The sequence below is a fragment of the Bos javanicus genome, chromosome 2, assembly GCF_032452875.1.
Source record: "Bos javanicus breed banteng chromosome 2, ARS-OSU_banteng_1.0, whole genome shotgun sequence".
NCBI classification, from domain to species: Eukaryota; Metazoa; Chordata; class Mammalia; order Artiodactyla; family Bovidae; genus Bos; species Bos javanicus.
Window position 1 is genome coordinate 56,065,644 of NC_083869.1, and position 72,089 is coordinate 56,137,732.

General features: G+C 35.8%; 1 protein-coding gene across 1 annotated transcript; it reads left to right on the forward strand.

The window, feature by feature from the left end:
- Nucleotides 1–38,262: 38,262 nt before the first annotated feature.
- On the forward strand, nt 38,263–58,184 carry LOC133260472 (low-density lipoprotein receptor-related protein 1B-like). Its single transcript, XM_061438843.1, has 2 exons — nt 38,263–38,498; nt 57,975–58,184. Exons 1-2 carry the CDS (start codon nt 38,294–38,296, stop codon nt 58,142–58,144), a joined length of 375 nt encoding a protein of 124 aa, XP_061294827.1. The 5' UTR covers nt 38,263–38,293; the 3' UTR covers nt 58,145–58,184.
- Nucleotides 58,185–72,089: the final 13,905 nt, after the last annotated feature.

Below are 72,089 nucleotides of genomic sequence, written 5' to 3' on the forward strand. Positions count from 1 at the left end.
TGGCTCAATTTCTGGAGTTGTCAGTTTCCCCATTAAAAAAAATGGACATAATGATATCTGTCAGGAAATCATGGTAATAATATCTGATGTATTTCAGGTATTGAAGTAAATTAGTAGTTTTCTACCTTTTTTTCACCTTTTGGGGTAAGTGAAGGAAACAAAAAAAAAAAAAAAAAAAGAGAGAAAATACTGTCATTAGAAAAATGAAGAGAATCCTAAGAAAATGCAACCTTATTTTCCTATCCTCTGCTCCCCCAATTGGGAAAGTAAAAAAAGGAAAGGGAATTTCTTCTGAGTTTCTTTCTCTACTTCAAGATTGAAACCCAGATCTTGCTTATCAAACTACTGTACTCTTTGGCCAAGAAGCCTTGGTCAAGGATTTTAAATAATTATAGACAGTATAAAAGATCTCAGTAAAGCTGGGTATGGAAGTACCAGAGAAGATAAAAAGACATTTTCATCCTGATTGTAGCACTTTGGGATATTGAACTCATACACTCTGTTCTTTATGAGATGAAGTTGAGGAAGAATTGGAACAGTGAAAAACAAAAACAAGCACTGGTCAAGGAACTGAATTGCAGAAGGCTCTTCTTTCTCCTAAAAGAAATAAGAAGTGCTTTTATGTGCACCTCTGCACCATCACTTATGTAGATGGTAATTTTTTTTTTAACTCATGGAACACTTATTTTACTTTTGAAGAATATGAGTCCTAGATAGTTGCTGTAATTATTAGTGGCTTAATTCAGATAGAATTGATTAGGAGGCATCCACAGGATTATACAGTATCAATCTATTGCCATAGCAGAATACACAGTGACTCATCAAATGATTTAACCACCATTTTCTTGAAAAAATTGATCTAATCACATAAATACTGAAATAGGTGAAATACAAAGCACTATGAACATTTTGTACAATGTTTTAGTTCTCCACAATTTTGTTTGGTATCATTTATCAGCAATATTGTTACCTATAGAGAAAAGACACTTTGTTCTCTTGCTTTCAAGTTTTTGTTCCCCCCCATCAATCCTAGGTTAGGTCCTGTCCAGCCAGACAAGGGTGTTGGTTTGAGTGCTGCAGCAATGGGCATCATGAGTCATTTACCCAGTGGACATTAAAAATATACCAAGTGAATTAACTTTAAATCATTGACATGAATTAGTTAGTAGCTAAGAAGTGACTTTTAGAGAGAGATACCCTAAGTTGACAAGGTTTTTTTAAGCCATTTGCTATAGAGGATGAAACTGTAGGGTTGACCCTCTTCATGTCAACTCCTTCCAAATAGTTATATCCAAAATAGCTCTTCTTTCCCTCTCTGCTATCCTACCTACTGTTGAAACAAAAACAGAGATGATTCCTATCCTGCCCCTTAGTATGTGTAAAATTTATAAAAATAACTTGTAATCTGTAGACTCAATACTTGGGAGATGTCTTCAGATGTAAACTTCCATCCTTTGTTTAGCGAGGTTGTTTTCTCCAAATAAATCTGATCTATTAAAAAAAAAAAGAAAGCTTGGGGAATTTAATCCTAATGAAAAGATCCCCCCACCCCACACCAGGGGGAATTTTAAGTGATTTCAAAAGGAAATGCATATGCACTTAAGAAACAAATGGTGGCTCAGTGATAAACAATCCATCTGCCAACACAGGAGACATGGGTTCAATCCCTGGGTCAAGATGATCCTCTGGAGGAGGGAATGACAACCCATTCCAATATTCTTGCCCAGAAAATCCCACAGACAGAGGAGCCTGGTGGGCTACAGTCTATGAGTTCTCAAGAGTCAAACACGACTTAGCGACTAAACACACACACAAGGTTTTAATCATTTGTGACGGGAGTTAACTGTTGATTTTTGTTACAAACATATGTCAAAAATAAGCAAAACTGAACACTAATTAAAATGGTAAAGATAAATTTTATTCAGTAATAACTATTGCAATAGGACGAGTGTCCAACATAAATTGAAATCAGCTTCATCAAAACAAATGATGAGAAACTTTAAAGGCTAGAATGTGCTTAAGGATGTTAAGCGGGGGTGCAGGGTTGGGAGGTTTGAAATAGGGGAGGAAGGTACATGTGTCTAGGCCTCCTGCTTTTGTTAATTGGTGCTCATTCCGGAGAAGATACTAACCTCTTATCTTTATAACTGGAGTTGTTGTTTAATCACTAAGTCATGTCCAACTCTTTGTGACCCCAGGACTGTAGCCCACTAAGCTCATCTGTCCATGGGATTTCCCACCACTCCATACTGGAGCGTGTTTCCATTTCCTTCTCCAGGGGATCTTCCCAACCCAGGGATCAACAAGTCTCCTGCATTAGCAGGTGGATTCTTTACCATTGAGCCACGAGGGAATCCCTTGGGACTGGAGGCAGTGGTATAAATCAGAGCAAGATGCTCACAAAGGCTGGGAGTAAGACTGAAAGAGTTATCTCTTTGAATGTTTATATTTCAAAAGGTGACTTGCAGGTGCTCAAAAAAAGAAAAAAAAAAAAAAAACACTCTGGGTGGTAGAAAATTTACATGGCAAGGGTGCAAAAAAAAAAAAAAAGATTTATATTGCAAGCTTTCAAAAATAATTTTTCTAAGATGGGGTTCAGAGGGCTTTCTGCCTATCATCAGGTTGTGGCTGAAACAAACAATGAATTCTCCTGACAGCTTCGTGAAGTCATGGAGCTTTCTAAGGCAGGCACTGTAAGTGGGGCTGAGGTCATTCTAGGGATGTTGCTATGAGCTTTTAGAAACTGTACTATTTGTCCAAGATTTTTATTGGGTTGAGAGGAAGGGGATGGGGAGAGGATTTGACAGTGAAATTGTTTGTGCTGAGAGTCTGCAGTTTTTATTGGCCAAGACTGAGGACTAGTTAAAAGGAAGATTAAGCGATGCTTGACTGGAGTTTGGTCAATGAGAACATCTTTCTCAGGTAACAAAAATTTAAAACATGCTACAGGATGATAGGTTTAGGGTTAAGGGAAAATTGGCAAGGGACTAGTGATACACATATTGCCGTTCAATTATGTATGTTAAGTTGTATATTTCAATGTGCATTTGCATTTATCCTAAAATCTATGACTTAATTCTAAAGGTAGTATCAGAAAGAGACATTTGAATAGTGAGAGAACAATCATACTTGAAATAAGCTAAAAGCATTGTAACAATTTTTTTTCACCTGCTGTGTATGATGACATTACTTTACAGTAATTCTCTTGGAAAAGAATGTCAATTGAACTAAAATGGGGCAAATACTTTGAAATGACTGCTATTTTGAAATGATTATGATTACAGGTGAATAAACATACTTGGAGGAACCAAGAAATGACTCTCTTTACTTCTTTAAAATAATGCCAAACTTGAATTGAATTCTTAGAGACAGGAGTTAATGTAGTTATTTTTCTTTTCTTATTGCTGTAACATCTTTTATGGTGACAAATGTGAAGAATAGTTGACCCATAAAGAAGTTTAAAATGTGCAGAGAATATTTTTGAAAGCCTTAACTTCCCAGTCCAAATTTTTGAACTGGGTGAGTTTCCATAGAGAACAAAACATTTTAGAGCTATATAAGAAAATATTATTGCAATTTGCAAATCATTGAATAACATTCCTTTTCAGTATGTCTAAAAATACACCTAATTGAACAGGCTTTGAAAACTACTCAACTATTTTTAAAGGCAAGGAAGACAAAACTTATTTTGTCCTTATTAATAGACACCTAATATAATAATATATAGCAAAAGTTAATATCATGATTGCAAAAATAATTGCTGGCTATTTTTGTCAAGTGCATAAATATGGCATTTTAAAATTTCCCAGGTGGACAGATACTAGCTCAATTTAGGAACAGTTGTGTGCTTTTGGATGATTTTGTAAATTTTGTTATTCAATATGTGTTTTTAACTGCTTACTCTATGCTAGGCACTTTGTTAACTATGGGATATACATGGTAAACAGAAAGGATGTTTGTATATTCTCATATCCTACAATCTTGTGATGAAGTAGAATGATAAATGTATCTAATGTGTAATTATAAATTATAAGTGCCTTAAAGAAAAATTCTTTCTTTATGAAACTATTATCATTTGTGCAGTCAATGTTAGTTGCTCATTATTTCAGCCCAAAATGCCAGGTCAAGTATTTTTGTGTATTGTTTATTCTATTTCCATAGCCTCACTGAATTAATAATAATAACAAATATATGAGGTACAATGTATAATTTACCTAAATAAATATCTGTAGTCAGTAAAGGACAAACTAATCCATTCTGGATTATAATTCTAAATCAGACTATAGATGTAGAAAACAATATATAGATATAATACATACATATATATATGTATGCTTGTTCCTGTTTATTTATAAACACTGTGATAATCAGATTTTCAGATCATCAGTATATGTGTGTCTCTTTTGGAAGCCCCAAAATTCTGATTTTGCATAATTGCTAAAAGACTGAGCATAATCTTTCCAGTAATAATAGAAACATTTAACTCACTTTAGTTCTATGGAGTACAATAAAGTGTACTGCAAAATTTAGAGAAATGCAAATTTTCCATTCCCAATTTATATCATTAGCCTGTGCTATGCTCGTCATGTCTGACTCTTTTCAGCCCCATAGACTATAGCTCACCAGGCTTCTCTGTCCATGGAATTTCCCAGGCAGGTATACTGGAATGGGCTGCAGTTTCCTTCTCCAAGGGATCTTCCCAACCCAGGGATCGAACCCACATCTCTTACCTCTCTTGCACTGGCAGGCAGATTCTTTACCACTAGCACCATGTGGGCAGCCAATTTGTATCATATAGAATTCTATTTGATCATTGGATAAATTTTTCATCATCCCTACCCCTTTAGGACTAAATTAAAAAAAAAATCTGTAAAGATCTTTCTCAATTTATTTATAATCTTTAATTCTAGATTTAAAGAAATGAGTTCAATGATTAGTACTTAATTGAACAAAACAATTCATGATGCCCTATTATCTGTTCCTATCCTTTTATAGATGAATGTTCACTGAACAATGGAGGCTGTAGCAACCACTGTTCTGTTGTTCCTGGAAGAGGAATTGTCTGTTCCTGCCCTGAAGGACTTCAACTCGGCAGAGACAATAAAACGTGTGAAATTGTAGATTATTGTAGCAATCATCTAAAGTGCAGTCAAGTGTGCGAACAGCACAAGCAGACAGTCAAGTGCTCATGCTATGAAGGGTGGAAGCTGGATGTGGATGGTCAAAGTTGCTCAAGTGTTGGTAAGTAGATGTATATTTTGCTATATTTAAGAATAGCAAGTGGTATGTGTTTCTGTATTGTATATCTTGCTATATTTAAGAATCGGTATTGAGAAAAAAAATAAAAAAACAACTCAGAAAATTACTAATGGATTTGATTAAATTTAGAAAAGGCACTAACATATAATGCACCATTAAACCTATGCCAAAATCTTTTGGACAAAAAATATTAAAATAATCCTTTACTGTTAAAAGCCATCTGATTATCTTTTCTTTAAATACCTGCTTTTGTCATCTTGCTCCCCAGGTGCTTGTTTTTCTATTCTCCAAAGCTTTTACTTTTATTTACTTTTGAGTGCTTTTTATAACCCCATAAAGTCTGGCCCAGTCCCACACTTCATCTGAGTCTCTGTGTTTAGTCATTCATGTCCAGGTTTCTGCAACCCCATGGACTGCAGCCCACCAGGCTCCTCTGTCCTTGGGGATTTTCCAGGCAAGAATACTGGAGTGGGTAGCCATTCCCTCCTCCAGGGGGTCTTCCCAAACCAGGGATCGAACTCAGGTCTCCCACACTGCAGGCGGATTCTTTACTGTTTGAGCCACCATCTGTATCTCTACTGCTCTTGAAAACAACTTAACTCTGGCTGTATTCATCTCTTGCTTGCCCATTTAAGACATACTGCTGATTCTCTAGGTCATATTCCACAGTAGGAAAAGCAAATGAAGGCTATGGAACGTGCCAGAATTTGAAATCTAATCCTGCCGCTGGCAATCATAGTGTATTTAACCCCAGGCAGGTCACCCAAAACTTTTGAGCTTTGGTTTTCTCATCTTTCAAATATCAATGCCCAGCACAACAACACGTTGCAAAAATGACAAGAAGCACGTTTACTATGCCCCACACTCGTTCAGTGCTTAGTGAGTGGTGGTTTCCCATAACTTCTGTAGGTTATTAGTCTGAGTCACTGGGCACTAAGAGGTCCATGGATAGAATTGGAGGGGGTCCATGAAGTTTCTTAAGGAAAAATTTTACACTTTTATTTTCTTTAATCTCTCCCTGAAAGTTAACATTTCTTTGAGTTGTGAATGTATGCCACAGACCAGTTTTTAGCAGCAACAATGACTATGTCTCTGTGAGGTGACCACTGTGAAATATCACTGTGAAGTAATAGTCATATTCATATTATGTTAAAAGTTGTTGCTAATATCTCAAAATCTCTCTTACTCTCAGGCTTTGAAAACTACTACTCCTTCAGTAATGGGAGTCATGTGACCCAATGCTGAATCTTGTTACTGAATGTGTTAATTTAAAAGAGCACATATATTCCTCCATCAAAAACTGTTTTTATTTATATGATAAATGCATTTGAATATATTTAATTCTTTTTTATTTACCTTTGTTATACTTTTTTCTAACTGTTTTTGGACTCTAAAAATTCTGATTAGGAGTACCCAGGCTTCATCAGGCTCCTAAGAACCCATATATCATAAACATTTTTCATTTTGTTTCTTCTACTTAGATTGTACTTTCCCTCTTTGTCACTAAAAATTCTGGATATTTTTAAAACCTACTAGTGCAAATCTTTCTTCTTTAATGGAGTCTTCTTCCAAACAGGCTGGCTGTCTCCACTTATTTCTCCCTTCTATATCTAGAATTTGTCTAAAGAAATATATGGTCACATTTATTTATTTATGTTTTTATTTATCTCCCTCCTTTACTCTTTACTTCTCCAGTAAAGTAATAGTTGTCTTGAAGTCAGAAATCAAGTTATAGATTTTTCTCTTGTGTTTTACACAGTATCCAATAAAGTAATATGCAATTAAAAGGATGATTTTTTCAGAGAACATTAAATTATTTTATTACTTTATTTCAAATGTTGTCTTGTAGGTTTTTTTTCCTGTTAAAATTTGAGTCCTAGAAGCATAAATTTAGCAAACATTCATTTGCTTGTTCTCTTAAAGAATTCTTGCACAATGTAATTAGCAAGATAAATAGCAGTTTATTGAAATAAAGATAACCATTTCATATACATGTTTGGAGTAGGGGAATGATAGATCAAACTTAGATATATAATCATGTTTTACAGGATAATTGGCTCCATTTCTGATTTTTGGATATAGATCACAAAATGATTGACTTATTATGGCTTTGTACTCTATGAAATGAATACTCTATAAAATCAGTTTAACTCAAGTTAAATATTAGAACAATTCAACTTTTGAATATAAGTTACCAGGTGCAAAGGTAACTCTTCTAATGGAATTGACCCCTTCTACTCTTAGCTCAGAAAGAAAATCTAATAGTACCATATCATTTTTCACTGTTAAGATTGCTGTGTATCACACCTAGCTTTGTTGATAATTTAACAGAGAAGCAAAATTATATTTTACCTTTTAAAATTAGTACAGAGTTTTGTTTGCTGGAAGATTTCTGATTACAGTTTTGATTTCCATGCTTGTGATGGGTCTGTTAAGATTTTCTATTTCTTCCTGGTTCAGTTTTGGAAAGTTATACTTTTCTAAGAATTTGTCCATTTCTTCCAAGTTATCCATTTTATTGGCATATAGTTCCTGATAGTAGTCTCTTATGATCCTTTGTCGGAGAAGGCAATGGCACCCCACTCCAGTACTCTTGCCCAGAAAATCCCATGGACGGAGGAGCCTAGAGGGCTGCAGTCCATGGGGTCGCTAAGAGTCAGACTCGACTGAGCGGCTTCACTTTCACTTTTCACTTTCATGCATTGAAGAAGGAAATGGCAACCCACTCCAGTGTTCTTGCCTGGAGAATCCCAGGGACGGGGGAGCCTGGTGGGCTGCCGTCCATGGGGTCGCACAGAGTCGGACACGACTGAAGCAACTTAGCAGCAGCAGCAGCAGCATGATCCTTTTTATTTCTGTGTTGTCTGTTGTGATTTCTCCATTTTCATTTCTGACTTTGTTGATTTGATTCTTCTCCATTTTTTTTTTTTTTTTGGTGAGTCTGACTAATGCTTTGTCTATTTCATTTATCTTCTCAAAGAACCAGCTTTTAATTTCATTGATTTTTGCTATGGTCTCCTTTGTTTCCTTTTCACTTATTTCTCCCCTAATTTTTATGATTTCATTCCTTTTACTAACCCTGGGGTTCTTTATTTATTCCTTTTCTAGTTGCTTTAGGTGTAGGGTTAGGTTATTTATTTGACTTTTGTCTTGTTTCTTGAGGTAAGGTTGTATTGCTATGAACCTTCCCCTTAGCACTGCTTTTACTGAGTCCCATAGATTTTGGGTTGTTGTGTTTTCACTTTCATTCATTTCTACGCATATTTTGATTTCTTTTTTTATTTCTTCTGTGATTTGTTGGTTACTCAGAGCATGTTGTTTAGCCTCCATATGTTTGTATTTTTATAGTTTTTTTTTTTTCCCTGCCATTGACAACTAATCTTACCGCATTGTGATCAGAAAAGATGGTTGGAATGATTTCATTTTTTTTTTTTTTAATTTACCAAGGCGTAGACTTATGGTCCAGGATGTGATCTATCCTGGAGAAGGTTCCATGTGCACTTGAGAAAAAGGTGAAATTCATTGTTTTGGGGTGTAATGTCCCATAGATACCAATTAGGTCTAACAGGTCCAGTGTATCATTTAAAGTCTGTGTTTCCTTGCTAGTTTTCTGTTTAGTTCATCTATCCCTAGGTGTGAGTGGGGTACTAAGGTCTGTCACTATTATTGTGTTACTGTTAATTTCCCCTTTCAAACTTGTTAGCATTTGCCTTACATATTGCTGTGCTCCTATGTTGGGTGCATATATATTTATAATTGTTATATCTTTTTCTTGGATTGACCCTTGACCAGACAGCTTCACAGCTGAATTCTACCAAAAATTCTACCAAAAATCTACAGAAGAGCTAACACATATCCTACTCAAACTCTTCCAGAAAATTGCAGAAGAAGGTAAACTTCCAAACTCATTCTGTGAGGTCACCATCACCCTAATACCAAAACAAGGCAAAGATGCCACAGAAAAAAAAGAAAACTACAGGCCAATATCACTGATGAACATAGATGCAAAAATCCTTTTGCATGACCAAGTGAGCTTTATCCCAGGGATGCAAGGATTCTTTCATATTGGCAAATCAATCAATGTGATATACCACATTAACAAATTGAAAGATAAACACCATATGATTATCTCAACAGATGCAGAGAAAGCCTTTGACAAAATTCAACATCCATTTATGATAAAAACCCTCTAGAAAGCAGGCATAGAAGGAACATAGCTCAACATAATAAAAGCCATATATGATAAACCCACAGCGAACATTATCCTCAATGGTGAAAAATTGAAAGCATTGTCCCTAAAGTCAGGAGTAAGACAAGGTGCCCACTCTCACCACTACTATTCAACATAGTTTTGGAAGTTTTAGCCACAGCAATCAGAGAAGAAAAAGAAATAAAAGGAATTCAGATTGGAAAAGAAGAAGTAAAACTCTAACTGTTTGCAGATGGCATCATCCTCTACATAGAAAACACTAAAGACTCCACCAGAAAATTATTAGAGCTAATCAGTGAATATATTAAAGTTGAAGGATATAAAATTAACACACAGAAATCCCTTGCAATGAGAAAACAGAGAAATTAAGGAAACAATTCCATTCACCATTGTGACAAAAAGAATAAAATACTTAGGAATAAATCTACCTAAAAAAACAAAAGACCTATATATATAAAACTATAAAACACTGATGAAAGAAATCAAAGATGACACAAATAGATGGAGAAATATACCATGTTCATAGATCAGAAGAATTGATATAGTGAAAATGAATATAATACCCAAAGCAATCTATAGATTCAGTGCAATCCCTATCAAGCTACCAATGGTATTTTTCAGAGAACTAGAAAAAATCATTTCATAGTTTGTATGGAAATACAAAAAACCTTGACTAACCAAAGCAATCTTGAGAAAGAAGAATGTAACTGGAGGAATCAACCTGCCTGACTTCAGACTATACTACAAAGCTACAGTCATCAAGACAGTATGGTACTGGCACAAAGACAAAAATATAGATCAGTGGAACAAAATAGAAAGCCCAGAGATAAATCCACGCACCTATGGACACCTTATCTTTGACAAAGGAGGCAAGAATACACAGTGGAGAAAAGACAATCTCTTTAACAAGTGGTGTTGGGAAACTGGTCAACCAATTGTAAAAGACTGAAACTAGAATACTTTCTAACACCATACACAAAAATAAACTCAAAATGGATTAAACATCTAAACGTAAGACCAGAAAGTATAAAACTTCTAGAGGAAAACATAGGCAAAACAGTCTCTGACATAAATCACAGCAGCATCCTCTATGACCACCTCCCAGAGTAATGGAAATAAAAGCAAAAATAAACAAATGGAACCTAATTAAACTTAAAAGCTTTTGGGAAATGAAGGAAATTATAAGCAAGGTGAAGAAACAGCCTTCAGAATGGGAGAAAAGGATAGCAAACAAAGCAACTGACAAAGAATTAATCTCAAAAATATACAATCAGCTCCTGCAGCTCAATTCCAGAAAAATAAGTGACCCAATCAAAAAATAGGCCAAAGAACTAAAGAGACATTTCTCTACAGAAGACATCAGATGGCTAACAAACACATGAAAAGATGCTCAATATCACTCATTATCAGAGAAAGGCAAATCAAAACCACAATGAGGTACCATCTCATGCCAGTCAAAATGGCTGCTATCAAAAAGTCTACAAACAATAAAAAGCTGGAGAAGGTGAGGAGAAAAAGGAACCCTCTTACACTGTTGGTGGGAATGCAAACTAGTACAGACACTATGGAGAACAGTGTGGAGACTCCTTAAAAAACTGGAAATAGAACTGCCATTTGACCCAGCAATCCCACTGCTGGGCATACAACCGAGGAAACCAGAATTGAAAGAGACACGGGTACCCCAATATTCATTGCAGCACTGTTTATAATAGCCAGGACATGGAAGCAACCTAGATATCCATCGTCAGACGAATGGATAAGAAAGCTGTGGTACATGTACACAATGGAATATTACTCAGCCATTAGAAAGAATGCATTTGAATCAGTTCTAATGAGGTGGATGAAACTGGAGCCTATTATACAGAGTGAAGTAAGTCACAAAGAAAAACACCAATACAATATACTAACACATATATATGGAATTTAGAAAGATGGTAATGATGGCCCTATATGCAAGACAGCAAAAGAGACACAGGTGTATAGAACAGTCTTTTGTACTCTGTGGGGAAGTCCTTCTCCCGCCTTCTCTGTGGGAGGACTCTGATGGGATACAGAGTGAAGTAAGTCACAAAGAAAAACACCAATACAATATACTAACACATATATATGGAATTTAGATGATTTGAGATCATCTAAATGATCTAAATGATCTGTGGGATGATTTGAGAGGGTAGCATTAAAACATGTATATTATCATATGTGAAGCAGATCGCCAGTCCAGGTTCAATGCATGAGACAGGGTGCTCAGAGCTGGTGCACTGGGATGACCCTGGGGGATGGGATGGGGAGGGAGGTGGGAGGGGGTTCTGGATGGGGAACACATGTGTGCCCGTGGCTGATTCATGTTGATGTTTGGCAAAAACTATTACAATATTGTAAAGTAATTAGCCTCCAATTAAAATAAATAAATTAATTTAAAAATAATAAAATAAATACAATTAGTATGGAAACTTTTTCCTGCTAATAATTTAGCACTTTCCTAATATACAGTATACTAAATACCATTGTCATCATTTATATTGCTGCAGATAATAAAGGTTTTGTTAGGCATTAAAATTTATTTTTTATTTAACCAATTTTCATATAAAAAAGAAATTGATTCTGTCTTTTTTTCACATCAATTCTTTTTGAAAAACCTACAGCAAATTCATAGCTCAATAAAATGAATTGACTATTAACTTTGGGCTTTAAAAGTAAAATTTCTTTTTTCTTGCTCTCTTTTGTTCCTTTTTTCCATCATTTCTAAGCTGAGTGCTTCTTTTAAAAATGTGTTCTCTTTATTGAATGCAATATCTGTAATTAATCTTCTTGACATTTTAAAAATAAAATAATAATACTCTTTATGTCTCAAATTAGAAACATGACTCACTCATTTATTTTCCTCTTGAAAATTCCTCTGTAGTTGTCTCATGATTTTCTCTTTTCTAATAATTCCTTCCTAAAATTTTGCACTCTGTCCTTGGCTGAATTGCTGAGTCCATTACTCTATTTTTTTCTAGGTGCACTTTTAACATTTTATTAGTTAACTATAATATGATTTTCAAAAGACTTATTTATGATTGTTATTTTTTATTTAATATGCCTGTAAACCTCACTTCTTTTAGGCATTTGGATACTTTATTTTGTCAGCTCCTTATATGTTCCCTCTTCAGTACATAATTTGTTAATCACTTTCTCCTAAGTATTTAGTTTCTCCTAAGTATTTTATTTTTACTTATAATAACCCAGAATACTTCTACTAACTGCATTTCTTTTCTATCTCTGGTTTCTTTGCCATTTGGCAGGTAGGCTACTTACAAATTATCAGCATGTTTCTAATAACATCAGAAAGAACATAGTAGCATTCCTCTTTTATTTTCTCTAGGCATGATTAGGTTAGATTCACCCACCAATACGTTTCTTTGTTTTTAATCACATTTTCTAAAATAGTTTTAAAATTCTATTTTAAAATTTATATCTTTTTTTAAAAAAAGAGATCTTGGCTATAAATAAAAATGTAAAAACATAGTAACCACCTATTAGTACACTGTGTCCATCACAAACTTTCTACAGTTATTTTTGAAGGTACATTTTATTTTATATGTTTTATTGAGTTATAGTTGATTTGGAGCTCCATTTATTGAATTTTTTTTCAGAGTTCCATTTATTTTATATTTTTATTGAGTTATAGTTGATTTGGAGCTCCATTTATAACTTGGGTTTTTTATTTTTTTTTTTGCACCCACATATTTATTTGCAGCCAATATTTTTTGCACCCAAACTTTAATTCTAGAAAAAAAGCATCTGTACTGCAGCATGGAGTTATACATATTGTCTTGATGATGGCGATACTCACTCTTGCCTAATTTTTGTCATCCTCCTGTTTTAAACTCCAGTAGATGGTGATGGACAGGGAGGCATGGCGTGCTGTCATCCATGGGGTTGCAGAGAGTCGGACATGACCGAACTGAACTGTTCTACAACTTGTGAGAAGCAAAATAAAAAGTTGAAGAAATATGGCATTTTTATTGTAAAGGGAAAGGGTAATCTAATCTGGAAGATGAGAGTTAATGGAAAGAACTTAGTGTGAATAAGAACATAGTAAAGAATAAAATGATGTTTATAAGTCGATGGTCTATCTTGGAGAACTATGGAAATTAAAGGTGAAGAGATCAGGAGAATGAATTTGATGGCGGGGTTGTGGGGGGTGGTGTGCAGGGAGGACATTTATAATCTGGCCATCCATTCCTTTATCTTAATAAAGTGAGATTTATGCCTGTCAGTCTACATCTGTGATTTTAAAATAAGTCTTTATTATGAAAAGAACCTCAAATCCTCTAGCCTGCCATTCAGGACTTTCTTCATTTTTGTTCATTTAATCTCTTCAATCTGATGTGTCGTTTTTCTCCACTGTGGGTTTTCACTCCATGCACATTATTTCCCATTTCATCACTATTAATGATAGCAAATGCATAATGGCCAAGAATGTATGAGGTATTTTAATTTATATCACTTCATTTTGCTATCTTCTTCATGTACACTGCTCATTGTCACCTGTGACTGTCAAGTATGATAATATCTTCTGCATTCTCTCTGAAAATCTTATACTCTATTGAATCCAATACTCTATTCACATCTCTCTCCTCTGTAAACCATTTCTTTCTTTCTTTCCTTCTGTTTTTTTTTTTTTTTTTTGCTTTTTAATTATTTTTCTATGCAAGTATAGTTGATTTACAATGTATTAGTTTCAGGTGAACAAAAAACTGGTTAAGTTTTATCTATATTATTTTTCATATTATTTTCCCTTGTAAGTTATTAGAAAATATTGAGTATAGTTCCCTGTGCTATACAGTAGGCCCTTATTGTTTGTCTATTTTATATTATATATAGTAGTGTACATATGTTAATCCACAAATCCATATGAATCATTTCCGGAAATTAATTATAACATTGTTCATAGCTTCCATTTATCAAGTATCTAAAATGTTGTAAGTAATTTATTTGTAGGTAGGTAATAAAATATGTGTAACTATTGAAACTAAGACCAGATCAGATCAGATCAGATCAGTCACTCAGTCATGTCCGACTCTTTGCGACCCCATGAATCGCGGCACACCAGGCCTCCCTGTCCATCACCAACTCCTGGAGTTCACTGAGATTCACGTCCATCGAGTCAGTGATGCCATCCAGCCATCTCATCCTCTGTCGTCCCCTTCTCCTCCTGCCCCCAATCCCTCCCAGCATCAGAGTCTTTTCCAATGAGTCAACTCTTCACATGAGGTGGCCAAAGTACTGGAGTTTCAGCTTTAGCATCATTCCTTCCAAAGAAATCCCAGGGCTGATCTCCTTCAGAATGGACCGGTTGGATCTCCTTGCAGTCCAAGGGACTCTCAAGAGTCTTTTCCAACACCACAGTTCAAAAGCATCAATTTTTCGGTGCTCAGCCTTCTTCACAGTCCAACTCTCACATCCATACATGACCACAGGAAAAACCATAGCCTTGACTAGACGAACCTTTGTTGGCAAAATAATATCTCTGCTTTTGAATATGCTATCTAGGTTGGTCATAACTTTCCTTCCAAGGAGTAAGTGTCTTTTAATTTCATGGCTGCAGTCACCATCTGTAGTGATTTAAGATTACTTCATTTACTCAGAGCCTGTGGTAAAGAGATGCTAGAGAAGAGCTTTTGAACTTCATTATTCATGACTCCAGGAACTTTTACAAGCTGTTCTGAAGATTCAGTTCATCTCTGTTTACGATGTGCCCTCAAATTCCCATGATGTCTTTGAATAGTCTGTTTTATAAGCTTATTTCTATTACTTACACCTAAACTTTTTTTTTCAAAATAGAGATTAAATCAAATTATTTTATACTTCTTTTGAAATATATGAAAATTGTATAGTAAATGCTAATTGAATATAAAAATGCCCTTTATTACTTAAAATACCAATATATTTTTACTATGTTTTTACCATTTGTACTGAGTACAATTGGTATGTTGGTTTTAACCACTGTGTATAATCATGTGGCATGTAGTACCAGTTTCTGTTTATCCATTCTATCATATAGGTCCACTCAAGTCATCCCCGATCTTTACACAAATACCACTGCCATAAGCATAGATTTATCTATATTTTTATAAATCTGCTTGAAGATTTTCAAGACTAAAATACCCAATTCATGGGATGTACTTATATTTACTATGAATAAGTAGAAACAGTTATTCTTCAGAGTGACTGAACAGACTACATCTACACCAACAATACATGTCCAAAGTTCCCACATCCTTGCCAGCTCAAAATTATCAAACATTCTAATATTTTCCCCCAATATATAGGAGTTAAGAGTATAATGATATTTTTCATTGCTTTAGTTGGTATTTTTTCTTATTATTTATATATGAATTTGGGCATTTCTCTATATACCTGTTAGTCTTTTGCATCTCTTCATTTACTTTGGTTATTACCCTGTTAAGATTATTGCCTTCCCTTATTGATTCAGAGAAATTAGCCATCTGTTCTGAACTTTAGACATTTCAAGCATCTCCATTCAGTTATCCATCTATTAATTTCATTCACACTGACCTTTGTTAACCAATTCCACTTTATCGTTATCCTTTCTCATTCACTTCTTTCTTTACTCCATTTCTTTTCTTCTTTCAGTAACAATTTTTATCACCTCCATACTCAGTGTCTTCTGGGCTAGCTATTTATTCATTGATTCTGATAATAATTCATTCATTTACTTATGTAATCACAAATATTTATTAAATGAGACAAAGCAAGAGGCCCTGGGCCATGTCGTACAATCCCTCACCCTAGTGCATCTATGGTCAAGCTATTTTGTTTTTAATGGTTTACACAATTTTTTTTTTTTTTTTAAGATTTCTTTATTTTTGGCTGTGCTCAATCTTCATTGCTGAGCATGGGCTTTCTCTAATTGTAGAGAGCAGAGCCTACTCTCTAGGTGCGGTGCATGGGCTTCTCATCACTGTAGCTTATCTTGTTGTGGAGCACAAGTTCTAAGGTGTGCAGGCTTCAGTAGTTGTGGCTCCCAGACCCTAGAGCACAGGCTCAGCAGTTGTGACGTACAGGGTTAGTTGTTCTGCTGCATGTGGAATCTTCCTGGAGCAGGGATCAAACCCATGTCCCCTGCATTGGCAGGCAGATTCTCAACCACTAGACCACTAGCGCAGGGGAGCCCTGCGCTCATGCTCTCCCTGTCTCTTGGTCTCTGACTTTCTCTTTCATATATACAAACAGACATCAAATGGAGATTCTTGCCACTTAGAAGTCTATTCTACCCTTCATTCTATAGATTCTATCCTCTGCCTTCATATATATCACACTTCAGTAATGCTGGACTATCATTCCTTCCTAGCATAGCTAGGGCTGAATTAATGGAAAAAAGGTAGCAGTAATATATATTGAGCTAGAGAAACGATAAACCATTTATTACTTAGTGAATCTCTACTGTGTAAAAGAAATGTATCTGATATGGGAAGAGAGAAATCCAAATAAATTCTTATATATGAGAGCAGAGAAGACAGTAAAAATTCTGAATAGGAGAGAAAACACTAAAACTATAATATCATTTTGTGTTTAATATTATATATATGGAAAAGAATTAGGAGCTATTCATATAGAATTGCTAGCTGTAGAGTTATAATCACAATTTAGCCTAAGAGGACTATAGAGGGACTCTTTTCCTTAGACAAGTCATCTATTGCTTTCATATTCTATTTTGTAAAAATTATTGTGCAAGCCTGAAATGGAAATAAAAGAAAATCCAAGAAAAGAGAATTACAGATAGAAAATTACAATATTTTGAACATTTTTAAAAAGCTACTTCTGATGTAATATGTTTATAAACATGAAATTAATTACTATAAAATATAAACTGTAACCTTATTTTTTTGGTGTGTATATAATCACATAATATGCTAAAGTAGAAAAATTCCAAGCCACTTCTTTGTAGAGTGTGATGTACTGGCCTGAGCTGTTAAATTCAGTCACTTACTAGACAGGAGCTAGTATACTGGAAAAAAATTGTTAGAAGACTGTAAAAATGATGACTGTTTCACCATTTGTTGATACTCATTTCAAATCAAGTTTGCCTCAAAAGAATTTTATATATCTACATCAAAACTGAATCACCTAAAATTTATTAATTGTGTTTTATTGTTAAATGTTTTATATAGAGTTTTTGTTTGTTTTCATTAAAGAAAAGACCATTGTGAGACCTATAATTTTTAAAACTAGTCTTTATAATTTCCCAGTAGTATCTAAAATGGCACACTGGGTTATTTATTTCAGATTTCATTATTCTCTCAAAGAGGAAATAGTAACAACAAATCCAAAGAAGTATTTTTTGATCATCTGTTTTTCTCTATTTTATCAATTTCTATAGTTTTATTGATTACATTCTTCCTAGTTCCTGTGAGTTAATTCTTTTTATATTTTCTGAATTATTGAGTTGAAATGTTATTTTTTGTGTGTTTGAATATGCTAGTCAACTAGCGTAAATATACAAAGAAGAAAAGCATTAAACTCTCAGAATGCTATATTCTTTCCTTATGTAGATAGAAAAATTTTCAGAGTTGAGTTTAGTTATACGGAGTAATCAAATGAGGTAAAAATACATGATTTTTAGTTAACAGTGGACTAAAAATAGTATATATGTACAGTTCTTTACTTTTTATAAATTTCCACACTTATTACCATATTTCTTTTTTCTTATGACAGATAAATTGAGATACACAATTCAGTGCTCTATAGTGTATTTAGAGAGTAATACAACTGTTGCTGCTGCTGCTGCTGCTAAGTCGCTTCATTCGTGTCCGACTCTGTGCGACCCCATAGACGGCAGGCCACCAGGCTCCGCCGTTCCTGGGATTACCACTGTCTAATTTTAGAGTATTTTAGTCGCCCTCAACAAACCCCATTAGACATTAGAAATCACTCCCCATAAACCCCTACACGTGACTCTGGCAACCACTAGTTTATTTTCTGTCTCTGTAGATTTGCCTATTCTGGACATTACATAAAAATGGAATAGGTCCTTGGTTATCTATTTTAAATATAGTAGTATGCGACTGAACTGAACTGAACTGATGTACATATCAATCCAAAACTCCCAATCTATCCCTCCCAGCCACCCTTCCCTGCTGGTAACCATAAGTTCATTCTCTATGAGTCTGTTTCTGCTTTATAAATAATTTTATATGAATATTTTTTTTTAATATTTTACATGTAGATTATCAGTACAGGTTCAGTTCGGTCGCTCAGTCGTGTCCAACTCTTTGCAACTCCATGAACGGCGGCACACCAGGCCTCCCTGTCCATCACCAACTCCCGGAGTTTACCCAAACTCATGTAGACAATTATCACATGATAATTGTCTTTCTCTGTCTTATTTACTTCACTTAGTATGATACTCCCTAGGCCCATTCAAGTTCCTGCAAATGGCATTCATTTCATTCTTTTTAATGACTGAGTAATTGGGATTGGTGCTTATTAAAATGCCACAAAGTTTGCTGTTCTTACTGATATTCAGCATTTTTTTCTTAATGACACTGGTTATTACTAGACTTTGGTTAATTTCTAGAGTTTAGGAAAAAATGACCATTTTGCTAGTATTTTTATTGTTTCTAATGGAGGAGAGGACTTTTAGAAGTCCTTATTCCATCATTTTGGAATTATTCTTATCTCATTAATTTTTAATAGTTCATGCTTTTTAATCTACACATTTGATGTCATAATATTTCTATTTTTTAATTCCCTATTTGTGTGTGCTTAGTTGCTAAATTATGTCCAACTCTTTGTGACCCCATGGACTGTAGACTGCCAGGCTCCTCTGTCCATGGGTATTCTCCAGGCAAGAATACTAGAGTAGGTTGCCATGCCCTCCTCTAGGGGATATTCCCAACCCACGGATCAAACCCAGATCTTCCACATTGCAGGTGGATTCTTTACCGTCTGAGCCACCAGGGAAGATGAAGAATACTGGAGTTGGTACCTTATCCCTTCTCCAGAGGATCTGCCTGACCCAGGAATCAAACCAGGGTTTCCTGCATTGCAGATAGATTCTTTACAAGCTGAGCTACTAGGGAAGCCCAAGAACAGTAAATGCTATCTTAAATATGAGTTCTCCTGAGGGGAAAAGCATATATGTCATACCCAAACAATTCTTGTTTCATTTATGAATATTTCTTAGAAGCTGGCTGGATATAACAATTCCTTCTATTACTAGTTAAAATTTTCATTCATAAAATAGTTTTAATAGGAAATATATCCCAATGCCAAAAATTGAATCTGTGCAGAATTAGATAAGAAATAGTTTTCTTCCTACTCTGAGCTCATCATCCTTCCTGTGGCAGAAGTAACAACATTACTTCATTAATCTTTCATAATGTATTCTGTGATTTATCTACATATAGGTCTATAAATTTTTTTTTTATTTTTTAACTCAAATGGTAGTATCTGATGCATATCTGATTCACATCTTACCATTTTCCACTTACAAAATATTAGAAACTATTGCATATTAGCATATGCATATTAATCATATTCATTGATATGACCTTATACTATTATACTTTGTGACTAGATCATAGATTATTTATCCAGCCATCTATTGGTGAACATTTATGTTGCCTAATCATTTGCTACCATAAATGATATTGCAAAGGATTTCCGTCCTCATCTACAAATGTTTATATGTATAATTCTATTTTTATAAGTGGATTTAATTATCAAGGGGTGAAAATATGCTTAAAATTTTGATGAATATTGTCCAGTAGCACTGTTTAGGGCTTATACTTCCGTTATCAGTATATCAGATGGCCTTTTGTCTATACTTTAACCAGTACAGTGTCTAATCAAAACTTTTCAGTTTTAAAATCCATTTATCATTTTATGAGAGTATTGAATATTTTTTAATATTTTGACCTTGTTTATATTTTCCTTCTATGAATTTTCTTTTTAATGTCCTTTATGCCTTATTCATATGAATATTTTCTATTGTCAATATGTAGGAGCTCATATATTTTAAATAATTTAGCCTTTATTATAATGTAGATATTTTGCCTAGTTTGCCGTTTGTCTTTTGACTTTTTTCACTGTTTTTCTCCTACAATTTCTTCAATATACATTAAACATCCTTCTTTAGGTTGTCTGTGATTTGCATTATGCTCAGAAAGACTTTTCCCATTCTAGCATACTAAAAATAATGCTTCTATATTTACTTCTATTTTTTATACTTTTATTTATCATTTTAAATATGTTAAGTCACTTGGGAATTATTTTTTAAGTCAGAAAATTTTCCAATGTAATTTTTTCCTAGTTCACTCCAGTTGTTCAGTAGTGTCAGACTCTCTGTGACCCCATTTTCCCTATTGACCCCAAAGCTATCATATTTCTATGCCTTCTCATCAGTTATGGGTCATTGCCAAAGTATCTTATATTAAAATAATAATATTTTTAATGCCTGTTGGACTTATTCACTTTTATATATTTCCCTTGAATTAACAGGATGCAGTTTCCTGTTGAAGCCCAATTTTGAAAATAATCTTTAGAATTATCTAGTATCATTTCAAAGAATGAAATTTTTAATTTTGTTGCATCATTTGTTGTTATTCCTTCACTATCATGTCCAACTCTTTGGGACCCCATGGACTGCAGCACATCAGGCTTCCCTATCCTTCACTATCTCCCAGTGTTTGCTCAAACTCGTGTCCATTGAGTCAGTGATGCTATCTAACCATCTCATCCTCTGCCACCCTCTTCTTCTCTAGCCCTCAATCTTGCCCAGCATCAGGGTCGTTTCCAATGAGTCGACTCTTCATATCAGGTGGTCAAAGTATTGGAGCTTCAGTATCAGTACTTCCAATGAATATTCAGGGTTGATTTCCTTCAGGATTGACTTGGTTTAATCTCCTTGCTGTCCAAAGGACTCTCAAGCGTCTTCTCCAGCACCACAGTTTGAAGACATCAATTCTTCAGTGCTCCACCTTTTTTTAATTGTCCAACTCTCACATCCATACATGACTACTGGCAAAAACATAGCTTTGACTATACGACCTTTATTAACAAAGTGATGCTTCTGCTTTTTAATACACCGTCTAGGTTAGTCATTGCTTTTCTTCAAAGGAGCGGGTGTCTTTTAATTTCATGGCTGCAGTCACCATCTGTGGTGATTTTGGAGCTCAAGAAATTAAAGTCTGTCACTGTTTCCATTGTTTCCCCATCTATTTGCCATGAAGTGATGGGGCCCAATGCCTTGATCTAATTTTTTTGAATGTTGAGTTTTAAGCCAGCTTTTTCACTCTCCTGGTTCACCTTCATCAAAAGGCTCTTTAGTTCCTCTTCACTTTCTGCCACTAGGGTGGTATCATCTGCATATCTGATTTTTGATATTTCTCCTACAATCTTGATTCCAGCTTGTGAGTCATCCAGCCCAGCATTTCACATGATATACTTTGCATATAAGTTGAATAAGCAGTGTTATAGTAAATTTATGAATTAATTCATGCAGATGCAAAATCTTTGGGGAATTGTTTGTTTGTCTCTATCTGATAAAGCTATATACGATTCCTGTTTTAAAGTCATTAAATGTCTTTATGTACTCTAAATATTTCTTAATATTTTTATTCCCAAGTTTGTATTTTATTTTTTTTACTTTTTTTATTGTTGCTAATGTGCATTTGTTTTTTCATTTTGTTTTTTTTTTAATTTGGCTTGAAAGTGAAAGTGAAAGTCACTCAGTCATGTCCGACTCTTTGCAAACCCACGGACTACACAGTCCATGGAATTCTCCAGGCCAGAATACTGGAGTGGGTAGCCTTTCCCTTCTCCAGGGGATCTTCCCAACCCAGGGATTGAACCCAGGTCTCCCACATTGCAAGTGGATTCTTTACCAGCTGAGCCACAAGGGAAGCATAAGAATACTGGATTGGGTAGCATATCCCTTCTCCAAGGGATCTTATCGACCCACGGATCAAACCGGGGTCTCCTGCATTGCAGGTGGATTCTACCAACTGATCTATCAGGGTAATTTAGGTTAGCTGCTATAATTTTTAGGAAGGCTAGTGATTTTTTCAAAAATTTTGTCCCGAACGTTTATTACTGAATTCTCTTTCTCTTCTGTTGTAGTTTTGTCAGTTGATTATCCTAAATTTTCCAAGTATCATTTTTTTTAACTTGTAAATAGTAGTTTATTTTTAGCACCTCCTTTCAACTTTTTGCTGCTTCTTTTTCTTGCCTGGGGCTTCCTGGTGGCTCAGAAGTAAAGAATCTGCCTGCAATTCAGGAGATGCAGGAGATGACAGTTTGATCCCTGGGTCAGGAAGATCCCTTTGGAGGAAGAAATGGAAACTCACTCTAGTATTCTTGCCAGGAAAATCCCATGGACAGAGGAATCTGGCCAGCTACAGTACATAGGGTTGCAAAGAGTCAGACGTGACTGTGCTACTGAACATATACACATGTTCTCACTTGTCTACATCATTTAAAACTTTCAGAAAGATGAAACATTAGTGGACATCCTGATCTTTTACCTCACTTTAGTGGGATTGCTTTCAGAGATTCTCCTTTAAACATGATGCTAGATTTTAGATTATGATTAGATTACACACATGTATTTATGTATAAAAAACAAAAGTAGATACTTTGTTGAAGCAGCCATTCTGTGATTTAAAAACTGCATGTCCTTTAACAGTATTCAATGTAAACTTCTCTCACAAGTAGTTGCTGCACTATAATTTACTGCTTAACTAAGACTATAAACCACAGGAAGGAAAGGCTCTTCAGAGTTGTAATGCCCCTAGCTTCAGCATGTGCTAGGAAATATCTGACTGTTTTTAAAGTGTTATCACCCTGCCTTTTCTCTTACTCAGTATCTGTTTTGCTTATTTCTTTGATCTCTAAAACTTAATAATAGTAATTAATCATAGTAATTATTAAATACTTATTAAGATATTAAATATTTACACTTTTAATCCTCAATTATCCTGATAACTCAGTATGTTATATACTTTACATTTTTTTTCAAAAACTATTGAGGATCCGTGAGTCTTAGTAAATTTCTCATATTTATACAGCTTGTTAACAACAGAACTCTGTCTTAAACCATCAGCTTCTGACTCCAAGTTTATTACTTTTGACTACATCACAGTTTGCCTACATTTGTATTTACTGTGATGATTGTCCACTTATAAAGCAAACTTGCATGAAGTGAAGTGAAAGTCGCTCAGTCGTGTCCAACTCTGCAACCCCATGGATTATGCAGTCCATGGAATTCTCCAGGCCAGAATATTGGAGTAGGTAGTCTTTTCCTTCTTCACGGGATCTTCCCAACCCAGGGATTGAACCCAGGTCTCCTGCATTGCAGACAGATTCTTTACCAGCTGAGTCACAAAGGAAGCCCAAGAATACTGGAGCAGGTAGCCTATGCCTTCTCCAGTGGATCTTCTCGACTCAGGAATCAAACCAGGGTCTCTTGCATTGCAGGCAGATTATTTGCCAACTGAGCTAATTTCCATACTTCATCTAATTGGATTCTGATAGCAGCAGTTTAAGTTATATTGAAAGGTGATTATTGTGTACTCATTTTACAGGTACGGAAATTTAATTCTTGAAGAGATAAAGAATGTTTCTAGGCTAACACTTGTTTCATAGCCAAAGCAGGTTATCAAGCAAGGTTTATTGATACAAAACAACCATTTTTTTAAAATTTTAAAAATACTAAATTCTAGATTTTAAATTTTATGAGTATTTGTTCTATTGGGACCTATCTGGAACTAATTATTTTGCACTTTTGTTATCTTGTATCATTTAGATATTATCATGGTAATGTTGTACAATAAACCTCACAATACTGTGCAATAAATAACCATAATACTTCCATGATCATAATCAAATACATAACTTTTGCTCACAAGTTTTCAGGACTTCTGGACTGTTCTTATGATCTTGGCTGGTCTTGCTTATACTGTATGATCAGCGTCAGGTCAGGTAGGCTGATTGTGATCAGCAGATTAGGTTCTGCTGATTGTGGCAGTTCTCTCCCATGCTCGCTGTCAGATAGTCTCTTAAGATAAATTCATGTCTCTCCACATTTAATCACCCAAACACATATTTTTAATGTGCTGTGCAGAGCTCCCTAAAGTAGATTCATCTCCAGTGAAAAAAATCGCCAGTGACTCTCCTACATGAAGGGTGGCCCTCACCTTCTAGTCTGAGACCTGGTGTGTATTATATCTTATCTGATACTAGATGTCAGGAACAGCATAATGAGTGAGACTGACAAGATCCTTTTTTAAGAGAGTTTATAATCCACTGAGTAAGGGCAATAGCAAACAGGGAAATACTGATTTTAAATTGTACTCTAAAGAGAATAAACAGGCTATAGTGAAATAGAATAATGAAGACGTGATTTTATTAGGTAACTGATCAGGGAAGACATGTCTGAGGAAATGAGATTAAAAAGAAGCCAAAGTGACTTCCCAGGTGACTCAGATGGTGAAGAATCTGCCTGCTGGGTGGGGGACCCAGGTTCGATCCCAGGGTTTGGAGATCCCCTGGAGAAGGAAATGGCAATCCACTCAAATATTCTTGTCTGGGAAACCCCTTTGACAGAGGAGCCTGGCTTGCTACAGTCCATGGGCTCGCAAAGAGTTGGACATGACTGAGCAACTAACACATGCATAATAAGAACAGTATACCTGGTTACAGTTGACAAAAATCCAGTTCAAATGAAGTGCAACAGAGTTAAGTGTGTTTGCCCAGGGGATTTGAAGAAAGGAGGTGGGCTTAGGGAAAACTGGAACTATGGGTTTGAATGTCCTTAGGATATGGCCTTTCTCCTGGTCATCAGTTTCCGTTTCTGAGGCTTTTTTTCTCTTCTCCTACAATACTGCAAGTAGACTTAAAGTACAAGGACATGAATGGGCAATACTAAAGAAACTCTTTCTCCTCAACTTGAAAACTTCTCTGGAAGTTTAAAAACCCATCTCCGTGACTTAGATCTTATATCCACCTCTTAGGCCAACCATTGTGGCTAGGAGTGATTATAATAGCTCACATTCACAAACATGTATGGACTTGGGATAGTAAAAAGGTTCCCTAAAAAAAAGCATAAAAGGTTGACAGTAACATGGAAACAGGAGAAATCTTACTGAGCCTGGGTCCCTCCCTCAAAATGTATATTCATAAAGCAGAATTCATGTCTAACACACAGTATGTCCAATAGTAGAGGACTTGATACTTTTCAAAATGGTAATTTTAGTAACTTTTGAGTATTAAAACATTCTTTTTTATGTACAAAAATATAAAACTTTAATCTCATATCTGTTTTCAAAGCTTCTTCACTTTCTTCCAGGTCTGGTCCAGGATTAAAAAACTAGTGAGGGAAAAGTTATATGTATGATTTTCTTGGGTTTTCTAGAAAGCCTCCATCTTCCTAATTATAAGCCCAGTAATTATCTTCATAGAAATTGTCTTTTGTTGGTTCTCTCTCCTTTGTGAATCTAGAGTCCTGTGATGAGCTAAAAGTGACAGAGCTAGTTTTATTCACTTAGCAATTTCTATGACAATATTTCTAAAGTTTGAGCTGTCAGTTTAAACTACACTAAAACAGAAAATCTCATATTCTTTCTTGTAATTGCAGCAATTCTTCTATTTTAAAGTCAGAAGCAGGTGTGTAAAAATTCAAGGAACAAAAAAACATTTATAGATCATTTTAATAAATACAAATAAACCTAAGTTTTTCAAGATTCTTTTAAATTTTGGATTACAAGAAATAGCTCCTCTAATGACAGAAAATTCATAATAAATTGTGGTTTTAAATAAATAGATCTTGACCCCAAGTACTTTATTATTTACTAAAGCATATAAATATTTCCATATGCCTGTTAACATAAATCTATTTTCAGATCCTTTTGAAGCATTCATCATCTTTTCTATTCGCCATGAGATCAGAAAGATTGATCTTCATAAAAGAGACTATAGTCTACTTGTTCCTGGATTGAGAAACACAATAGCACTTGACTTCCACTTCAATCAAAGTTTACTTTATTGGACAGATGTTGTAGAAGACAGAATATACCGGGGCAAGCTTTCTGAAAGTGGAGGTACCTCCATTACAATTTTGACTTCATGGTGGGATTAATTTCTAACTGAAAATTTCAGAAAAAAATATGGTGTAATCAGAAGGAAGCTTGATTACTCTTTCATCTCTTATCTTCTCCCTCATATGTGGAAATCCAGGGGTGTGAAGTATGTGTGACTATGTTGGAGTGGGGTAGAGGCCTATACTATTCACACCATTTTCAAATTGTGAGCATTTTGGTGCGTATTCAATGGTGAAATTTATTTACAAGAGGAAAACGACTGTCTTCTAATTACTATATATAATTTTTGTGAGTTAAAATAGCTTTTGTTTTTTTAATGGTTTTCATCTTCTAGCATCATTCAAAGAAATAATAGATTATTACAAAGATTGTTAATATGAGCTAAACAAGTTTTCCCATAATTTGGCATCTCTTTTTCCAATCTAGGTTTTCCTAGGCAAGACCTTGAGATAAATATATGTCATAATTCTCTTGAAAATCTTTGATCTGTATAACATTCCAAAGGCCAGGTATTTCTATCAAAATCTAAATTCCTCCTTAAATCACCATTACAATTTTGCAAAATGAAGTGTTCAAACATAATGTAATTATGATGTGTGAATCTGTGTCTTATATTACAAAGTATCGATTTCAATTTCAAATGATGGGTTTAGATCCATGATTTTACATGGTTAACTGTTTAAAAAAATACACTATTAACATGTCTAACAAAAGCACTGGCAATATCATAAATTATAAAGTGTTAATTCCAAAAGAAATGAAGGACATAAATAAAAATAGTTCTGGGTATTACCCAATTGTTTATTTTTATTTAAACCACACTACAGGCTTCTTCCTTTATTTTCAAACATGTTACATTCTACAAGTCAAAATACAACTCAGAAATGTTATATTGGCTCAGAAATCTGTTGGGGGGATATAACTTGAGGATTATTTTTAAGCCTAAATGCCATAACATCGATCTTTTCAGTCATGCTCTAAAAGAGTAGCTGCTGACTGGCTCGATGCAGATTGCCTCAGGTGGACTTTTTATTCTTCCCTGAAGATCAATGTTTGAATTACATCACACTGATTTTAACCAGCAAGTCATTTTCATTTCCAAAATTCCTTGTTCTGCCTAAAAAATCAGAAAAATGACATAACTTTTTTGCAACCTAAACATTGTTATTAGCCTCTGAGTTGTTTAAAAATTCTGTTATGTTGTCACTGAAAGGATTTAAGAGATTAAAAATCTCTGCTGGGAAACATCATTAATTCTAAATTTGGGGCCATCTTAATGTCTCTCTGTGTCAGGTAACACTTACACTATGTCTCTCAAAGTTAATATAATGTTAAATACTTGATACTGCTGATAAGGACCCCTTTTCCTTAGTGCTTAATGGGTCACTTGAATGGATGCAAGTGTTGGTTTCTCTCTTTTTGTAGGTGTCAGTGCTATTGAAGTGGTTGTGGAACATGGCCTGGCTACCCCAGAAGGATTGACTGTTGACTGGATAGCAGGCAACATATACTGGATAGACAGCAATCTGGACCAAATTGAAGTGGCCAAACTAGATGGTTCCTTAAGAACTACACTCATTGCAGGAGCTATGGAACACCCCAGGGCCATCGCTTTGGACCCAAGATTTGGGTAAAGAAGTTTGCCTTTCATAGATTCACTTTGGCATAAATAATTACCTTCAAAATTAATATTGGATTCAATTTTCTCATAAATTAGAAGTCAAAGTGCTTATTTTGTGCATGTAAATATGTGTGTGTATATACTTGTGGATGGTTGTATATATAGATGCATGTTTATATTTACATCTACAATTATGCACGTGTGCTCAGTCACTCAGTCACACTGAACTTTTTGTGACCCTATGCACTGTAGCCAGCCAGGTTCCTCTGTATATGGGATTTTCCAGGCAACAGTACTTGAGTGGGTTGCCATGTCCTTCTCTAGGGGATCTCCCTGACCCAGGGATCGAACCTTGGTCTTCTGCATTGCAAACAGATTCTTTTACGATCTGAACCACCAGGAAAGCCCATGTATATATCAACCAATTTTAGATTATCACCATGAATTTGATATAAAATTGCTTACATAGGTACTTTTAAAGGAGAAAACTTCTTTTTTCCTAAACATGGTCATTAGGCCCTTTTGTAATATCTTGTAACTCTATTTTGAAGCAGTAATTTAATTAATTCATTTTTGACCTGCCAAAGAGATGCTGTAATTTTCTCTAATGGTTGCAAACCACAGGACCAGTCTTCAGTCCAAACAGTCACCAAGTGTTAACCACCTCACCCTTTATCTGTATTTGTATGTACTTGGAGATAGTTTGAAAGAGAATTAGATTAAACTTGAAGGAATCCAATGGTGAGATGCTGGCTATAGGGACATTTTAAGACAAGACATATTATTCTGGAAGACAAAGTCAAAAGTATATTCCAGATTATTGCCTGAGTTTCCCTTCAGTATTTTGTGAAAGATGAGAAGAGAGACAGTGGATTTGGGGCCAGAAAATAAGGGTCCAGCACTGCTCAGTCACTTATCCTCTGGGGAACCTATTCAAGTGTATTATCTTCCTTTAGATTTCCATATTCTCTTTTGCACATCAGGAACAATAATGTCTCTTAATTAGATTGTTTTTGAGGAGATAGAATGTGTAATATAATGTATAACTCTTCTATATTGGGATATTCTGTTATTACCTTTGACTGTTTATTTTATATCCAAAATTATCGTCAAGTCTAAAGGATGATAGAAAGGAAAATTTTTTTGGCTCTGTACTTTTAAGTAATACACAACCTAGGAAGGACCAAGAAGGATGGAGGTCAGAAAGGAGAATCAGTCAGGAGGGATCTGAATGAGATGCAGAAGAGAAAAGGGAACCTGTGTTTAAATCAGCTTCCTGGTCCACACACTGTTCTTTGTGCACTGTTTTATGTGCAACCCAGAAATCAAGAGCTTAGGAATTTTGTTTGTTCTCCTTTTCCTCAATTCAGATATAGACATTAAAGGGGCAAGGTAGCTTGTGTAGAGCAAGGTTGCTGGTTTCAAACTGGCAACTGTCATTGTTCTGTTTGTTTTACCTTCCACAGTGTTTTGCATTTATTTGACTTAGTTGCCAAAATTTAAAATTTTGAAAGATTTGGAATCCAATTCTAGATTTCTGGCTTTTGAAAACGTAGGGAAATCTGTCAACAACCAACAGAGCAGTAGCAAATCTTTTAGGCTGAAGGTGTGTCCTCCAGTTTATACGATTTATGCTTTGCCCATTTCACCCATTAAGTCCTGTGATAACAGTTAACTAGGAGATCAGGCGTGTTTTATGCGAAATTTCCTTCTCAAATAGACTCTTCCTGAGGGTGCAAGTAGATGGCCCACTTTGACATTTTACTTCCCACAGAGGTCTGCCATCAACAGAGGTTTTTACCCTCAATGTAATAGCTACTGGTGTGGAATTTTTCACAACTTAGACATACCTATTTGGTAACTGCAGCTTATCTGCATGAGAAACTTTCTGTATAAGGGAAAGCAATATTTTGGAGAAAGTGATAATTTTAGCAAGTGTACCATTATGTTAGGAGAACTCTGACTGCTTCCCAAAATACAAAGGGCACACACAGAGAAGAAAACAAACACATAAAACAGGTGTATAAAATTTTTGAAAATAGCCTGATCAAACAAAGCAGTAGATCTGGGAATTGAAGCTTCATTTTCTATAGCTTTGAATTGACAATGCTTAGAATAAACTTATTTATCTCAGTTTGTTTGGGGAATAGCTAACCTGAGAGAAGAAAAAGAAAACAGAAATGCAAAACAAACACAATCCACAAATACTATTTATATGAAAATATTAAGCACTATTTCAATGATGTAAGGGAATTTCCAGAAGTAAAACAGTTTCTAAGAGTTGAAAATTAGGACAGAAAGCTAGCCTCCAGGGAGGGAAAACCTGATAATGCTTCTGAGAAAAGTTGATGTCTTCCCTTGCTAATTGCTACTACAAACTTGTGAGGCTAATTAAGATAATTACAGTGGTAATAATTTTATTTAACAGGTGAAGAAATAATGCTTGGAAAATTGTTTCTGGTGTGAATGACCAAAGTTCAAATGACGGTACCAATTTACTTAACTCTCTGAATAAATGAAAAGTTTATAGGTTTATCATAATATAATAGAATTTTTATTATTTAAAATTACTTTATAAAAGATTGGCATGGATAAAATATGAGGTTCATGTAAACACCTTTAGAGCTTAGTTGTAAATTTAAATTTAAAATGTAGCAATTAATTTTAAAAATGTAATGCAAATATTAAAATGCTTTCAAATTTATTGTATATTTTGGTAAAAAGTTCATAGACACTTGTAAACATTGGACTTTTCATAAAACTGCTGCTGCTGCTGCTGATGTGTCGCTTCAGTCGTGTCCAACTCTGTGTGACCCCATAGACGGAGAGCATAGTAAAAGTAACTATTCCCTCTTCCTCAAATTATTCATGAAATATGTAAGGAGACTGAGAATCAAAGTTATAGGATCTCCAAAGACATTTATATTCTTTTGGAAAATTTTAATTTTAAGATAAAGACACTGGATAATTTTTTGAGAAATATAGTATAATATGTATAATTGTATAGTATAATTGTATAATTACTGTTGCCTTTCCTACTAAATTGTAAGCTTTTTGATGGCAGTTACTTCCAAATCTATGAAATCTTTCTCTGCCCTTTCGTAGCAGTGTTCTCAATAAGTACTCATTAAGTAAAGTAATGCATATGAATAGACCTTCTGTTTACATGAAACTTATAGGAATTCAAGATACACCTTAAAGATACAGCAATGTATCTTTACAGCTAGTGGGCAATAGCTGTAAAGCCCAATAGCTGTTACTGGCAATAGCTTTGCCAGTAAAATACAGCTAATGGGCACCACTATTATATTCTTTGACAATGACGAATGAAAGAAAAAGTTTGCAACCAGCCACTTTGCTCCCTAAGCCCAGCTAGGAAAAAAAGCAGGTTATATACCATTAGCCACATGTTTACATCACACGAGCTTCCTAAAAGAACCAAGGTCTTTGTGACTTTTTTTTTTTAAACAAATGCCAAAAAAGACTTGTTTTTAATTGACTACTTTGGTTCCTTAACATGGAATCCACAGGCCTTCTTCTGATGTTTTAAGATATATTTGCAAAAAAAAAAAAAAAAAAGATATATTTGCTAACATGTCACATTTCTGCAGTATTCTAGGTTTTGACCCAGTGTCCCAGGTAACAAGTTATTCCAAGATGCTAAATTAGGGATCTTAGGAAGGAGCCATTTCTCTTTCTATCCATTTTAAAGGAATACACGTATTGCTAAGGTGACCTGAAGCAGTACATGAATCTCCTGTAAACATCAAGCTTATTGTTAGAGAGTAACAAGCACCAAGGAGTTCAGAATCTTACAGGGCACTCACTTCAGTTCTCGAACTTTCGTTGCCTTTATGCTCCTTCAGATGCACAGTGTCTTCCTGATGAACTGCTGGTATTTAATTTTCATGCAGTATAATAACTGGACTCTGCTGTAACAATTGCAGTTAGTGAAAGCAGACATATCATTATGAAGATTAGTAAGACATCTAAATAAAATTTTAACTTAATCTGGGAGCATTTCTAAATGAAACTAATAAAAACATTGTTGGTTTTAGACGACCTAAAGATTATAGATAAGCAAGCTCTCTTTTTGCCACGGTCCTTTATTTTTACCTTTTGCATCTTGACCTGAAGATGATAATAGCCCTTTTGTACCTGTGATGGTACAAGTTGTTCATGGTCCATTGACCCAATTTAATCCTGATACACACTAACCTATGAATCCAGGAACTGTAGATCAGTGGACTGTAGTCTCTTTTATAAAAGCAATCATGGTTGAACATTTTCATACATCTTATAAGGAGGGCTATTCAGTCTTTGTATACTTGAAGAAATAATGTAGTCATTGTAATGCTAATACATTTTAAACATAAAAAGAAAGTAATAAGGGAAAAACGATTTTTTAAAAAACCACATAGTAAAGTGTACAAAAGAGTGCCTAGAACTTTATAAAACAATGATCCTTAAAATCAAGTTTTAAGATTGATTGTAAACTGACTTATGCAAGGTTAAGAACATTTTTAGAGGTGCTAATTCTAGGATATGTAATTATACAAGGTGTTGAAAATTTCCCACCTAAGTTACTGAAAAATTAGAACTATAGTGACCACTACAGAAGAAATAGCTTAGCCCTGCTATATTTAGTGAAGAAATGAAGGGACCACTTATTTTATAATTCCTAAAAGAGTGGCAGGCCATGTATTTTGGTCCACTGGAAATATACACTTGAAAGTCTTCAGTACCTATTTGTAGTGAACCTACGTATAGAGAATGCAGAATTGCAGGGCTACTTATTTGCACATTGTAATTGATACAACACCATAAGATAGAAAGCTAAAAGAGAGATATCAATTTTCTATTTGTTAAACAAGCAAAAGACAATGCTTCAGAAGCCTTTGGGTCATCAGTCTAGTTGCCTGGAGAATCCCAGGGGCGGCGGAGCCTGGTGGGCTGCCATCCATGGGGTCACACAGAGTCAGACACTACTGAAGCGACTTAGCAGCAGCAGCAGCATCAGTCTAGAGTTTGGAGTACAGCGTTGTCCAGATCTGTGCTGTGCTTGGTTACTTAGTCCTGTCCTACTCTTTGTGACCCTCTGGACTGTAGCCCACCAGGCTCCTCTGTCCATGGAATTCTCTAGGCAAGAATACTGGAGTCGGTTGCCATGCCCTCCTCCAGGGGATCTTCCCAACCCAGGGACTGAACCCCAGTCTCCCACATTGTGGTCTATCTACTCTCAAATTCACTATGTTTGTTTTCAGGGATTATTTTTCCTAATCTTCTTCAGATTTGCATATCTCTACTTTACCTTGTTTTTCAAGATATTATAATGAATTTGATTAATGCTGTGCTGATCTTGTTTCTATTTTAAATTGTATTTTCTTAATGATAACTTTAAAGCGTAGCTGACAAATAACGACCTGGTGGCCATGAAAAGATGTGTACATCCAAAATTAAATTTGAAGTGAGACACATAATTCATTTTATATTTACTGTTTTCAAGAAGGATATTCCTCTACTTAACCATATAGCTTACCAGCTTTATAATAATTAATCTTTGTTTTATTTAGTATTTATTTTTAAGGCAACAAATTATATATGAAATAGCTTATAAGTAATACATATGTTGGACTTCCCTGGTGGCTCAGATAATAAAGAATCTGCCTGCAATGCAAAAGACCCAGGTTTATTCCCTGGGTCTGGAAGATCCCTTGGAGAAAATTATGGCAACCTACTCCAGTATTCTTGCCTGGAGAATTCCATGGACAGAGGAGCCTGGTGGGCTACAATCCATGGGGTCCAAAGAATTGGACACAACTGAGTGACTAACACACACACAATATATATATGTTATTGATATTTCCAGATAATTAGTATTTTCTCATGTAAACAATCCTATCTTTAAACAATAGTCTTTTCAGGAAAAAAAATATTCCCCAAAACAAGATTTTATAAATTATCCCTGATACTTATAAAAATTTTTTTCTATTAATTTAATTTTGGATTTGTTACACTTTTGAATACTTATACAGAAATTTTCAAATATACGAAGTAGAAAGAATGGTAAAATAAGTTCCCTAGTATTTATCACCCAGCTTCAACAATGATATTGCCTTCTAATGTAATAATGTGCATCTTTATCCTTCCCTAACAACTTACTTATCAGATATTTGGTGGTTAGACAATTAATAATTTAGGTATTATTTTTGTGGGTATGTTCCCATCCCTAGAGCTGTAGAAAGCTGTCCATTAAACAAGCAAACACAAATTTAATATAAATAATTTTTTGAGAAATTTTGTGTGGGATAAACCTATTCCTGTGACCTACTTCTTTAAGTTTTTTCATAGCTTTAACTCATGCTTACTTTATAAAACTAATCTACCTTCACATACATGATATTGTAACATTTAAACATTAATATTAGTATTAATCCCCAACCTCTCTCTCTTTCTGTGTGTGTGTGTGTTCCTGTTTGTTTAATAGTTTTAAATGACTTTGAAATTTTGCTTTTAAAAAATGTTCTATGTGTAAATGTATGTGGATGCTTGTGCAAACACAAAAGTCTTCTGTGTGCCAGGCATTTTGTGTGCTAAATTGTTTACATCTATTACCTCATCAAATATTCCTTCAGTGGTACTGTGAAAATTTTTATGTACAGATGAGCAAATGGAATCTGAGTTAAGTATGCTCTAATTAGTGACATATTCTAACCTTGGTTCCAAGCTTGTCTGACACAAAACATATACATTGTTATTCAACATTGATGCAATTATTTAATAACATTTTTGGAATGTCTGGTGCTTAGGTTGTAAGGGAACCTGCAGTCTCTTCAAGAAGATAGGTTCATTTCCTATCCTGCCCACCATGTGCTTTTAACATACATATCAAATAAATTTATTATATGATATTTTGTGTTGTCATCTAATCCTTTCATATTTGTAATTTCTATATCCTATAAGAGACTATGTACCTCTCAGATATTGAAATCATAATGAATACTTAGTTTACATCACTGCACATTTCTTTAAATAGATACAATACATTTTTTAACAGAGAAGAAATCTTGAATTGCATTTTGAAATTTTGTTCCAAAGGATTGTTTCCATTTTCCCAATCCATATACCTAAGGATTATATAGCAAACCTATCAGTCAGTTCAGTTGCTTAGTTGTGTCTGACTCTTTGTGATCCCATGGACTGCAGCATGCCAGGCTTCCCTGTCTATCACCACCTCCCGAAGCTTACTCAAACTCATGTCCATCAAGTCAGTGATGCCATCCAACCATCTCATCCTCTGTTGTCCCCTTCTTCTCCCACCTTCAATCTTTCCCAGCATCAGGGTCTTTTCAAACGAGTCAGTTCTTCCCCTCAAGTGGCCAAAGTATTGGAATTTCAACTTCAGCATCAGTCCTTACAATGAATATTCAGGACTGATTTCCTTTAGGATTGACTGGTTGGATCTCCTTGCAGGCCACACTATATACAACTATAATGAAGCCAAGTTTATTTTTGCCAGTAACTTTACCATTTCTGATCAAAAGGTTGTCAGAACTGATGATAGGAAAATATATTGAACTGTCACTGTCTCTCCAGTTCTGTGTGTTCTTTCCTCCCAAATCTCCATGCTACTCATTCGCGTTGTTTCTACTACTAAGGTATAGAGAAGGTACAAAGAAGACAACTACTATTTTTTGATTACCAGCCATTTCCCTACTTCCATACCAAATGCTTTCCCTTTGTTATTTAGTGTCAATGACATTAAAACATTAGATGTTAAAAGCATAAAGTCAGCAGTTGAAGTATCCATTTTCCCAACTTCATCTGCCACTTGCTAGCCATGTAACTGGGTCAAGGAATTCAACTTTTCTAAGCTTGTTTTCTCATCTATAAACATGGATAACTTTAGTCATGGCTTCATGAAGAATTAAATGAGATAATCTGCATAAAGTTCTGAAAATAAGTATTTAGTGTATAGTAAGCACTCAAAAAGAAATCATTAGCTAGTTGTAATGACTGCAGAATTGTTGTGTACCTGTTATATATATACAACTGAAACATGCATGAGCAGTTTAAGCCACTATCAATTAAACATAAACTCTCCATTACCTAATAGCCTTAGAAATCAAATGCACAACATAAAACATTTGATGCCTAATGTGTGGAACTGTTCATATACTGTGAATTTGTAGAGTTACAAAGAGTATTCAGAAAAAAAAAGAGTATTATAAAAATGCATGTATGTGTAAATCAAAGTATCTGATGTCCTACTGTTTTCCCTCTGCATCCTCTATCATATGATCTGTTCCATTCATGTGAATCTAAATGTCATCTCCATGCAGAATACTTTCAAATTCATGTCTACAGTTCTGATGCCTTCTCTGAATTTCACCCTGACATACCACACAGCTTCCTGGAAATCTCCTTTTTATGTCTTAAATCTCAAGGTGAAAAAATTTAAAACTGTATTTTTGATTGCTCTCCACATCCATCCATACTCAATCCCAGGTCTTAAAATGCATTTCTCTTGCTTTTTTTTTTTCCATTTCACTTAATGGATCCCTTGTACACCCTCTGCCTGTCCTTACCCTTGAGTTTGCCAAGACAAGGAACACAGCCACCTGTAATTCTGTTCTCTACTTCATTCCCTACATCCAATACTCATTTAGTCCTGGAAGTCAGTTCTACCTCTTGGAATAAGGGCTTCCCTTGTAGGTCAGTTGGTAAAGAATCTGCCTATAGTGCAGGAGACCTAGGTTCAATCCCTGGGTCAGGAAGATCCCCTGGAGAAGGAAACGGCAACTCACTCCAGTATTCTTGCCTGGAGAATCCCATGGACAGAGGAGCCTGGTAAACTACAGTCCATGGGGCCGCAAGAGTTGGACACAACTTAGCAACTAAACTACTACAAACTACTTGAAATAAAATATTCCTTGAACCCATTCACTTCTCTTCACTGATACCACCATATTTGCCTGGTCCTTTAAAATAACTGTCTGATGTAATATAGTATATTACATAATGACTCAGCATAATGAATTTGTATATATGATGCCATATTTCTTTCCTGCTTAAATATGAGATAAGGCAAAACCCAAATGATTGCCATATCGAAAAAGATCCATTATATCACCCTCTTCATCTATTTCCCCTTTATCCTCACTGCCATATTTCTAATACAGTAGCCTCATTTCTGTTCCTCAGTCACCCACTTTCTTTCCCTCATTAAGACTTTTGTTTCTACCATTTATTCTTCTTGTCATGCTCTGCTCATCTCTCAGATTCAGTCTAAATGTTACCTTCTCAAACTGCTTTTTTCCCCGCTGATTATCTTCTCAAAGTATTTTACTTACCTAGTACTCAGTCTCATAACAAAATTATTCTTGAATCTATTTCAGAAGCTGTAGTTATATATTCCAGCATTTGTTTAGTCTGTCTCTTGCTCTGGGCTCTGAGCCCCATGAGGCTAGATAATGCATCTGTTTTACTTGTGATTGTTTACCTAGCCAGTGCCTAGCATAGTCATAGAAATTCAATACATTTTTTTTTGAACTGAATGACTGAAACAGTAATATCATCAATAGCATCATTTCTTTTTCTTCAGAATTCTTTTCTGGACAGATTGGGATGCCAATTTTCCTCGCATTGAATCTGCCTCCATGAGTGGTGCTGGGAGGAAAACCATTTACAAAGACATGAAAACCGGGGCTTGGCCTAATGGACTCACTGTGGACCACTTTGAAAAAAGGATAGTTTGGACAGATGCCAGGTTTAATTTTTTTTTCCCTTTCTTTTCTATAACCTTCATCAGATAATACTTACAAAATTAAAATGTGTATTTCTGTGCATGTATCATGTATACACACATTGAAATTGATGGTGAATTTTGTTTGCTTTGGTTATGATAGATTTTTTGTTGAAATCTTACTGCAAATCAGATACAGGATCATAAAAATATTTTTACACAGCTCTTTTGCCATTTAAGTAGTATGAACACATCACTGGACTATTTGAATGTGGTTTTATATACCACTGATGCATCTACTTTTCTGTAGGTCAGATGCCATTTATTCAGCCCTCTATGATGGAACAAGCATGATAGAAATTATCCGAGGTCATGAATACCTTTCTCATCCCTTTGCTGTGTCTCTGTATGGGAGTGATGTTTATTGGACGGACTGGAGGACCAACACACTGTCAAAAGCCAATAAGTGGACAGGGCAGAATGTCAGCGTGATTCAGAAAACCAGTGCACAGCCGTTTGACCTTCAGATCTACCATCCCAGCCGTCAGCCCCAGGGTAAGTGCTTGTTATGAATTAGTGACCAGAATTTATTTTCACTTTAGTCATATAATAATCAAACTGTAAAATAATTTTTGTAAGCTAACACTGATTTAATATTTTCTATATTATATGATGGAAGTAGTACCAGCCTTTATTTTAATTAGCTCAGGATATTTTTTCTTTTCCTTTTTATTTAATTTACATAGAAATAGAGAAATCTTAGAAATTAAGAGGTTTTATGCAGTTGTTGCAATCATATCATTTTCTTAGCCTTCTTTTGTTGAAATTTAGGTACATTACTGTTTTAAGAGGACTTCCCAGGTGGCTCAGTGGTAAAGAATCTGCCTACAAATCAGGAGATAAAGGAGACATGGGTTGAAGCCCTGGTTTGGGAAGATTCTCTGGAGGAGGAAATGGCCATCCTCTCCAGTATTTTTGCTTGGAAAATCCCATGGGCAGAATAACCTGGGGGGCTACATCCATGGGGTCACACAAAGTTGGACACTACTGAGCACAAGCATGAATATTACATTATACTCACACTCTTCACATCTTCTGTATCCATTCCTCCATTAATGGACACTTAGGTTATTTCCATCTCTTGGCTATCGTAAATAATGCTGAATGAACACAGCAGTGCATACACACACACGTGTGTGTGTGTGTGTGTATATATATATCTTTTCAAATTTATCTTTTTCCTTTTCCTCAGATAAACACTCAGAATTGGAATTGCTGATTCATATGGTAGTTCTATTTTTAATTTTTGAAGAACTTCCAAACTATTTTCCTTAGTGACTGTGTCAATTTACGTAATCACCAATAGTGCACAAGGATTCCCTTTTGTCCACATCCTCAGCAACACCAGATATGTGATGATATCTCATTGTGGCTTTGATTTGCATTTCCTTGATGATTAGTGACATTGAACACATTTTCATATGCCTGTTGGCCATCTGTATCTCTTTCTTTATTTTTTTGTTTACCATCAAAAATATCTTTAATGACTTAGAAGCTAACAAATTGATTTTTTCAGAGCCTCTGCCTATTTTTCAGTCAGATTGTCTGTTTGACATTGAGTTCTATGAGTTCTTTATGCATTTTGGATGTTAAGTTTTTATCTGATAAGTATGATTTGCAAATATCTTCTCCCGTTTGGTAGTTTGCCTCTTTATTTTATTGATGGTTTCCTTCACTGGGCAAAAGCTGTTTAGTTTGGTGTAGTCCCATTTTCTGTTTTTGCTGCTTTTGTTTTTGGTGGCAAATCCAAATATTTCTAAGTATAGAAATGACATAAGATTTATGTATTAGCCATGCAGTTATGATACTAAACTGAAGATGATATTGAAGAGGGAAGATATTGGAGATAAAACAGGTGATTTAGATTATAACATCTCCTGGGTCAAAAAAAGTAAAGCAAGAAAGTATAACGTAGGGAGGATACAAGGTAACGGTTTTATTGTGATAGCAACCATAGGACTGAGGACAAAAATTTGCGTATAAAATACTGGAAGATTCAGAACTAGAAATTTATATACATTGTACTATAGCTTCACACTGGTTAGAATAAACACATTGTATCCCTATATGCTCTGAAGATATATATTCACCCTACTCCATTAAGTGGACTGATAACTGCGGACTTTAACCTAAATTGTCCATTGGTCTGGTCTATATTGGAAATGTATACTGTGTAGTTGATACCTATGGCTATTTACTGAATAACTGCATCAGAGAATATTGTTTCCTTAGCAAAGAGAGAAGTTACATAAATAAACACATTTGCTATATTTTTAATGAGTTAAGAACATCAAAATTGTAGGTTTCCCTTTAGGATAAAATAGATAATTTACATTCAAGAAGCCATCTAGTCCAAATATATTTTTATCAGTAAAACACAGGTTTTAATTGAATAAGTTTTGAATGTATTAAACAAAACACAACAACATCATAAAGGTTTTATGATAGACTTTGCTTGAGCCATATGTTAGTTTATGTTTGGATAATAAAATATGGGCATGCATGATTAAGCATTAGTAAAAATAGTTTCATTATCATGACCTCATAATGATAAGAAAGATATGCATTTATATCACGTTTGATTTAGCGCTTTCCAGATATTGCTCTCAATCTACACCAAAATTTGCAGGAAAAAAAACTTTCCCTGAGAGGTTCTTACTTCAAAGCCACATGCCAATTATAAATCTGCACATAATTCATATTTTATCTCCACATTCTTAATTAACACCATAAAGAACTACCTTAGCACTTAGAATATGTATAGTTATTTAATATTTTCCTAATTCTGTTTTAGTTGCCCACCTAGATAATAAAATATTTAAGTAAAGGAGTGTCATTTATTTATTTGCATTAACTACAGAGTATAGGTAAGCCTTTTATGAGAACAGTATTAATAATGATAACAATAATATCACCTAATACTAATTCTCATTGTAATTCCATGAGGATGGTGGTTGGTAACCCAGTGTTACAGATAAGGATCCTAAAGGAGAGAAATGCTAAGTGATTTGCTCAAGGTCTAATAGCCACACGATAATTGCCTCATTATCTTACCCCAGGGAGAGTGACCCCAGAGCTCTTGCCTGAACCACTATGCTCTGCAGGCAGAAGACATTGAATTTTTATTGAGATTCTCCTTGGAATTGTTCTATCAAATCTCCAGATGGCAGTAGAGAGTAAAGTTTTACTGACACATTCCCATGCTTCCCTGATAGCTCAGTTGGTAAAGAACCTGCCTGCAGTGCAAGAAACCCTAGTCTGATTCCTGCGTCAGGAAGATTCACTGGAGAAGGGATAGGCTACCCACTCCAGTATTCTTGGGCTTCCTTTGTGGCTCAGCTGGTAAAGAATCATCCTGGAATGCTGGAGATCTGGGTTCAATCCCTGGGTTGGGAAGATCCCCTGGAGAAATGAAAGGTTACCCACTTCAGTACTCTGGCCTGGAGAATTCCATGGACCATATAGCCCATGAGGTCGCAAAGAGTTGGACACGACTGAGTGACTTTCACTTCACATGGGACAAACCAATTTTTAACTTCTTGTAGTTTATAGTCTAGAAAGAAAACAAGCTAAATTAACAACTGGGGTCAATTAAATGATTATTATTGTGGTTGCATTTTTGAAACTAAAATTATACTAAAAGGTAGAATGGAGTGGCCCTTAAAAAGTCCTTGGGCTTAGTTTAATACAATTTCTTCCTTTGTCACTCACTGACCTTGTTACCTAAGGCAGATTAATGAACTTCTGGGTTCTTATTTCTTCATTTGTGGGCTGGAGCCGCTAGAAGTAAGGGGGGAATGCATGGTATACAACATTGGGTTGGAATCAAACCCTAATGGGACTTAAAAGTTCCCCTTACAAAGAAATTTCAATTTTCATCCTTAAGAATAACTGGATAAGTGTTCAAGTGATGTCAAACCTAAATATGCATCAAATTTACTGGAGGGATCATTAAATCACAAATTTCTGGCTTTTATCCAAGATATTCTGATAAATAAGTCTATGGTATGACCTGAGATGTTTCATTTTTAACAAATTCCCATGGAATGCTGATGCTGCCTTAAGAACCACTGCCCTGAAGAAATGAGAAAAACATTGAAACTATTGGGTCAATGGAGGGAAAATAGCAGAAGTACATGTTGAAACTTGGCTTCATCTATACAAGCGGTAAACTACAGAGACACTACTGTAGGTAGGAGACGAGTATGATGTAGAGCCTAGCTTCTTCAGTAGATCAGGAGATGACTGATACCAGGACAGAGAGAATGGTGGAACTGAGATATGTACGTGTGTGCTAAGGTTGCCTTCAGTCACGTCCATCTCTATACAACCCTATGGGCTGTAGCTCTCCAGGCTCCTCTGTCTGTGGGGTTCTCCAGGCAAGAATATTGGAATGGGTGGAATACCCTTCTCCAGGGAATCTTCTCAACCCAGGGATGGAACCCATATCTCTCACATTTCGTGCCTTGCTTCTTTACAGCTAGCAACACCTGGGAAGCCTGGAGTTGCCATATACTTAGAGGTAAAGTCAGTTTAAAGAAAAAAAAAAGTGATACAGATTTGTAGGGTAGGGGAGTTTAGCAAGAAAAGGAAAATTTGAGATGTCTTTAGTTTTCTAGTTTCTATAATTGGCTTCACCATAAACATGTGACACAAAGGCCTCATAACAGAGGGGTCAGCAGAGTTTTTTTTCTATGGAAGGCCATATAGTAAGTGTTTGAGGCCCTGCAGGGTATATGGTCTTTGCTGAACTACTTTGTCCTGCTGAGATAGTGAAACAGCAGTCAAATGAAAAGTGAATGACCATCACTATGTTTCAATAACATTTTATTTATGGACACTGAAATTGAAATTTCATTTAATTTTCATGTGTTATAAAATTTTATTCTTTTTTTTTTTTTTTGGTGTTTTTCCTCCAATTTAAAAAAGTAACCCAAAGGGCAGTATTAACCTGTAGGTAAAAACTTACTGGCACCTGAATTAAAGGATAAATCCAAAAATTAAAGTTTGTTTATGTGGAGAGGTACCTCCAGGATATGGTTGAGTATTCAGGGTTATAAAGGCAAAAAGAATTTGGTCTGGAACTAGAGTTTTAATAGTCATTCAATTATATATTGATGATAAGAAGATAAATAAGATTTCCTAAGACTATTATATAAAATTAGAGAAGAACAAGGACAGAACCTTGGAGGAAACGAATATAAATGAGAAAGGCAAAGAAAGATGCTGAGAAAAAGATGGCCAAAACATTTCAGAACCAAAAGAGCACAGTCAAAAAAAGTAAGAGAAGAGTTTCAAGATGGCAGTAGTCAACAGTGTTAACTCTTGCAGAGAAGTCAAGAAAGATCAAGACATAAAGGTATTCATTGATTTGGCAACCTGGAGGAATGTCAGCTATAATTTTATTTAGAGCACTTTCAGTGGAATTGTTTGCATGTGTCCCAGTGATCCTAAATATGTCTGAGGTTAGTATAAATGTCAAAGTCTTTTTACTAAAAAATATAGTTCATTAAATAATAGGACTATAGTGTTAAGGAGGAGAAGGGGACGACAGAGGATGAGATGGCTGGATGGCATCACTGACTCGATGGACGTGAGTGTGAGTGAACTCCGGGAGTTGGTGATGGACAGGGAGGCCTGGCATGCTGTGATTCATGGGGTCACAAAGAGTCGGACACGACTGAGCAACTGATCTGATCTGATCTGATAGTGTTAAGTAACAAAATGTAAAGGCAAAAAAAAAAAAAAAAAGACAACCTTCATAGCAATCAGCTTAGGAGACATAGTAATCAAGAGCAAGCTTCTAGAGTCAAACTAGTTCATATTCTAGCTTTGTCATACTGACAGCATGACCATTATGTTAGTTGTTTCAACTATAAAATGGAATTCTTGCAAAGTTAAATGCATTAGTCTCTTAAAAGCACAGAAGATACCTGTCAACTAGTAAGCACAGTGTAAGTGTTGTTAAGTAAATGATAGAAAGAAAGACAGATGGATGAATGGATAGACAGGTAGATAGACAATTTTCTTAGTCACTTTGTTTTATGGTCCTCTTCCACCTTGTAGATTAAATTGTTTGTAAATACGAAGAAAACGTGAGTTCCTCCAGTATGCATACCTTTTCCCATCCAGTGGGTTTGATGTCCTTCTCTGTGGCCTCTCGCAGACCTAAGTTTTGTTTCTCTAAACTCATTTTTTGAAAATATAGTTCACTATGCTTTTAGTTTTAGGGGTATGACGTAGTGTTTTGGCATTTGTAGAGCACATTATAAGTTGGTCACCATGATAAGGTTAATAGCCATCTGTCACCATACAAAGATATGAAAATATTTATGATTAGATTCCCTGTTATATTTTGCAAGAATGACATTTATTTTATATCTGGATAATATAATAAAAGTGAAACTATTATTCACTCAATCATGTTTGACTCTTTGCGACCTCATGGACTATAATCCGCCAGGCTCCTCTGTCCATGAAATTCTCCAGGCAAGAATAGTGCAGTGGATTGCCATTCCTTTCTCCAGGGGGTCTTCTGAACCCAGGGATTAAACCCAGGTCTCCTGCATTGCAGGCAAATCCTTTACCACCTGCACCACCAGGGAAGGAAAATATATTTTATATATTTTCAGCCATTTATTCTTCACATAAGTTTTCTCCCTCTTTCTCTTTTCTTTTTCTGGGACCCTATAATGGGATAATTTATATGTCTGATGTTATTCTATAGATCCCTAAAACTATTCTCAAATATATATATATATATTTTTTTTTTCTTTTTGCTGTTTTATTTAAGTGAATTCCACTACCCTATCTTCCAGATCACTGGTATATCCTGCATCCTCTAATTGGCTGTTATTCCCCATAATGTATTTTGCTCTTCAGTTGTTTTCTTCTGTTCTATTTTGCGATTTTTAAATATATTTTCTATCCCTTTGTTGAAGTACTCCCTGAGTTATTCCATTCTTCTCCCAAGTTCAGTGAGCATCTTTATGATTATGACTTTGCACTCTTTATCTGATAAACGGCTTATCTCTGTTTCATTTAGTTCTTTTTCTGATGTTTTTTGTTGATCTTTCATTGGGAAGTTATTCTTTGTCTGCTCATTTTGCCTAACTGCACTGCTTCTTTACTGGGAGTCAGAGCTATTGAGTTTGTGGACAACCCACTCACAAACAGAGTGAGTCTCACTTCTTACAACCCTTTCTCTGTTCTGCAAGTAAGCCCCATTGGTTTTAAAGCCAGACATTCTGGGAAAGTATTCTTGATGGGAAACCCAATTTGGACCTTGGGCCTCTCAGTAGAGACCTAGGCAGTTGTGATAACCCTCACACTTGTGTATCTCTGCTCTGAGGGTGTAGCTTCTATCTCGACTGAGTCTCTATCTATCCTGCCTGTCTCAAGTCACCTTTTCTTTTTTCTTAATATAAATTTATTTTAATTGGAGGTTAATTACTTTACAATATTGTATTGGTTTTGCCATTCATCAACATGAATCCGCCACGGGTGTACACATGTTCCCCACCCTGAACCCGCCTCCCACCTCCCTCTCTGTACCATCCTTCTGGGTCATCCCAGTGCACCAGCCCCAAGCATCCAGTATCCTGCATCGAACGTGGACTGGTGATTCGTTTCTTATATGATATTTTACATGTTTCAGTGCCATTCTCCCAAATCATCCCACCCTCTCCCTCTTTCACAGAGTCCAAAAGACTGTTCTATACATCTGTGTCTCTTTTGCTGTCTCGCACACAGTGTTATCATTACCATCTTTCTAAATTCCATATATATGCATTAGTATACTGTATTGGTGTTTTCTTTATATATTTAGTTGTAGAAAATTTGTTTTACTTCAAGCTATTCTCAGAGATAGTTATTTTATATGTAGCTTTTGGTGTATCTGTGGGAGGAAGTGAGCTCAGAATCTTTCTAATCTTACATCTTGATTCAGACACCATAAAGATGTTTTCTTAATCACAACTGAAGTTGTGATTTAACACCCAGTAGTGGAGTTGTATTTTTCATGGATATAGAAAGATTACAACACTATTGATTTTTGTGTGTGTGTGTTTGTTTTTCAATTTTGTTTCACATTTCTTTCCTCACTTTCTCTGATTGGAATCTTTTTTTTTAAGAGTTATTTATTTATGTATGTATTTTTGGCTGTGCTGGGTCTTTGCTGTTCTGCACTGGCTTTCTCTAGTTGGGATAAACAGAGGCTACACTTTGTTGTGGTGTGCAGACTTCTCATTGTGATGGCTTCTCTTGTTGCAGAGCATGGGCTCTAGGGTCACAGGCTTCAGCAGTTGCAGCACATGGCTCAGTAGCTGTGGCATAAGACTTAGTTGCCCCGTGGCATGTGGGATCTTCCTGGAGCAGCAATCAAACCTGTATCCCCTGCATTGGCAGATGGACTTTTTAGCCATTGGACCACCAGGGAAGCCCGGGAATCTTTTCTTGAAATAGCTTAAGAATATGATTGTCACTTCAAATAGAGAGTTTTGAAAGTATTTTTATTAATTAGATTTTCACCAATTAAAAAATGTTTTTCTTTTCCTAAAGAAGCTTTTCTTCTGAGAAGGCCTCAGTTCAATGGGGACCTAGTATCTGTTGATAATAAAAGTACTATTTTGCAGAGACCACTTTATTTTACTCTCAAACACTGGTGTGGACTCAACCATCCGTTTTAATTTTGTTCTTGAAACACCTATCAAGTGGCAAATGTACCAACTGTTTTGTGTAACAAATCAAAATAACAATACCCCTTAGAAAATCAAATCAAATTCCAGAAACAGGATGAATGGAATATTAGGACATTGTCACGGTTATAGCAATTAGATTAAATATATATATATTTTTAAAAGTCATATTCTAAAACAGTATCCATTATCTATCCCATAAATTGTTAAATGAACAAATAAGTGAATCTAAGTGATTTAGTTCATTTAGAAAGGTAGTGTATATAATGGCTAGTGGTTGCACTTTGATATCTGAAAATGTATTTCTTTCTTAAAAGTTGTATGATTGCAAGTATTCTTTTTTTTTCACCATTTTCTTTTTTTTATATATTTTATTTTATTTTTAAACTTTACAATATTGTATTAGTTTTGCCAAATATCGAAATGAATCCACCACAGGTATACCTGTGTTCCCCATCCTGAACCCTCCTCCCTCCTCCCTCCCCATACACTCCCTCTGGGTCATCCCAGTGCACCAGCCCCAAGCATCCAGTATCATGCATCGAACCTGGACAGGTGACTCGTTTCATACATGATATTATACATGTTTCAATGCCATTCTCCCAAATCATCCCACCCTCTCCCTCTCCCACAGAGTCCATAAGACTGATCTATACATCAGTGTCTCTTTTGCTGTCCCATACACAGGGTTATTGTTACCATCTTTCTAAATTCCATATATATGCGTTAGTATACTGTATTGGTGTTTTTCTTTCTGGCTTACTTCACTCTGTATAATAGGTTCCAGTTTCATCCATCTCATTAGAACTCATTCACCATTTTCAAAATTAAGTTTACACTTCTATAAAGCGAGGGTAATTTATTTGTAAGAACAAAAATGGCCAGTAAGAGGAATAAAGGGAATAATGCTTATAGAAACACTTAGCACATTTTATAGCTCATTGTGATGAAAATAAATTATTCCATTTTTGGAACTTCTATTTTTTCTATCAGTTTTTATCTCACTTACCCTCTATGTTATGACAATACAAGGTGAACTCCAGGCTGTTTCTGAGAGAGTAGTTTTAACACTGAGATGATTTAAGTCTTCCAGTTGCTTCAGGAAAATACTTCTATAGAAAATGAAACTTTTCTTGACAACATTTGCAAGAAAATTAGCTTATACAATTTAAAAAAAAAAACAAACTAGTTTCTAAGAATATTGTGTGTGTGTGTGTTAGTTGCTCAGTATGTCCAACTCTTTGCAACCCCCTGAACTGTAGCCCACCAGACTTCTCTGTCCATGGGATTTCCTCAGGCAAGAATACCGTATTGTGTAGGTTCCCTTCTCCAGAGGATTTTCCCAACCCAGGGATCAAACCCGAGTCTCCTGTATTACAGGCAGATTCTTTACCATCTGAGACAACAGGGAAGCCCCTAAGAATATTAGTAATCCTATTGCTGCTTTAGGAAACAAAGTATCACTTATAAAACTTGAAGAATGAGGGATTCCACTTGGAGCTATTAGTATATTTAACTACAAGCAAAATTTTCAATTAAAAAAAGTTTTAAACAAATGTAATGCTCTTAAAACTATGTTTCAATGTGGTAGAGGTGAATCTCATATATTTTCAGGTTACTTAAATTGTTCACTTCCACAGTTTATTATATCAAGATCTAATGACCTGTCATATAAAACATTTTCCTCTGTCTCTGCTTGCATATACATATTCCTTCCATTCTTGACATTATTAATTCTGTTAAAAATACTATTTACTACTGTTTTATGGTATCCCTTTCTTTCACATATTTATATACTATCAACAGAAGTTTTTTTTTTTCTTTTTTAAATGGACTTTAAGAGATTTCCTTGGTGATCCAGTGGTTTAGACTCCTTGATTCCAATGCAGGCAGCACAAGTTCAATCTTTGGTCAGGGAACTAAGGTCCTACATACTGCATTTTATGGCCAAAAAAAAAAAATTCGAAACGGAATCACATAGCTTAAAAAAATAAATAAATACTAAAAAAATTGAAATGGCCCTTAGTTTAAAATACTAATATTTCTAAGAATGGAAAGCTGATATGAAACAGTTAAAATGCCTCCAACTTTACTTTTTGATATCAGCAGCTTTGAAGGGATGAGATTTCTGACTGAGGCAAAGTGAAAGGCAAGTAATAGCAAAGCAAAGAGAAATTTTTGAGATTAAGTAAACTTGTTAGGTTTCTGTGAGGTATTGGAACATTGTATAATACTGAGAACCACATAAAAGAGAGAGACAACATTACCAATAAAGAGGACAAATGAGAGTTGAAACATGCCAAGAATATGTTGCTAAGTCATTCCAACTGTTGACATGAAAAATCATAATGGAACTCAATTTCTACTCTTATACCTCCTTCCTGTAACAGGTAGTCTTTTGCTCCAACTACTAGTTATATAGACCTGCACCTAATTTAATTTCTCAGTAAATCTTTCTGTAGCATCTTTAAACCACATTTTGAATTAGTGGGTTTTGTTGGTTCACCTGAAAAACTTAATTTCCATTTTAGCATTTCTTTGGCAAAATGTAACACAGATGTCAAACAACTAAACTGTAAATGAATTTATAGGTAGGTAGTAAGTATGCCTGCATTATAAATTGCTATTTTAAAATTATGCTATAATATAGTTTCTCTTGGAACAGTGGAAAAGATTAGTATCAAAGAAATCATAAAATTCTTTCTTCCTTGGTACTGGTTGTTTGACGTACTTGCCTCAGAAATACAAATGTAAGTGTTTATGAGCTCTTCATTCAGATACAGTAAGATGCAAAGTCCAGAGTTCCAGTCCAGGATCAAAACTTCTCAACCTCTGTACCTTTCATATTTGGAGATAGGTAGTTATTAGTTGGGAGGGGGGGCATTCTTTTGCATTATATGAAGTTTATTAGCATCTTTAGCCTCTACTCACTAAAATGCCAGTTAGTAACCCCAGTTATGTCATTTAAAAATGTCTCTGCTAAAATGCTAAGTCACTTCAGTCATGTCCGACTCTGTGCGACCCCATAGACGGCAGCCCACCAGGCTCCCCTGTCCCTGGGATTCTCCAGGCAAGAACACTGGAGTGGGTTGCCATTTCCTTCTCCAGTGCATGAAAGTGAAAAGTGAAAGTGAAGTCGCTCAGTCGTGTCCGACTCTTTGCGACCCCATGGACGGCAGCCTACCAGGCTCCTCCATCCATGGGATTTTCCAGGCAAAAGTACTGGAGTGGGGTGCCATTGCCTTCTCCGAAAAATGTCTCTAGACATTCTCAATTGTTCCTGAGGGGACAAAATCCCCCCTCACCATCACTACCATTGGTTGAGAACCACTGTTTTAGACAAAATTTTGTGATTATTAAATCATTGTGAAAATAGAAATTTTTCTGGCACAAACGTTTCTTCTTTTAAATTATACAGCAAGTAAAAGTAAATAGCAAGTCAGAAAGACATAGCACCGCTTAGAAAATCTGAAAATTCATTGGTGTTTTAAGATATATCTCACCAATAAATGTAGCATGATATTACATGTTTGAATTCACTCTTTTTACAGAAAACTGCACAAATAAATGGAAACAGTATATGTGGCTTTTAAATCTTTTCTCTTTGAAATACAGCTGTCTATACAAGATATGATTTTTTAGATTTTTTTCTACTTCATAAAAATAAAGTACAGTATAAAATTAATCCATAAAATATGAGTTTTTTTTTTTTTTTGATTCCAGCCCTTGAGGCTCCTTCTTTATTTTTTTTTATTTTTTAACTTTACAATATTGTATTGGTTTTGCCATGTATCAAAATGAATCCACCACAGGTATACATGTGTTTCCCATCCTGAACCCTCCACCCTCCTCCCTCCCCATACCATCCCTCTGGGTCGTCCCAGTGCACCAGCCCCTAGCATCCAGTATCGTGCATCGAACCTGGACTGGTGACTCGTTTCATATATGATATTATACATGTTTCAATGCCATTCTCCCAAATCATCCCACCCTTTCCCTCTCCCACAGAGTCCAAAAGGCTGTTCTTTACATCAGTGTCTCTTTTGCTGTCTCATATACAGGGTTATTGTTACCATCTTTCTAAATTCCATATATATGCGTTAGTATACTGTATTGGTGTTTTTCTTTCTGGCTTACTTCACTCTGTATAATAGGCTCCAATTTCATCCACCTCATTAGAACTGATTCAAATGTATTCTTTTTAATGGCTGAGTAATACTCCATTGTGTATATGTACCACTGCTTTCTTATCCATTCATCTGCTGATGGACATCTAGGTTGCTTCCATGTCCTGGCTATTATAAACAGTGCTGCGATGAACATTGGGGTACACGTGTCTCTTTCAATTCTGGTTTCCTCAGTATGTATGCCGAGCAGTGGGATTGTTGGATCATAAGGTAGTTCTATTTCCAGTTTTTTAAGGAATCTCCACACTGTTCTCCATAGTGGCTGTACTAGTTTGCATTCCCACCAACAGTGTAAGAGGGTTCCCTTTTCTCCACACCCTCTCCAGCATTTATTGCTTGTAGACTTTTGGATCGCAGCCATTCTGACTGGCGTGAAATGGTACCTCATAGTGGTTTTGATTTGCATTTCTCTGATAATGAGTGATGTTGAGCATCTTTTCATGTGTTTATTAGCCACCTGTATGTCTTCTTTGGAGAAATGTCTATTTAAACTCAAAATGGATTAAAGATCTAAACATAAGACCAGAAACTATAAAACTCCTAGAGGAGAACACAGGCAAAACACTCTCCAACACACATCACAGCAGGATCCTCTATGACCCACCTCCCAGAATATTGGAAATAAAAGCAAAAATAAATAAATGGGACCTAATTACACTTAAAAGCTTCTGCACAACAAAAGAAACTATAAGCAAGGTGAAAAGACAGCCTTCAGAATGGGAGAAAATAATAGCAAATGAAGCAACTGACAAACAACTAATCTCAAAAATATACAAGCAACTCCTACAGCTCAATTCCAGAAAAATAAAATATGAATTTTGATGAAAGTAATTCCTGCATACCTGGTATTGATAGAAAATTGTAAAATTAAAGCAATAAGAACATCTTGTACTTGCACACATTTTATTATATGTGTGTGTTTTAAATAAGGGATTGCTCTAGTTCTTCAACATCAAATACTAAAATTATAATTTGTAGATATTTGTCAAAGGGAAAGGATTAGGAATTAATTCTTAATAGTAAGATCTTTCTTAAATTCATTTCAAAAAAATAAATTCTTTTCAAATGAAAAATTATAACTAAAATATAGTTATAACAGATATGCATTGTTTTCTTATGTTAATAATTGTACCAACAAATTTCATTAACATGATGAGTATTAATTACTATTAACAATGACTACACAGGACAGAGAAAAATATTTATCTTATCTAACATTAGGTCTTGAGATTCTTCTGCTTTAAGCTTAGTATTATTAGGTAAATAAATATTGTATATATTTTATGTTGCATCCCCATTTACATATATTTTATTTGAACTTAACAAATAAAGTAATTGGGTTTAAAGTGTTTATTTTTTGCTGGTGAAAAATGGACTGCAATTAAACACAGTTTTGCATAAAATATGAGATTATCTTAATGATATTGTTTTCTTCACAGAGCACACATCAGTCTTATATGATTCCATAATTAGCATTTCACTCTCCAGTTAAGTATTGTAGTAATGCATTATTTAATGTTTTCATCTATTGCTCTCCTAAAGCTATTGCTATAGCTCATCTATAGCTGTCTTTTAATTTACACTCAAAATTTTAGATTGTTGCCTTGTTAGAACATAAATATGCATATGTTTATGAGCATGTGTATGAATCCAAAACAGTAATAGATCATGTGGAAATTTTAGGAGAAAAACTATATATGTGTTGATAAGTCATAGTTCCTGCCAGCATAGACTCTGACAAACTAAGACTCAGAATTTGACAAACTAAGGTTCTCAGACTAACTTTAGACTTCTGCAGATTTTGCAAATAAAATTTTATTTGAGCATAGCTATACATGTTGATTCACATATTGTTTCATGGCTGCTTTTTGTTGTAGTAGCAAAGTTGAAAAATTACTAGAAAGGGCATAAGGGCTTCAAAGGTGAACATATTTACAATTTGGCCTTTTATAGAGAAAAACAAAAAAATAGTTTCCCTACCCCTGATTTACCTAGAGGGATGAGGGTATAATGATAAAAATATGCAAATACATGTCAAAGACAATTAGAAAATAAGACCGTAAATAATAAATGCCTAATGCCTTTTATATTGATAACTGAAACTAATATTTAGAGTTGGAATAAATCAAAATTAGCTAGTTTCATTAGAAAATATTTTGTGAAGGAAAAATAACTTAAGCTGATTCATTAAATAATAATGTAAGGCTGTTGGTAATGAAATTCTACAGGAAAAAAATACTTTCTGTAGAAGTAGAAAAAGACAAGCTATAGATGTTCAATGAACAATTTGGAGTCCTTTTTACCATGTGCATAATGTGTATGTAGAAGGAAAATGGTAGATGAAACTACAAGGTAGGATGGTATCTTTGAAACAGAGATTAATATACTTTTGACAGTACCATAGAATACTAGTTACATGGTTATAGCAATTACTTCAAAGTGATAAAATAATTTTATATTGCAAGAGGAGAGGTAAAAATGGAAAGAAAGGATGCATAATAGGCAAGTCTGATAATACTTGACAATTAAATATGGTAGTGAAAGAGAAGTAAAAAAAAATCTTTGAAATTAAAATTTTGTGAATTTAGAAGACTTATGATATCTTTAATAAAAATAAACAGAGTGGATCAGGATTAAAAAAAAATAATGATGAAAGGTAAAAAAAATAGTAGATAAATAAATCTGGAGGGCTTCCAGGTGGCACAGTGATAAAGAATCCTCCTAACAATGCAAGAGACACAGGAGATGTGGGTTCAGTCCCTGGGTCTAGAAGATCTGGAGGAGGAAATGACACCCCACTCCAGTATTCTTGCCTGGAGAATCCCATGAAAAGAGAAGCCTAGTGGAGTATAGTCCATGGGGTCGCAAAGAGTTGGACATGACTGAGCAACTGAGCAAACCAATCTGGCTAGTGTTAAAAAACCTTGGAGGAAATGGTAGCAAATAAAATTTGAGTCTTTGTGAGGACGACTTATCTAAGGTAGAGAAACTATCCAAGATTTTTAAGCAAAGGAACTATATGAGCAAGTCTGTATTTTAGAAAATTACCATAGGCAAAGAGGAGAGACTGAAAATTAAGAGATTATTTAGAAAGTTAGAACAGCAATCCAAGCAAGAGATGCAAAGAACCTAAATTGAGCCACTGACCATATATTTGGAGAGAATGGTGTATGGGGTAAGAGTACAGACTCTTCTCTTAAGTTCTTTAATGTAAGAACTATCTCTTATCTGCTGTTATATCCAGCTTTTTAAAACTAGGCAGAATATGAAGTGATTCATAAATATGTATTCAATGAGTAAATATAAGAGTGGGGTTAGCTATGTCTACCTGGAGAAGGAAATGGCAACCCACTCCAGTACTCTTGCCTGGAAAATTCCATGGACTGAAGAGCCTGGTAGGCTACAGTCCATGGGGTCTCAAAGAGTCAGAAACGACTGAGCGACTTCACTTTCACTTTACATATGTCTAAGGGTCTCTGTTTGGTCAACTTGAGTTTTGATAATAAGAATTATCAATGAACCCAATTTGCACACCTATATTTGGATTTCATCTGTTAATATTCTTTATAGCATCTATTGACTGGTCAGTTTTTCCCATCTCCTGGATACAATACATGGGATAGCTTTGGTTTGGTAGGGGTTTACAATCTTTGTATTAATATTGGATATTGCAATAGTATTTCTTATAAATAGTAACTTTATGTCAAGTATTGTCTGTAAAGAGCCAGAAAATATATTTTAGGGTTTTTTATGCCAAGTGATCCCTGCTGAAACTGTTCAACTCTGCTATTATAGTGAGAAAGTCATGGGGATAACATGTAAATTAATGAGCATGGCTATGGTCCAATAAAACTTTATTCATAAAAATAGACAGTGAACCAGATAAGGCTCCAGGATCCTTGCTTTATACTAAGATGTGAGTATAAAAACCAAATTCCTTAGTTTGGTAATTAGAGTAAGTATCTATTTAAATGTGTGGTTAGAAATAACATTAAAAAGATTTAACTCTATTATTTCAAAGTGAGAAAAGATAAAAATTGAAAGAAGGCTTTGTGGATTTTTCCTCACCATGAAGCACAAAATATTGTTAATATTACCTTACAGTGTTATCATTAATACAGATATTGGGCTACAAAGTGTATTTTTTTACTTTAGTATATATATAGAAATTTAATATGTTATTGTTGATTTTAGAAAGCTTTTTATCATGATTATAGGATGTTGAGAAAAGTTAATATGATTCCAGGCTAAAAGATAATGATGTTTAAAGTGAAATCCAAGTACTTGTTATTGAGTTGTCATGGATTATGCTTTTAATTTCTTTGAGAGGAATAGCATTTTCTATGTCAATGTTTCTAAACAAATATCTCCTTCTTCCTTTTCCTCCCTCTACTCCTCTTCTTTTTTTTTTTTTTATCCTCTTTCTTCCCCATCCTCTTCTTTTTTTCAAGAATTGAAAACTTTGAGGTGTTTTGTTTTTGTTTTTTCCTATTTACCAGTGACTGGGTAACCCTACTCTAGATAGCTAACACTTCAACAGTGCCTCTTTATTTCTTTTATTTTAATATTGTCTTCATTTTGGTAACATCTTTGCTCCTTAATAATCTTCCCATCTAACCTCTTGCTTTTCTAACCTTTAGTTCCTTAAAAACACCCATTGTAGTGTTGCTACTTCGTCACTCAATCCTCTCTGACCTCATGAACTGTAGGCCACCAGGTTCTTCTGTCCCTGTCCAGACAAGAATACTAGAGTGGGTTGCCATTTGCTTCTCCAGGGGATCTTTCTGTCCCAGAGTTTGAACCCAGGTCTCCTAATTACAGATTCTTTACCATTTGAGCCAATTATAATCAGTTCAGTTCACTTCAGTTCAGTCAGTTGAGTCTGACTCTGCGACCCCATGAACCGCAGCATGCCAGGCCTTCCTGTTCATCACCAACTACCGGAGTCCACCCAAACCTGTCCATTGAGTCGGTGATGCCATCCAACCATCTCATCCTCTGTCGTCCCCTTCTCCTCCTGCCCTCAATCTTTCCCAGCATCAGGGTCTTTTCAAATGAGTCAGCTCTTCACATCAGGTGGCCAAAGTATTGGAGTTTCAGCTTCAACATCAGTCCCTCCAATGAACACCCAGGACTGATCTCCTTTAGGATGGACTGGTTGGATCTCCTTACAGTCCAAGGGACTCTCAAGAGTCTTCTCCAACACCACAGTTCAAAAGCATCAGTTATAATAGATGATGTTAAAAGGAAAGAAAGCAGAATATGTGGCATTTATACCATGTGCTGGGCTTCCCCAGTGGCTCAGTGGTAAAGAATCTGCCTGTAATACAGGAGCCGCAGGAGACACAAGTTCCATCCCTGGGTCAGAAAGATCCCCTAGAGAAGGGCATGGCAACCCACTCCAGTATTCTACTTGGAGAATCCCACTGACAGAGGAGCCTGGGGGGCTATAGTCCATAGGGTTGCAAAGAGTTGGACATGATTGAAGCAACTTAGTATATACGCATATCATGTGACAGAGTGACTTAACACTAATAAAGAATCTCTCAACTTTAGTTTCCACTATTTTATAATAATTTTTGTCCTTAATTTATTTGCTTGGGAAAATATTTCTGAGTCTTTCATTTTCTTTTTTGTTTTTATTTTTTAAATCAAGTGCATAGACATGGATCGTTTTTGTTATCTTGTGGGGAGAGTCCTGAAGACTGCTGAAGGCTACCTTGAGCATTTATTAAATTCAGTTAATTTCTCAAAACCTCTACAATTCTTATTATAACCTACTGATTTTTATTCTTTGTGGTTTAAAAGTCTATAAGACTGATATTGCTACCCTGAAAAATAGATCCACTTGTTAGGAAAATATTATTAGTTGAAGACTAAAGTATTGCTGCTGAGATCAGAAGGTATAATTATTTTCTGCCCTCAGTTGACCAGCACAGTTCTATAGAATTTGTCGTACTAGATAGGCTTTATAAAAACAATATTTAAGAGAACATTGGATCAATTGAGATTAAAAGCTTAAAAGATATGATGATGTCTGGGGAGTGTGTATGTCCTCAGTTCTGTCTCATCACAACTAAAATTTGAAATGATGGACCAGCATTACAGCTCTTGGATGGATCAGTGTTACAGCTCCTTGTTACAGCTCAGTTTTATTTAGAAAATAAAGGAAAATACACCCTCAAGGCGTGAGGGCATGATGACCCAAAAGACGCTGAGAGAAGAGAGAGAAATCTCCAGTCTTTTGGCTCCTCTTTTTATGTTTTTTCTCCTACCCCTGGGCCTGTCCTATGTAAACTGGGCTAGCCAGGAGTGCTTTCTGTTCTACCTGAGGTCCTCACTCCAGTCCTCGGACCTTCCTTTGTCCTATTTTCCCAGGCTTTTCCCTTCCTTGTCTTTTAGCCACCACCATTCTGGACTCCTTTTTCCTATTCTAACTACCTAACAATGACAAGATAAGAAACACAAAAGAATGAGAGAATGAGATCAAACACAAAATTTAATATTCCATTTTAAATTTGAAGTTTTGTACACGATGGAATATAGTAAGTATGGATATGTAGCAATATTTAGCCATAGAATAACTTAATACGGCAAAGAAAAATAAAGACATCTTTATAATAAAGGAAGATGACATTTTTATTCATATAGGCCTCTGATTTGAAAAAGAAATGGCCTGAAAAGATACACAGTATATGTAACAGCAGTTTCTCAACTGGAACTCCTGACAACTGCATGATCATCTACTTGAGTTTAATTTATACAAAATTTAATAGTTATTCCTGATTGTTTCTCCGACTAAATACTTAAAAAGAAATCCTTTGCTTCTAAGGCAATAGAATGAATATCATTCATCTTAGAGGAACTTGAGGGAGTTATCTTAGTTGTTATCTTTGACGAGGAAAAATGTTTTTATTAATGTAATAACTGTGTATGATTGTCATTATCATCATATTAATCACTCGAGTAATGTGTGTTATCTAGGGAACTTCACTTTGAATCTTTAAGTAAATAACCCTTGTCACCCTCAGAGGTCCGCTAATATATTCTTCCTTCTTCACTGTTAATATTTCACTGTGTAATTACAGCTCCCAATCCCTGTGCAGCTAATGATGGCAGAGGCCCCTGCTCGCACATGTGTCTGATCAATCATAATAGGAGTGCTGCCTGTGCGTGTCCCCACTTGATGAAGCTTTCCTCCAACAAGAAGACCTGCTATGGTAAATTTCTCCCACATCTTACAGAAACTCCAGAGTGAATCCTCTCAGGTTGTATTAGCATTTGGATTTTCCTCACAGTAGAGCAGGAGAGGTTTTTAATGTCCTTAAAAACCACCATTTGAGGTGGTGCTATTTTCACTCAGTTGATGATTCATCTACTTTGGGAGACACTGACAAATTCTTTAAATATGGGATAGGCTGCACTTTGCTGCTTATTATCTTATTCACTTTTTTTCTTGCTACTTTCTTATTTGGTGTGTTAGCAGAGTTTATCTCTACAGAACAGGGAGATTTGTAAGTGAAAGTGCATTATCAAAAAATGATGATGTAGGTAACCTGCATATCAAAGATGTACGTAACAGCTTTAATCTCCTTCTGCTCTCCTTAAGTTACTTCAGCATCATTTTACAGGGGATTATCAACTTGAAGGGAGAAAATATGAAGTAAAATATATAATTTGGGAAGATTTGTAAAAAAAACCCTTAAACAGCATATTTAAACCAAAAATTGATACTAAAATTTGTGAGTGAAAATCAGACTGTGCTTTGTTTTATTAGTAATTTTTGTTGATTTGCAAAACAATTACTTTGAAGGGTCAATAAAAGTGTATTCATCAATTTTTAACTCAGGGATTTAGGTACTCTTGGCTTTAACTAATTTTTCACAATAATAACATATCTCAAATATCAACTATAACCCCAAAGGAGAAAAACAAGAGAACAAAATATCTGTGACTCCTCTTTCTATTAAATCTACTAATATTTTACAAACTCGGTGCAAGAAAGGTGCCTAGTTAACTAGAAATAATAGAATGCCTCACAATGTTAGTTACTACAGATTCACAAAAATTTACAGTATGTTATGCTTTAACATTAGCTTAATTTTGATAGGGAAAACATGAACATGACTTTTAAAAGCAATGTTCAACCTCATTTTATTCAAAGATCATATAGAGAAAAGTGTTCTTAGATTCCTTCAAAAAGCATTTACTACACTGTAATATTGTTATGATTATAAACAAAGACAAATGTGGCTGTGTGAGGTTTGTAAAGTTCATGTCTTTTAACAAGTTTGCTAGAAATTCTAAGATCAGATCAATTACTGACAATTTCTTGGCATTAAGAAAAATGACTTAAGGATTTTAACTTATTTTTCATATTTTTATCAAATATTGGTCATGTTTTTCATATGCAAAAAACCTATTAAATCATCCACAAATGTTTAGAATTTCTAGGCTGCTTCAAACTTGCCAAGCTTATAAAGAAAAACACATTTCTGTTTCATTTCTAGAAATGAAGAAATTTCTTCTATATGCAAGACGTTCTGAAATCAGAGGAGTGGATATTGATAATCCATATTTTAACTTTATCACGGCCTTTACAGTCCCTGATATTGATGATGTTACTGTGATAGACTTTGATGCTTCTGAAGAACGTCTATACTGGACAGACATTAAGACACAAACCATTAAACGGGCTTTTATTAATGGAACTGGATTAGAAACTGTGATTTCAAGAGGTAAAAGATTTCTACTATACAGCTTTAAAAATATTTGTTATTTAGTCTGTAATAATTGTGTCTCTTTTGTGTTCTTTTTCTATTATCCAATTCTATGTTGTTAATTAATAGTTGGAATTGATTCAGTGATTTAATAATATGCTGTATTCTTGTCGAACAATTGTCGAATGCTATAATTACATTGAATATAGTCATCTGATAACTAGAAACTTATCAAGAAGAAACAAATTCAGAATGGATGTTGAAATTAACAGATTTCTAAGTAAACATTTCTAAGTAAAAAGAAGACTCCTTTTGGCTGTTGAGGGTGTAGTTGTATTTGCCAAACGAATATAGGATATTGGTAAAGACTGTTCGCTCTGATTCAGGCTTATTATCAACTTCTTTTTGCATCTATTTTTACAGAACTAGACTAAACAAATAAGAGAAAAAACTTGTTCCTGTCCTCCTCCTGACCCAGCAGGTTGAATCATAAGTTTTCAGTAATGTTCAATTAACAACCTTTAATTAATTTTTTAAAAAAATTAAAAACCTTAAAAAGAGAAAAAAGTAAACTTTCCAAAAGTAGAAAATACAGCTGAAATGGGACATACATATAAATGCAGTGGTTGAATTCTGAATGGTTAGCATGAATTATCCTCATTTTTGTTCTAATTTTTGTATAATGTGATTTCTGGGTCAGTTATTGTTTTATTGAGTGAATCTTAGTTGAGTACCTGCTGTTTGCCATGACTTGCAGAATCAAACAAGACACACTTTTTCTTCAGTCTCATGCTCCTTACAAAGACATTACTTTACCAACAAAGTTCTTTCTAGTTAAACCTATGGTTTTCCCAGTAGTCATGTATGGATGTGAGAGGTAGACTATAAAGAAAGTTGAGCACTGAAGAATTGATGGTTTTGAACTGTGGTGTTAGAGAAGACTTTGAGAGTCCCTTGGACTGCAAGGAAATCCAACCAGTCCATCCTAAGGGAAATCAGTTATGAATATTCTTTGGAAGGACTGATGCTGAAACTGAAGCTCCAATACTTTGGACACCTGATGAGAAGAGCTGACTCATTTGAAAAGACCCTGATGCTGGGAAAGATTGAAGGTGGGAGGAGAAGGGGACGACAGAGGATTAGATGGTTGGATGTCATCACTGACTCAATGGACATGAGTTTGAGTAAACTCCGGGAGTTGGTGATGGAAGGGAGGCCTAGCGTGCTGAAGCCCATGGGGTCACAGAGTCAGACACAACTGAGCGACTGAGAGACTGAACTAACTAGTTATCCTCCTTGAAGCGTGATTTGAAGGAAGGCGGAGGAAGGCATTTCCAGGTGGCTCAGTGGTAAAGAGCCACCTAGAAATGCCATTGCAGAAGATTCATGAGATGGGGGTTTAATCCCTAGGTTGGGAGGGTCCCCTAGAGAAGGAAATGACAACCCTGTCCAGTATTTTTGCCTGGAAAATCCCATGGACAGAGGAGCCTGGCAGCTATAATACATAGGGTTGCAAAGAGTTAGTCATGATTGAGCATACATGCATGAATGGAGAAAGGCATAATCAGTGATTCAAACAGATATATCTAATTCCTTTGCCTTGAAAAATACTGAAAATTTAAAAATCAGACGTTATTTGAGCAATGGTTAACTTCTTAACAAAAACAATAAAAGTACAGGTTTTAAATTGAGCTGTTTTTTTAACAGTTTCCATACATACTACTAGAAGACTGGCTTGAGTACCACTAGTAGATCTGAGAGTATTTGAGCACTCAAGTATTCTCATATTTATGCTAGCTCTTTACCCATCTCAAGTTAATACTGTTAATTAAACTTGAATGTATTGGTTATAAGCTTGTTCAAATATTTATTTCAAAGGTTCTATACGAGAAGAAAAAAAAGCTAATGCAATTTTTTTTTCAGGACTTTTCTTAGGGGCAAAGGAAAAAAATAATTATCGTTAGACTAGATTTTAAAAGACTATCTGGTTAATGACCATGAAAAGCCTTGAGAGAACTGTTAAAGCATGCAAGGTGCTCCCAAGACTGACTGATAGCTCAGTGGTCTTCTCACAAGAAGTTCATCAAAATCTAATAGAAAATTGTTCACATATTTTATCAGGAATGTTAAGTACTTTCCAAAGGCTCTATGAATTGTAAAACGTAAAGATGTTTTTACCTCAAAAAAAAAATATGGGGGAACAATTTTCTGTCTCTAAGTATAAAGTGATAGCTAGTAGCAATTTGGTGAGTTATCTTGAGAAAATCACAATTATCTCCATTTAGCAGACTCTACAATTATTAACCACAAATTAAGCAATAATATTTTCTTACTAATAATAGATATACACATTAGGAACAATAATTATTATTTCAATCATTTTGAAAAATATTGGAATATGTTCTTATATGATAAGAAATTGAAGGAGGTCCAGTATAGACTGAATAGTATGAAGTACAGAAGAGGGAGTTATATATCTAAAAAATAATAATAATAATCAGAACCAAATCATACCAGCCTATGTGGGATAAATTGTTTATTTCTATGTTAATACTGAAAATAATGAGAACCGAGGACATGTTTTAAGGAGAGTATGACCACATGATTAGTTTTACTTGGAAAAATCACTAGATATTATTCTTACTAGAGAGTTGAAGAGATCTAGGGTGAAGCTAGATGAGCAGTGAACTCTGGGAAATAAGTTTGCTATAGTGGTTTTAGTAAAAGGCGATGGAAGCCTGGAAAGGGTGGAAACAAAAGAAACAGTGGAATGTGGAAACATTTTTGAGATTACAAAGAGTAAATCCTTGAAATAATTGAATATGAAGATTGAGGAACAGGCATGGTCAAGGACAACTACTTAGTCTCTGGCTACCGGGCAAGTTGAACAGGGTTGCCTTTCCCTTTCTTCATGAATGAAACTTTGTTAGAGGTTGATATGTCCTTCCATAAGAAGAGAATCTTTAGATAACCTTTTGGTAGTTCAACTTCTGAACTCATCAAACTATCTCAAATCCTGCCAGTAATTGTACTTTATTTTGTCCTTTTATCTTTTTGATTCCATGCAATTAAATTTTGGCCATTCTCTTATCTCTTATACTGTTGGCCTCTGTTCTCTCACTTCATTATCCTTCATCTACTGGAATTTTTCTTGCGACATTCTTCTTACCTTTCTCAGCCCAAGTCTAACGTCAAACCACCTTCAAAAATCAGGACCCCATCTATCCATTGCCCCAAGCACTCCCCATTTTTCTTCCAGTTAGACCGTTTTCTGATGAAAACACTGAGGCTCTTTGGATCAAGATTTTATGAAGAGGATTAAAAATAGTTTGTCTGCTTTATCATTCTCCATATCCTGAAACACTAAGCTATTCCTTATGTATTACCCATGTTAGCTCTTATTTATAGTCAGTTGTAGCAGATAATAGCAGATAATTTTGTTAATAGATAAACATAATATATGACTATAGACACATTCATTGTATTCATTATTTATTTATAAGTTAATATATATATTTAACAATAACCAAGATGTAATTTTATTCTTAAAAAATAAATGATTAACAATTCTTGGCAAAAGGGTTTCTAGTTACCTGCAACCCTACTTTCTGGTGGCAGTTAATTCTTATACTTGAGTCACTGCTTGGCCTAAATGTTTTCAGTTATTCTTGCTTTCAAGGTTTATTTTTCTGACATGTATATAATAATAGGTGTCATTAATGTGACAAATACCATGACCTCAATTAATCTTTGAGAACCTATTGTTAAGAATTATTTCTATTCTGCAGGTAAGAAAACTGACATTCACAGAAACTAAAGCTTAGTGTCTAAACCAAAGAGAGGAAATGATAAATTCTTACTTAGGATTGTATGTTTAGAGCTCCTATCAGCCTTACTGCTGATAATAGGACTTGGGACTTCATTTCAATATGCTGGGTGTTATCCTTTTAATATAGCCCCAGAAGCTCAGTTGCACATCTTGAGTACTCCTGTACTGCCTCAGTTCAGTTCAGTTCAGTTGATCAGTAGTGTCTGACTCTGCAACCCCATGGTCTGCAGCATGCCAGGCCTCACTGTCCATCACCAAATCCTGGAGCTTACTCAAACTCATGTCCATTGAGTCAGTGATGCCATCCAACCATCTCATCCTCTGTCATCCCCTTCTCCTCTCACCTTCACTTTCCAAGCATCAGGGTCTTCTCAAATGAGTAGGCTCTTCTCATCAGGTGGGTAAAGTATTGGAGTTTAAGCTTTAGCATAAGTTCTTCCAATGAATATTCAGGACTGATTTCCTTGAGGATGGATTGGTTGGATCTCCTTGCAGTCCAAGGGACTCTCAAGAGTCTTCTCCAACAACACAGTTCAAAAGCATCAATTCTTCAGTGCTCAGTTTTCTTTATAGTCCAACTCTCACATCCATACATGACTACTGGAAAAACCATAGCTTTGACTATGTAATGTCTCTGTTTTTAATATCCTGTCCAGATTGGTCATAACTTTTCTTCCAAGGAGTAAGCACCTTTTAATTTCATGGCTGCAGTCACCATCTATAGTGATTTTGGAGCCCCAAAAATAAAGTCAGGCACTGTTTCCCCATCTATTTGCCATGAAGTAATGGGACCAGATGCCATGATCTTAGTTTTCTGAGTATTGAGTTTTAAGCCAACTTTTCCACTCTCCACTTTCACTTTCATCAAGAGGCTCTTTAGTTCTTCACCTTCTCCCATAAGGGTGGCGTCATCTGCACATCTGAGGTTATTGAAATTTCTCCCGGCAATCTTGATTCCAGCTTGTACTTCTTCCAGCTGAGTGTTTCTCATGATGTACTCTGCATATTTTAAATAAGCAAGGTGACGATATACAGCCATAACATACTCCTCTCCTGATTTGGAACCAGTCTGTTGTTCCATGTCCAGTTCTAACAGTTGCTTCCTGATCTGCATACAGATTTCTCAAGAGGCAGATCAGATGGTTTGTTATTCGCATCTCTTCAAGAATTTTCCACAGTTTGTTGTGATCCACGCAGTCAAAGACTTTGGTACTGCCTAGAATTATACCTTATAGAATAATAGGGTGCCCCCAAAAAACTATGAAGTATTGCTTATGATTAACAGAGTAATCAGGGCTGAAGGAGATCAGCCCTGGGATTTCTTTGCAGAGAATAATGCTGAAGCTGAAACTCCAGTACTTTGGCCACCTCATGTGAAGACTTGACTCACTGGAAAAGACTGATGCTGGGAGAGATTGGGGGTAGAAGGAGAAGGGGACAACAGAGGATGAGATGGCTGGATGGCATCACTGACTCAATGGACGTGAGTCTGAGTGAACTCCAGGAGTTGGTGATGGACAGGGAGGCCTGGCGTGCTGTGATTCATGGGGTCACAAAGAGTCGGACACAACTGAGCAACAACTGAACTGAACTGAACAGAGCAACAAAAAAGAAAATTACCTTAAAGTTCCTGATATAAGCCAGGAGTAACATAGTTGAGTTTTCGTACTTGTATCTATGCAGATTTTATTTCATCTATCGTTTATTCCTCAAACAATGCTTGAAAGGTAAGCATTACTTTCTATTTTTAAATATGAAGAAGCATTTTGTTCAGGGTGACTATACTAGGAAATAGTAGAGCTTCGTCTATCCAAGTTTGGATTTAGGCCTTTTGACTCCAAAGCTATCCTCTTTTATTCCCTAAATGTCTTTTTTTTTTTTAACACATAAAGGACCTCAAAAAGGTAGAGAGAAGAAGTTTTACTGCAGTCAAACGATTTGTGCACAATATCTTTTCCAGTGCTCACTAAATATTCACTCAGTATACTCTGCAGAGTTCATCTAGCCAGTACCTGGAAGAAGGATAGGATTTATTTTACCCTCTCATCAAGGCTTTTATTGATTATTCTAAAACATAAGGAAACACTTAGACAATATGTTGACAATCTTATGAAACTCCAGGTCACCATCGATAGAATCCCATTTTTTTTTTTAAATTGTAAAAGATTCCCATTGTATCTTATTATTCTAGGACAAAGTATACATTCTTCTTCTTTGAAAAATTTAAGACTGAACTTTGAGCAAGCACGAATGCTTGAGCAAAGTATTTTTTTTAGTACTAGTCATCTACTATATGAATAAACTGACTAGTCATATACTACCTGAATAAACTGAACTGTTAGGCTGAGTTTGCTGCTGCTGCTGCTGCTAAGTTGCTTCAGTCGTGTCCGACTCTGTGCAACCCCATAGACAGCAGCCCACCAGGCTTCCCTGTCCCTGGGATTCTCCAGGCAAGAACACTGGAGTGGGTTGCCATTTCCTTCTCTAATGCATGAAAGTGAAAAGTGAAAGTGAAGTCGCTCAGTCTTAGCAACCCCATGGACTGCAGCCTACCAGGCTCCTCCGCTCATGAGATTTTCCAGGCAAGAGTACTGGAGTGAGGTTGAGTTTAGCAGAAGCTAAAATGGATATAAGAAAGATGAATATAAACTGGAAGTTTATTTCCATAAACAACACTTTCTAAAGTAGTTGTTCAGTCGCTCAGTCCTGTCCGACTCTTTGCACCCCCATGGACTGCAGCACACCAGGCTTCCTTGTCCATCATCTCTTGGAGCTTGCTCGAACTCATGTCTATTGAGTTGGTGATATCATCCAACCATCTCATCCTCTGTCATCCCCTTTTTTTCCCACCTTCAATATTCCCAGCATCAAGGTCTTTTCTAATGAGTCAGCTGTCCACATCAGGTAGCTGAAGTACTGGAGCTTCAGCTTCAGGATCAATCCTTACAAAGAATATTCAGAGTTAATTTCCTTTAGGATTGACTCATTTGATCTCCTTGCAGTCCAAGGGACTCTCAAGAGTCTTCTCCAACACCGCAGTTGAAAAGCATTAATTCTTCAGTGCTCAGCCTTCTTTATGGTCCAACTTTCACATACATACATGACTACTAAAAACACATAACTTTGACTATACAGACCTTTGTCAACAAAGTAATGTGTCTGCTTTTTAATACATTGTCTAGTTTTATCTTAGCCTTTCTTCTAATGAGCACACGTCTTTTAATTTCATAGTTTCAGTCACTATCTGTAGTGATAGTAGGAAATTATATGATGATATGCTTTTTTTAGAGAAGGCAATGGCAACCCACTCCAGTACTCTTGCCTGGAAAATCCCATGGACAGAGGAGCCTGGTGGGCTACAGTCCTTGGGGTCGCGAAGAGTCAGACACAACTGAGCGACTTCACTTTCACTTTTCACTTTCATGCATTGGAGAAGGAAATGGCAACCCACTCCAGTGTTCTTGCCTGGAGAATCCCAGGGATGGTGGAGCCTGGTGGGCTGTCGTCTATGGGGTCGCACAGAGTCGGACATGATTGACGCGACTTAGCAGCAGCAGCAGCAGCAGCAACATGCTTGTTTTAACTGCAAAAATATAAATCATTTTAAATGCATACCTCTAGATAATATTGCTACTATATAAATTTTATTCCCGATGATACTTTGAATCTAACTGGACCTGTTTCAAAGTACCATTCAGTTCAGTTCAGTTCAGTTCAGTCACTCAGTCATGTCTGACTCTTTCAGTTCGTTTAGTCCCTCAGCCGTGTCCGACTCTTTGCCACCCCATGAATCGCAGAACGCCAGGCCTCTCTGTCCATCACCAACTCCCAGAGTTCACTCAGACTCACGTCCATCGAGTCAGTGATGCCATCCAGCCATCTCATCCTCTGTCGTCCCCTTCTCCTCCTGCCCCCAATCCCTCCCAGCATCAGAGTCTTTTCCAATGAGTCAACTCTTCGCATGAGGTGGCCAAAGTACTGGAGTTTCAGCTTTAGCATCATTCCTTCCAAAGAAATCCCAGGGCTGATCTCCTTTAGAATGGACTGACTGGATCTCCTTGCAGTCCAAGGGACTCTCAAGAGTCTTCTCCAACACCCCAGTTCAAAAGCATCAATTCTTCGGCACTCAGCCTTCTTTACAGTCTAATTCTCACATCCATACATGACCACAGGAAAAATCATAGCCTTGACTAGGTGGACCTTTGTTGGCAAAGTAATGTCCCTGCTTTTTAATATGCTATCTAGGTTGGACATAACTTTCCTTCCAAGGAGTCTTTTAATTTCATGGCTGCAGTCACCATCTGCAGTGATTTTGGAGCCCCCAAAAAATAAAGTCTGACACTGTTTCCACTGTTTCCCCATCTATTTCCCATGAAGTGATAGAACCAGATGCCATGGTCTTAGTTTTCTGAATGCTGACCTTTAAGCCAACTTTTTCACTCCCCACTTTCACTTTCATCAAGAGGCTTTTTAGTTCCTCTTCACTTTCTGCCATAAGGGTGGTGTCATCTGCATATCTGAGGTTATTGATATCTCTCCCGGCAATCTTGATTCCAGCTTGTGCTTCTTCCAGTCCAGCGTTTCTCATGATGTACTCTGCATAGAAGTTAAATAGACAGGGTGATAATATACAGCCTTGACATACTCCTTTTCCTATTTGGAACCAGTCTGTTGTTCCATGTCCAGTTCTAACTGTTGCTTCCTGACCTGCATACAAATTTCTCAAGAGGCAGGTCAGGTGGTCTGGTATTCCCATCTCTTTCAAAATTTTCCACAGTTTATTGTGATCCACACAGTCCAAGGCTTTGGCATAGTCAATAAAGCAGAAATAGATGTTTTTCTAGAACTCTCTTGCTTTTTCGATGATCCAGCTGATGTTGGCAATTCAGTCTCTGGTTCCTCTGCCTTTTCTAAAACCAGCTTGAACATCTGGAAGTTCACGGTTCACATATTGCTGAAGCCTGGCTTGGAGAATTTTGAGCATTACTTTACTAGCATGTGAGATGAGTGCAATTGTGCGGTAGTTTGAGCATTCTTTGGCATTGCCTTTCTTGGGATTGGAATGAAAACTGACCTTTTCCAGTCCTGTGGCCACTGCTGAGTTTTCCAAATTTGCTGGCATATTGAGTGCAGCACTTTCATAACATCATCTTTCAGGATTTGAAATAGCTCCACTGGAATTCCATCACCTCCACTAGCTTTGTTCATAGTGATGCTTTCTAGGGCCCACTTGACTTCACATTGCAGGATGTCTGGCTCTAGCTCAGTGATCACACCATCGTGATTATCTGGGTCATGAAGATCTTTTTTGTACAGTTCTTCTGTGTATTCTTGCCACCTCTTCTTGATATCTAATGATTCTGTTAGGTGCATACCATTTCTGTCGGTTATCGAGCCCATCTTTGGGACCCCATGAATTGCAACACACCAGGCCTCCCTGTCCATCACCAACTCCTGGGGTTCACTCAGACTCATGTGCATCAAGTTGGTGATGCCATCCAGCCATCTCATCCTCTGTCATCCCCTTCTCCTCTTGCTCCTAATCCCTCCCAGCATCAGGGTCTTTTCCAATGTGTCAACTCTTCACATGAGGTGGCAAAATATTGGAGTTTCAGCTTCAGCATCAGTCCTTCCAATGAACACCCATGACTGGTATCCTTTAGGATGGACTGATTGGATCTCCTTGCAGTCCAAGGGATTCTCAAGAGTCTTCTCCAACATCACAGTTCAAAAGCATCAATTCTTCAGTGCTCAGCTTTCTTCTCTTTGTGAGAGTCCAACTCTCACATCCATACATCTCTACTGGAAAAAACATACCCTTGACTAGATGAACCTTTGTTGGCAAAGTAATGTCTCTGCTTTTCAATATGCTATCTAGGTTGGTCATAACTTTCCTTCCAGGGAGCAAATGTCTTTTAATTTCATGGCTACAATCACCATCTGCAGTGATTTTGGAGCCCAAAAAACTAAAATCTGACACTGTTTACACTGTTTCATCTATTTCCCATGAAGTGATGGGACCAGATGCCATGATCATAGTTATTCTATATAAAATTTTTTCCACTTCTGCCACCCATTTTGTCAGTAAGTACTAAGGATTCATTCATTTCCTCTATTTTCTTACCCAGTAAGAAAAATGCTTAGACAATAAAAGCTATTATGGAAAATAGTCCAGAGAAAAAACAAAAAAAGGTCAGTAATAACAGTGAGATCTAGATTTTGGTAACAGGCCTTGAATCGAAGTAGAAAGTTTAGCTGGGGAACATCTGTCTGAAGAGCCCTTACAAATAGCTGTGAAAAGAAGAGAAGTGAAAAGTAAAGGAGAAAAGAAAGATATATGCATTTGAATGCAGAGTTCCAAGAAGAGCGCAGAGAGTTAAGAAAGCCTTCCTCAGTGATCAGTGCAAAGAAATAGAGGAAAGCAAGAGAATGGGGAAGACTAGAGATCTCTTCAAAAAAATTAGAGATACCAAGGAACATTTCCTGCAAAGATGGGCTCAATAAAGGACAGAAATGGCATGAAACTAACAGAAGCAAAAGATATTAAGAAGAGGTGACTAGAGTACACAGAAGAACAATACAAAAAACATCTTCACAACCCAAATAATAACTATGGTGTGATCACTCAACTAGACCCAGACATCATGGAATGTGAAGTCAGGTGGGCCTTAGAAAGCATCACTATGAACAAAGCTAGTGGAGGTGATGGAATTCCAGTGGAGCTATTTCAAATCCTGAAAGATGATGTTATGAAAGTGCTGCACTCAATATGCCAGCAAATTTGGAAAACTCAGCAGTGGCCACAGGACTGGAAAAGGTCAGTTTTCATTCCAATCCCAAAGAAAGGCAATCCCAAAGAATGCTCAAACTACCGCACAATTGCACTCATCTCACATGCTAGTAAAGTAATGCTCAAAATTCTCCAAGCCAGGCTTCAGCAATATGTGAACCGTGAACTTCCAGATGTTCAAGCTGGTTTTAGAAAAGGCAGAGGAACCAGAGACTGAATTGCCAACATCAGCTGGATCATCGAAAAAGCAAGAGAGTTCTAGAAAAACATCTATTTCTGCTTTATTGACTATGCCAAAGCCTTGGACTGTGTGGATCACAATAAACTGTGGAAAATTTTGAAAGAGATGGGAATACCAGACCACCTGACCTGCCTCTTGAGAAATTTGTATGCAGGTCAAGAAGCAACAGTTAGAACTGGACATGGAACAACAGACTGGTTCTAAATAGGAAAGGGAGTAAGTCAAGGCTGTATATTGTCACCCTGTCTATTTAACTTCTATGCAGAGTACATCATGAGAAATGCTGGACTGGAAGAAGCACAAGCTGGAATCAAGATTGCCGGGAAAAATATCAAAAACCTCAGATATGCAGATGACACCACCCTTATGGCAGAAAGTGAAGAGGAACTAAAGAGCCTCTTGATGAAAGTGAAGAGGAACTAAAGAGCCTCTTGATGAAAGTGAAAGAGGGTAGTAAAAAAGGTGGCTTAAAGCTCAACATTCAGAAAACTAAGGTCATATAATCCAGTCCTATCACTTCATGGTAAATGGATGGGGAAACAGTGGAAACAGTGTCAGACTTTATTTTGGGGGGCTCCAAAATCACTGCAGATGGTGATTGCAGCCATGAAATTAAAAGGCACTTACTCGTTGGAAGGAAAGTTATAACCAACCTAGAGAGCATATTAAAAAGCAGAGACATTACTTTGTCAACAAAGGTCTGTCTAGTCAAGGCTATGGTTTTTCCAGTAGTCATGTATGGATGTGAGAATTGGACTATAAAGAAAGCTGAGCACTGAAGAATTGATGTTTTGAACTGGGGTGTTGGAGAAGACTCTTGAGAATCCCTTGGACTGCAAGTAGATCCAACCAGTCCATGCTTAAGGATATCAGTCCTGGCTGTTCATTGGAAGGACTGATGCTGAAGCTGAAACTCCAATATTTTTCCACCTGATGCAAAGAGCTGACTCATTTGAAAAGACCCTGATGCTAGGAAAGATTGAGGGCAGGAGGAGAAGGGGACGACAGAGGATGAGATGGTTGGATGGCATCACCGATTCAATGGACATGAGTTTGGTGATGAACAGGGTGGCCTGGCGTTCTGTGGTTAATGGGGTCGCAAAGAGTCCGATACGACTGAGCAACTGAACTGAACTGAATAGAATTTTAATTTTAAATTTTCATCCATGAAGCCTTTTAGTGGAAGATTGTAGACATCTGTTATTTAAAAAGTACCTATTAGTAAACACAAAGAGCTGAACACACATGTATAAAGAGAAGCAAGTAGTGAATTGTAGATAGATTGTTCTTATAGAAGAGTAAACTAGAAGGTTAATATGATAGCAGAACAGAAGGTCTTACACCGGAGGAGCTTTTTTTGTTTTTCCCCTTTAAATTCAGTGGAAAACTGCTGAAGACTTTTACAGATGGGTATCGGTCAGTCAAACTCTTTTGAAGATGAAGCAGGTATAAACTTGATAACTAGATTGAAAAAGTGAGAAATTATAGACAGGATACACTTAGACAATTATAGAAATGATCCAAATCTGAAATAAAACCTAGGTATAAGAAGATTACAGACAGCAAGAGCGGAAACAGCAGTAATTGAATGTGATGAATGTGAGAGGTAAACTTGACCAAATA

Coding starts and splice junctions, on each gene's coding strand:
- LOC133260472 (XM_061438843.1), top strand. CDS start 38,294: ATGATAGAAATTATCCGAGGTCATGAATACCTTTCTCATCCCTTTGCT. Junction 38,499..57,974: donor TCCCAGCCGTCAGCCCCAGG/GTAAGTGCTTGT, acceptor GTGTAATTACAG/CTCCCAATCCCTGTGCAGCT.